This window comes from Elephantulus edwardii, unplaced genomic scaffold, assembly GCF_000299155.1.
Source record: "Elephantulus edwardii isolate Elephantulus edwardi_28Jun2011 unplaced genomic scaffold, EleEdw1.0 scaffold00003, whole genome shotgun sequence".
NCBI lineage: Eukaryota > Metazoa > Chordata > Mammalia > Macroscelidea > Macroscelididae > Elephantulus > Elephantulus edwardii.
The window spans coordinates 16,349,306-16,421,394 of record NW_006399753.1 but is presented as its reverse complement, the minus strand read 5'-3'; the positions used below and the strand labels follow the sequence as shown (position 1 = coordinate 16,421,394).

General features: G+C 44.0%; 1 protein-coding gene and 1 pseudogene across 1 annotated transcript; both read left to right on the top strand.

Annotated features, from left to right (window-relative positions):
* The first annotated feature begins 19,339 nt into the window (after nt 1–19,339).
* On the top strand, nt 19,340–35,741 carry LOC102869362 (annotated as a pseudogene).
* A 17,385-nt stretch (nt 35,742–53,126) lies between these two features.
* On the top strand, nt 53,127–57,770 carry ZNF572 (zinc finger protein 572). Its single transcript, XM_006879462.1, has 8 exons — nt 53,127–53,139; nt 53,391–53,492; nt 53,690–53,794; nt 53,930–54,013; nt 55,542–55,658; nt 56,423–57,230; nt 57,396–57,671; nt 57,764–57,770. The coding sequence occupies exons 1-8, from the start codon at nt 53,127–53,129 to the stop codon at nt 57,768–57,770; spliced, it is 1,512 nt and encodes a 503-aa protein (XP_006879524.1).
* The last annotated feature ends 14,319 nt before the right edge of the window (nt 57,771–72,089 follow it).

The window sequence follows — 72,089 nt, the reverse complement described above, 5'->3', positions numbered from 1 at the left end:
GACAGGATAATATCCATATGCATACAAGGAAGGCCAGTGAATACAACTATCATTCAGATATATGCACCAACAACCAGAGCCAAGGAAAAGGAAATAGAAGACTTTAACCAACTTTTACAGTTGGAGATCGATCAAACATGCAATTAAGATGCATTGATAATAATGGGTGACTGGAATGCAAAGGTTGGGAACAGAGAAGATGATTCAGTAGTTGGAAAACATGGACTTGGTGAGAGAAATGGAACACTGCCCTATAAGTACCACAAAAGTTTACAGAATACTCCTGAGTCTCCACAAGGAAAAGACTGATAACCCATATACAAAATGGACAAAAGACGTGGAAAGAATTTTCACAGAGGAAGATATACAAATGGCCAAAAGACACATGAAAAAATCCTCCAAGTCGCTGGCAAGAAGAGAGATGCAAATCAAAACCACAATGAGATACCATCTCGCTCCAGTAGCTGTGGCAAAGTTTAACAGAACAACAAGCAGTAAGTGTTGGAGAGGATGCAGTGAGAGAGAAACTCTAATACATTGTCGGAATTGTGAAATAGTACAACCACTCTGGAAGGCAATTTGGCACTTCCTCAAAAAGCAGGACATAGAAATTTCATATAACCCAGCTATTCCACTGCTTGGAATACACTCCAAGAAAATGAGAACTGAGGTACAAATGGAGACTTGTACACCAGTGTTCATAGCAGCGTTATTCACCATCGCAAGAACAAGGAAACAGCCTAGATGTCCGACCACAATCGAAAGGATTGAGAAAGTATGGTACCTTCACACAGTGGAATTTTATGCAACACACAGGAACAATGATTTTGTAAATGACTACCTAACTGTGGAGGAACTGGAGGACATTATGCTAAGGGAACAATCAATCCCTTAAGGACAAATGTATAAAACCATTATTATAGAATGAGTATAAGGATCCAAGGGGGTGGAGGGTGGAACCAGAGGGGTGAGGATGTGTGACAGGGGGAGTGGGAAACATAGGGTCTTACAATTTGATGGGAGGTGTGTGTGAAGGAAATGGGAAAGATCTGATGTGAAAAACAATTGATTCAAACTTTGTAAATAAAACAACTGTTGTTGTTGATTGCTGTTGAGTTGAGCATGACTCATAGCGATCCTATGAACAAAAGGCCTTTAACTATCAACATTTATCAAAGTTCATAGTTTCCAGAGGCATGTTGTTTAGGAAGTGGATGCCACTCAGGCTTCCAAAAAAGAAAACAGTATTGGGGGGGGGGGGATGTAGGAAACAAGCAGTCTGGGTGGTGCAATGGTTAAGCCTTTGGTTGATAACCACAACATTGGGAGGCCTGAAGCTATTCAACAACCCCATGGAGGAACCTGCGTATGTAGAGACTACAGCCTAGAAAGCTCGGTGGTCAACTGCGTCACGTGGGGTCACCGTGCATCGGAATTGACTCCAAGGAACCTAATAATGAGAGTTTTTAAAGGTTTTTATTATTGTGTGTGTGTGTGTGTGTGTGTGTGTGTGTACCATCAAATCAGATCTGACTGGTACAGAAGGAGATTGCCCCTCCTTCTCTAGCAGATCATCTGGTGGATTTGAACCTTGTATCTTCATAGGGTCACTATCAGTCGATGGCACTTAACAACAATAATATCAACAGAGAGAGAGAGATCAGTTGGCCCAGTGGACAGAAAGTGATGCTACCAAGCCAAAGGTGGGTGACTTTTGATCCGCTGCCCTCGGGCCTGTCTTTCATTGTTTTTGTTCAGACATTCCTCTAGGTTGTACAGCCCTGGTGTACAAGTTGCCATACCATGTTCACTTGTGGTTGCTGTGAGGCTGAATACTGTGACACAGATGTGTCAAATGCATTAATGGTTGGCTACCCAATGTGGACAGAGAGTGGGGTGGAGCTCCCCAATTAAACAAGCTTGGAAGGAGGAGTGGCGTCCACTTCCACAATAGCTTGCCTCCGGAAACCCTATGAACCTGGAGAGAGGATGAAAGGCACCGAAGCGTCGAGGACTCTCCTTCATTGGGTCGCTATGAGTCGCCTGCGACTCAACGGCACTTAACAACCACCACCGCTGGGATTGCAATGCAGCTTCTTGCCACTAGGCCACCAGAGCTTCTAGGGTTTTTTGTTTTGTTTTGTTTTTTAAGAAAAAGCCAGTTGTTGATTTCTGCTTACAGCAATCTGCTCGTGATTTCTGCTGGTAGCCTGTGTCAGAGGACTGTGCTCCACCAGGTGTCCAATGTGGACAAAACAAAATCTTGTGACCTTGTCCTAAGATCGCCGAGTTCCGGGGGCCAGGCCTGCTAGTGTGATCTTGAGTGTGTCCTATAATTTCTCTGAACTTGAGTTTCCTCATCATGTTATTTCCCCACATGAAATGACCACGTGCAGCTATTAAGAGGACTGAATCATATCTTGTTTGAGAAGACAGGGGAAATGTCTAGGTGCTTCCCAAATAAATAGGTGACTGAGTGTGTGAGAACTGTTCACAGAGGGATTCGGCACCGCCCATATCATCATGTTCCGCTAACTCAGATAAATGGTACGTGGGTGGCCTTGTGGTGTGTGCTGTCAACCAAAGGCACGTGGTTCGAATCCATCAGTGGCTCTGAGGAAGGAGAAATAGGCAATCTCCCATGCAATTTACAGCCTCTGCAAACCCACTGGAGGGTTTTCTATGAGTCGGTCCAACAACAGTGTCCAGATGACAGGCTGGCTGCCTTGTTTTTGGTGTAAGTCAGAACCAGATCATAGTTGACCCTCCAGTGAGTTTTCTGGCTAATTACATGGTCTTTGCAATCTCTTGTTATGCGTCAGAGAGCTGAACAATGACTAGGAAGGATAGGAGAATTGATGCCTTTGAGCTGTGGTGCTAGAGAAGAGTACTGAATGTACCAATGGACTCCTAACAAACAGGTTCACCCTTGAGAGGGTAAAACCAGGCTGCTCCTTGGAGTCAAGGATTCTGAGACTTCATCTAATATACTTTGGACATGTGGTAAGGAGGGACCGGTCCTTGGAGAGGGACAGCATGCTTGCGAGGATGGAGGGACAGTGCAGGAGGGGAAGGCCCTCTATGAGGTGGATTGATTCATGACTGGGATAGTTGGGATGGGTGTGTTGGAAACAGTGCGATTGGCACAGGACAGAGCAGGGTTTAGGGCTGTTGTACATAGGGTCGCTATGAGTCACAAGCGACTTGATGGCACATAACAACAACATTGCCTATGCTTCTCCTTTGGAGCTGCTGGTAGATTGGAATCATCAGGGAGGTGCCGCCTTTATTTCAGTTAGCAGCCCAACTCTCTATGGACTACGCTGCCAGATGCAATCTATGGGCATGTACATTGTAAGGCATCCTGATTTTCTTTTAAAAAATTAAGATTAAAAAAAGTATATCTTATTATTATAAGTTTGGCAAAAAGAGGCATATTTTTCTTATTAATATCTTTTTTTAAAAAAAACTTAGTCACTGCATTATAATTGGTGTGATGCTAATATGTGTTGTCTGTTGTCCAAAATGCCATTGAGTCATAGGTTTATCATAAAAGCAGGGATGGGCCCTCCGGTAGGTGAGCCCCATTCATTTTCTCTTGCGGCAGAATAAGCACCACATTTAAGAATTTAGAATGACATTTATTATCTCACTGTTTCTGTAGCAGGTCCATCTGGGCGTGGCTCATCCACTCTTCTGCTCATGACGCCAAGGTCAAGATGTTGGCCAGCACTCTTCTCTCATCCTAGGTTCAGGCTCGGGTTCTTCTTCCAAGGTTGTTGGCAGGACTCAGTTCTTGGCAATGTTCTTTGCATTGTTAAGCTGAGACCTTACTTCCTATAGGCCACCCACTGTTCCCTACCCTGTGACCCTCAGGACAATAGGCAGTGTGCTCCTTGTATGCTGCTTTGAATCTCTGACTCACTTCATCTCTTCACTCTTCCATCTCTGACCTCCAAACCCTCATTGAAAGGTCCTACCTGATAGGGGCAGGCCCACCAGCATATGCTCCCTTTGGACTAACTCAGTTACTTGCAGTATTTGTACCTTTGTTATATACGGTAACCTAACCACATATGTGTTATAGGAGTGACATAGCCTAGCCACATGTAATATAATTACATATGTATATATATTATTAAAATCAAGAAGGGGGTCTGTCAGTGATTATTCTGTCTCCACACCTTTTCAATCAGTATGCAGAACAGATCATCTGAGACACTGGGCTAAACAAGGAGGAATGTGGCATCGGGATTGGTGGAAGAGTCATCAACAACCTGCATTATGCAGATGACACAACCCTGCTTGCTGAAACTGAGGAGGACCTGAAGCGCTTGCTGCAGAAGATCAAGGACTACAGCCTCCTATATGGATTAAAGCTCAACATCAAGAAAACAAAGATTCTCACCACTGGGCCAATTGGCAGCATCAGGATGGATGGTGAAGAGATTGAGATAGTTAACAGTTTTAGTTTACTTGGCTCCACAATGAACACCCTTGGTAACAGCAGCCAGGAAATCAAGAGATGAATTGCATTGGGAAAATCAGCTGTGAGGGACCTCTTAAGAGTACTGAAAAGCAACGACATCAGGCTGGAGACTAAGGTGCGCCTGATCTGGGCTATAGTCTTCGCAGTTATGTGCTATGCATAGTAGAGTTGGACAGAGAATAGGGATTGATAGAAAGAGAATTGATGCCTTCAGGCTGTGGTGCTGGAGAAGAGTGTTGAATATACCATGGACTGCTAGGAGAACAAACAGGTTTGTCCTGGAGAGGGTGAGGCCGGAACACTCCTTGGAGTCAAGGATTCTGAAAACTTCATCTGAGGAAGGACTAGTCCTTGGAGAGGGACATTATGTTTGGCAAAGTAGAGGGGCAGCGAAGGAGAGGAAGACCTTCGATGAGATGGATCGATTCTGTGACTGGAGTGGTGGGAATGAGTGTATTTGATATGGCTAGGTTGGCACAGAATAGAACGGCATTTAGAGCTTTTGTACATAGGGTCACTATGAGTCACAAGCGACTAGATGGCACATAACAATAATAAAATGAACAGAGTAGAATTGAATAGAATATTAGATTAGAATAGAATAATATTGGAAGGAAGAGTGAAATCCACTCCCTAAATAACATGCCTCCAGAAACTCTATGAACTATGATAAATGTTGATAGTTGTAGAGGGGCTTCAGGCCTTTCGTTCATAGGGTCGCTATGAGTCATGCTCGACTCAAAGGCAATCAAGAACAATAATGTAATATGATATGATATGATATATGATAAATATAAATATGATAAAGATAATTGATATACTATACTATAATATAGTAATTATTGGCACAGGACAGAGCAGAGTTTAGGGCTGTTGTACATAGGGTCACTATGAGTTGTAGGCAACTCGACAGCACATGATAACAACAATAATACAATAATAGGATTGACATCCCACTATAGTCTCCAACCTCTCCATCTTCAGGGGTGTACACACCAGGAGTAGGGGACAGGAACCTTGAGAACTGTCTTAGAATTCTGTGCACCCGAGGACCTTAAAAATCAAGGCAACATGGCAGAACTGTCAGGAAAGAGCTGATAATTCCTGACTTCCTTCTGCATCTGAGTGCAGCACCCAACATGACTGTCCCAAGGCCTTTAGTAAAAAAACTTATCTGCCTTTTCCTCTCTTCTTAGTCTTTCCTCCATTGCCCTGAATATTTTCCTCCATCCCACCAGGCAGTCCAGGGTGGTGGCAAATAAGCTTGGCTCACTCGCTCTAGCCCTGCAGTTGATGGCTGGTGTTTTCTGTGGAGGGTTATTATATTAATGCTGCATGTAAGGGCTCCTCAGATAATTAAGCCCTAGCTCAGCAGGCACAGCACATAATGGGTTTAGTCTTCTTTTCATACATCTGAAATGCTACTTGTTATGTAACAGCCTTGGGAGAACTGGGGAAGCCATCATCTTTGTGTTTTCTGGCTCAGTGAGAAACCTGGGTTGAGGTCAGCTGATCTGTCCTCCTCCAGACATCAATCACAGAGCTAGTAAAGGGAGTGAGAGCTTGGGAACCACATACCTGCTACCTTTGACTCCCAGACTTCAGACTCAGTGCATTGCCACCTCAACCAACTCTTTTCCTCCAAAACCTCCCGAGGGGTTCCAAGTCTTGCTCTAGAATCTGGGCAGGACCATCCAAGAGGACGTCTTCCAATAGATCATCAACTGAGAAGTGCCACCCCTTTATATCCACTTTCTTTTTTTTTTTAACATTGCTTTAAGTTTTAATGTTTATTTCCCCAAGACAGCCTAGCCTGCACTCTACTTGGATAAATTTTATATCCACTTTCTAACTCAATGGTTTTACAACCTTTCTTTATTCCACCAAGTTTAGTTCGATTAAAAAAAAAAAAGTCATCCCTAGAGCTGAAACTATAGGTGCTCTGAAAGTCTCAGGGCAAAATTTTTTCATCCTGCAAAAGCATGGCTTTGCCTTTAGGTAAAGTTAGTTAGTTCAAGTAAACAGAGGGCTTTGGCAAATTCAATCAAACCCAATGCATAGAAATCACTTCTTCCTCATCTTTAGCCCAGCAGCAGTCAAGCTGGCCTCTGCTATAAATAACGTGGACTTTTTTTTTTCCAGTCTGTTTTTGGTTACATGTCCAACTTGACTCTGAGTTTCTTGAGGAAAAGGGACCATATCTTTTCCCCTCCACTTCTTATCTGTCTAGGACATGGCTGCACAAATTCTTGCTGAATGGATGAACACATTAAGGAATGAGGTTACACAATAGGCTTATTTTGTGTTTTAAGTAAAGTCCAAAGCTGCTACTGCTCTCCTTCCACTCACCTTTAGAAGAAATCCTGACTTAATGGCCTTATTGGGGGAGGGGAAGTGTGCAAAAAAAGGTGGGTGAGAAATACTAGAATCTGAAAGGAAATAGATCATTCCTGTGATTGTTCTTAAGAGCTTGGTAAAAGGTGGGCAATAAATTCATGTCAGAAAAGAGGAAATTCAAGACAGACAAAAAAAGGGAGCAGATTCTAAGTTTTGAAGAGTGGCACATTGAGAAGCTGCGCACTCAGCAGCAGTTAAAATTTGACCCCAGGAACCAACACGATGGGATCCAAATCCAGAAGTGCAGCTCCCCAGACGGTTCAGGAGTTCCTCAGGAAAGAAACATCCGCCTTTGAGATGAGAGAATAAAGACATCCCAGGGAGTGGAAGGGTACACGGTAGATTACCAGAATGTCCACAAGTGTTTCATTTACGTGGAGCTCGTTGACTTCTCATTAGAACTTTTTCTAGCTTTGCTGGCAGGACTAAAAGGTCAAGCAAAGATAAAGGTCAAGCAGATGATTGTTTCTCTTTAGACTATTCATTCCATCATCCCACACATTCTTTTACCTATGTTTTTATTATACGTTGTCTGTGTACGGATGTAAACTGTTTGATGCTTCCCCCCACTTTCAGGGGAATGCTTCCATCTGGTCTGCCTTCAGATCCTTGAAGTACTGCTTCCTCACATCAGTTTTTGTTTCCAAATAATATGAAGCTCCTGAGCGAGATGGATTGACAGAGTGGCGGCCCTGACGGGCTTGAGCAGGAGATGATGAGGATGGTACATTAGAGGGTAAGGTGCAGATCTGTCATTGTTCACAGGGTCTCCAGGGGTCATGGCTGACTTGACGACACCTCACAACAATAAACTGAAACTAATATCTCTTAGTCTCACTTTTTTTTTTTTTTAGTCTATCTGTGAACAAACCTTAAGGAGTTTTCTATCTGGGCAGTGAACCCTAATAATGGTAGAAAATGATCTATAATTAAATGAGCAAACAATCTTTGATCTGGAGTATCACCAGAGCAAGTTTAGCCTAGCCCCACCTGGTCTAGCCTTCATGTGCCTTATAACTGACAGGTTACAAGGAGCAGCATTCAAGAACTATAATGAAAATCACCAAAGAGACGTTTTCAGCACGGCATCACTAGGAAATTCTTCACCTAAAGTTTATGGCTGGAAAAACAGCTAGGCTGATGTTGATCCAGTCTGTATCCATTTATCAGACTGTATGTGGCATGCTAGTCCATGCAGCAGCTGGATCATTGTCTAAAACAAGGAACTCTTCAGGCCAAGTTAATAAGAAATTTCATGCACTCATTATTTCAGTATCTCAGGCCCAGAGTTCAAGAAAGCAGCCAACAACCTTCTGGATCGGCTACTGATTGGATCAAAACTCAATCTTGCTTTGGAACCTTGTGTGTGGAATTTCTTGTGTGTGTGTGTGATTGAGAGTGACTCACTTGGGGAGGTGAAAACAAAGTCGATTTGTTCTCAGATGACAACAGAATCAGAGTTTATGCCAACTAACCCATGATGTCACATTGCAACTCCACCTGAGGTTCATGAAATGCCAGCATTCTTTGAAGTCGAGGTACTTCAGGTCTCCCGAGGATAGTTCTCGGGAAAGATCTCTAGGACACTGGGGCTATCTGACATACAAAGGTTTTGAAGCTGGCCCCAAACAAGTTTTCAAATCTGACAACTACTTTCAAATCTGACAACTACAGCAAACTACTAGAAGAAGATTACTGTCTTATGGCAGGTTTCCAAGGACTTGCACCGAGTCCTGGTCCCGTGGTAATAAATTGTCTGATGGTCTCAACGTCATTAACAGAGTCCAGCATGGAAGTGATATTCCTAGGCAATGATGAAGCTGTGTGTGTTATCCTGAAAAAACCTTGGTACCCCAGTGTGATTTAACTTCTTAAAAGAATTTTTTTGACCCTAGGCAAATCATAGTTCCCTTTGCTGCTATTTCTGAGTGAAATGAAATTCCGTAAACTCAGGAGCCCCACCCTTTCTTTAGTATTCAATTAGTGTAAAAATTGTGTTCCCAGGGATGAGGTTTGAGTTAAGGATGAGTGCTTTCCCAACCCTGGAAGCCCAAGCTAACTGAGAGAAGCATCCCTTTCTCCTCTTACTGCCCACACCACCCATGCCTTTCTTGTCTTTTGGGTTTTGTTTGGTTTTTCATTTCTTTGATTTCTGTTACGCTTTCATTTTAAAGATGTTTATGGGAGAGAAAAAATTATTTTTTCAACCCATCTATCGTAGGTCATTCAAATATATCTTGATTTTACAAAAAAAGGAATTGCTTTCATTTAAAAAATAGTTAACACAGAGATAGCTATTGCGAGCTCACGGAAACAGAACTTGTAGTCAAAGAAAATCAAAGTCCATTAACAATCATGCAAGTTATTAGAGGGTTGTGATCAGAGACAACAGGTCTGGATCCAAAAACTGCTCAAGACTTCAGAGACCATAACTTTCCAAGGGGATCCACAGGCTTGATGGTGGTCTCTGGTTAACCTGCACACCAGGAATACAGGGTTTCATAGAAAACTAAGGGGGAGGGTGTGTGTGTGGGTGTGTGTGTGTGTGTGTGTGTGTGTGTGTGTAATCAAAGGCTTGGCTATCATGGAACTAGCAAGCTTAGCAAAAGGTAGGAAGAAGGCAGAGAATTCTCTGACCACCTGCTTCTTCAATCCCTGAATCTCAATGGCTTTTGTCTTCTCATACGTCCCAAAGCTTCCAGATGGTTTCTGGTTGCCCACCTGCTATGTTCCCACTCTGGGAAATGTAACCACTCCAGGAAAAGACCCAGCCAGCATAATCTTCCCACAACTTGCTGGCAGTGGGCATGTAGTGACAAGCTCCTAAAAACAAGACCCTTGCCCTCCACGTGCCTCTGCTTGACGTGGGGAAGGCCTGTGTACTTTAGAAACAGCTGCACTCTGAGTCTCCAATTTGAAGGGGCTGTCAAGGGGCACAGGAAAGCTTCCGTAACTGGCTTCTGGTGCCAATGAAAGATTTTTCTAGAATAGAGACCACATTGAAACTCAAATATCTTCTTGAGCCACTCAGGGGGGAAAAGAGACATAAGGGAGAGGAAGACTGTGACAAATGGTTCAGACTGTTCCTTGCTTAAAGGTATTCAGATGCAGAGTTCTGTCGAGGCAGAGAAACTGAAGTTAGCCAGACCAAACACAGCTTCAGACCCTCTTGGGTGTTCCATAATAGAGCTTACAGCCCCCAGCCCAAGTGACCCTCTATTGTGTTCTATCTTCCCCATTGCCTTGGGGTCAGACACACCTTGGGGCCATGCACTGGTGACTTCGTACAACTGTCTTCCCCCCTCTGAGCCTCAATCTCTTCGTGAACTGGCTGTGTGGGGACAAGGACCACTCTCCGTTGTGCCTGACCCGGGTGTAGAAGTGCTGTGACCCCACAGGCCATGCTCTCAGATCTAAGTGTCCAATACAGAAAATGCTTCCAATGCTTTTCACGTCTGAGGCCTTGGGAGCCTCAGCTTGCATACGTCCCTACTTGCCATTCCACTCTTAGGACACTCTCCTTGGCCCCAAGCTTCTCCTGGCTGGACCCAGCACCTGCTCTCGCTCTCGGATCTAGTTATAGATTCCGTTTCTCTGCCTTGACTCTGGCTATGTGGGGGAGGTATCTTTCTTGGAGGAAAGTTTGTGCCTGTCCTCCAGACAACTCTAGAGGTCCCTAACCCATCTCCTTCAAGAAATATCTGCAGCTACTACTGCTGCGTTCAAGCCATCTGCACCCCTCACTGAGAAATTGTGACACGTTCATCTCATGGTCCCATCAGTGACCATTCTCCTTTCCACATCATTCTCATTCTCATTTTCCACGACCATTCACCAGTGTTATTTTCCCTGACTCATTCCTATTCCTTTATTCTGCATTTAAATGTTCCTTGTCTAAAGACAACTTTGCAGAAATACTGACATGGCCTCCCCATTATAGTGTATCAGGAAAGGGGGAAAAAAATCCAACCAGCCCAACAACTGTAGAAGTTTCTGTCATTATCTGTATTACCGTTTGTCTTTGTACTTACGTGTTTATTTGTTTACAATGGTTTTCCTGCATCAGGCCTTATGTGACGGGGTAAAAAAAAAACCCTATCAGGCAACAAGAGAGGGTTCATTTTTTACTCATAAAAAAAAAATGCTAAAAACCAAAACCACGTAGGAATTGGTATTGTGGTTCTGCTCACAACGTTTCTTCACTCTGTGTCTCTGGGATGTGGCCGCGTCAATGTGCTCTGAGGAGGCTCAGCAGCACGCCCTCATTCCTCCAGGAGGGAAGGGGAACGGCGGAAGTCACACCCTGATCCTCTAAAGGCAGGAACCAGAAGTCGCACAGGCCGCTTCCTCTCATATTCTATTGATCAGAAGAAACTGGTCATGTGACCCCGGATGTAGCTACAGACTGGGCCAGGAAGTACAGTCTTTATTCCCCGCACGTGTTTACTCAGCTGAAAGCCAGGGGTTCTATTGTTAGAGCAAGAGAGCCAAGAGCACGTTGGGGGACCAATAGCAGGCTTCACTACCTCTTTACATAGTGCCTTATCCCTGCAGAGCCCCGGACAGGGAGTGCCAATCACTGTGGGTGGATGGATAGGCTGGCAGTCTGGGCAGTGCCATGTTCTGGGGAAAACATGCAACGTTTTCCAAAGGAGAAATGGTTTCTGCTGAGTGTCTAACAGACATTAGGTTCCAAGTGGTATCTTCATCTTTTTCCCCTTTCAAGAAGCAGCTTCTTCCTGGTTTAGACAGTTGCAGCTCCACAGAGGTGGGCAGCTGGTTTTCAGAGGTGCTGCACCCACACTTGGTTCAAATGCCAGCCCTGACCCTCTTCTTTGCACTCTCTCTTTCCCAGCAAGGCCAGAAGGGAGCCAAGTCCCCAAGGCCAGATTCCGGCTTGTGCTCTGCTTCCTGCCTGCATCAGCAGGCTTCCTCCTCGGGCCCCTTCACCACTCAGGGCCTTGGGTCACGAAGAGGACATCGTCAGCACAGGCTTAGTCAGAATGCGGCAAAGCCTAGAGGGCTCACAAGGGCCGCACTTTTGCTGATAACCAGAGGACAGCATGGTGATTCCTGATGAGGAAATCAGAGGCCAGGGAGTCGCCTCTCAGCACAGACAACAGACATTGTTCAGAGGGGTGGCAATGGAAAGGACTACAGGGGCTGTGATTTTATTTCCAGGGAACCTTCTGTTTCTGCCTGCTGGACTAAGGTCGTCTGGGGAGAACTGTGGACACAAATTTTGCCCTAACTCCGTATTGCCCGCCTAGGCTGGGGTCCTCTAATCCTGACCCTACAACTCTCACCTATACATTTATTGATGAGGCTATTAAAATACTCCTTCCTTTTCCAACTACCTATCTCCCTTTACACTGACCCTAAAGAATCTTCTTGACTCCAAGGAGGGGGAACACTTTGTTCCACGTTTCATTTTTGTAATTTCTAAACCTCACATTTCGTTCTAGCTCAGGTTTTCTGACAAGACACATGAAACCTTTTCCTCTAATTCTTCTGTTTCATTCCCCTCCGCTCGCTCGGGTGAGGTGCAGTACTTAAAGGTTATCTGAATGTCAAAGAGGTCACAGCATAGTGAGAAGCATGACTGAGGGTTTAGGCAGACACACACCTGTGGGCTGGGATTTCAACAATCTGCCCCAGTACACTGTCTTATGACTGTGTCTGCTCATCCTTCCTCAGACTGAAGACTCCTTGAAGGGCAGAACTGGGCATAAGTCTTTGCTCATTCAAGGCCTAAAAAATGTCATACTTTAGATAAGCATTCGTTGAACGAATGACTGTAAATATGAAAAATGTGAATGTGTATCCTTTGTTGGGAAATGACCGTAACTTAGATTTGTAAGCACTCTGTAACTCTCCCTTTCTTACTTTCCTTAAATCTAACAAATATCCATATGGAAAGACAGGTATTATTCTTTTTTAATGGAGAGAGAAGGGAGTTAAGAGACTTGCTCGGGTCCTCTTGTTTGCTAAAACAGGGCTGAGACTGAGGCCACGCTTGACTTTCTTCATTGCCTGTATTAATTCTATCATTAGCTAGGAGAGCAGGAAATCAAGAAAGGGAGAGTGCATGCCCTCAGCAGAACACAAAGTCCCCAGTGCACACAGGCCACTGGCCTTTGACAGCATTGAGAGCTCTATTTTGATGGTCATACTGAAGCCTAGGCTGGGAGAATAAGGTGAAAATTGATAATTGGACAATGTCTCTCTTGGTAAAAGCAGCTAATGGGAGCCTTCATTACTTTAGGATGAAATACTAGTTCTCCAACGTTGTGGCATGAGGATGCCTCGACATCCTTGAAAATTATCGAAGCCTTCAAAGAGCTTGTGTTTATGTGAGTTATAGGTATTGATAGATGCCATATTAGAAGTTAAAACTGACCATGCAAATTTAATCAATTTACTTAAAAACAAAACAAAGCAAAATGAAATGTATATACAGAACAGCATTGTCCAACATTCTCATATCTTTAACATCTAGCTTAAAAGACCACCTGGGTGTGTTCTCCTGTCTCATTCTGCAGTCAGTCTGTTCTGATGTGTTCTTTTAGTTGAAGAGTATGTAGAATTTTCAGCCTCACACAGATAGGTAGTTGGAAAAGGAAGGAGTATTTTAATAGCCTAGTCAATAATGCTGAGTCTTCTTTTTTGATACCAAAGTTTTACATATGAAAATTTCCTGAAGGTTAGTGGCAATGTGGAATCTGGCATATCAAGAAAACATGCATGCTATTAGATTAAAATGTATCATTCTGTCTTGCACTTGAGTGTGTCTTTAACCTATGATGGTTTGTAACTTCATGCCCTGGTCATTTGGAAACTATTGGTTTGCTGAGTCAAATAGTTCTTGCCAATTTTAGTTCCTCTCTTTATACAAAGATGAACATATTCATTAATATCACCATAAACACAATCAGAAAAGACTAAGTATTGGAAAGCTATCAGGTTCACAGTGGAAAACATGAGTTTTAATTCCCAAATTACAATTTTCTCTTGGAGGCTCAAAATGTATCCTTAGTAACAGTTTTTGCTAATATAGACAGGTTGCTTTTGGTGTGGAAAGATCATTTTCTTTTTCTTAAACAAATATTTAGGAAAATGCTTGCTAAATCCCCAAGTCTGAGTAATTGTAGGTTTCCCCAAGGCATTCTCTTGTGTAAAAATTGCTTTCCATGGGGGGTGGGGTCGGGATAGGGGTGGGACCAAGGCTAGTTCAACTGTCAACTCAATTGCAGAAGTGGTTTCCCCCTAGACAAGTATGTGATTTGGGATATACAGCAGAAATGCCTCATGAACATTCCATTTCATCAAGCATTAGTATAAAATAGGCTCCTCCCCCTTGGCCTCCAGCCCGGTAATACCTGGTGGTGAAGAAGAATACAGTGAGCACCTCCCCAGTTCAGTACCACTGTCCTGGTTTTTATGCTTAAGGTTATCAGCAATTTCCCCTATGTTTGCTATTGCACCACTGATTCAAAATGTCAACACAAAAATAAGGTAAATAATGTCTTGGTGTTGTTAGGAAAACAGCTTTGACTTTGCAGACCCTCTGAAAGGGTCTTGGGAATTCCTGGGGGTTCCACAGACCAGCTCTGGAGAAGCTCTGACTTACAGCAATAACCAGTGATATAAATTCAGAGTCAGAATTCAGGGTTGGTACGCCCTACCTTCCAGCCCAGCACAGGGAGCATTAATCACTGTTTGCTAAGGGATGGACATGCAATTGGAGCAGCATCCAAGATTAAACTTGGTTTCAAAGGATTTGCACTTATCCCCAGCCTTTTCCTGGGCCTCAAGTGTCTCTTCTCTAAAATAAGATAATTTGGGCCTCAAGTGTCTCTTCTCTAAAATAGGATAATAATACTTTTCTTTCAGAGTTGTAATGAGATGTCATGACAACAGTGAAAACACACTGTTGCAGATAATTCTCTAGGTATATAAAAGACATTGAAGAATTACTTCAGGATCTGTGATTATTCCGGTGAGCCTGAATCTCGGGTCATATTGCCAACATGACTGTTTACCCTGGTCACATACATCAAGCTAGAAGGAGGACGATCTCTCCCATTTACCCTCAAGCCTCCCCCATCAGTGAGTACAAAGCACTCTAGACCCCTTTCCTTGCTGACTCCTTTGCCACCTATCATTGGATTTCAAGCCAGCCCTAGGTTCTTCCAGAAATGCTACAGCTCTCTAATCAGTTGACTCTTCCACTTTCCAAGACAACCACAACAGAAAGCAAAGCATTCTTAGACTTGACATCCAAAGAACAATGCTCCAACAAAGATGAAATGGGTAAGTTGGGCCTCATCAAAATAAAAAAAAACCAACCAACCAACCAACCAACCAAACAACCCACCTTTTGCTCTGTCAAAGGACACGTTAAAGGAGTTTGAGAAAAGATCAGCTTCAAACTGGGAGATAGTATTTGCCCTTTCCCCCCGTGTCTGTAAGAAAGTTTCAAAATGCAGCAGTACAAAACAAACAGTCCAAATAGATGATGGGTAACAAAGAGGAACAGCCATTTCACCAAAGAGAATAGACATATGGCAAAAAGGCACGTGGAAACAGTCAACATCATTAGTCATCTGAGTAAGGCAAATGAAAACCACACTGAGGGATTCCATTTGTGGTGTTATACTAGAGAGTGTGGCAAGATGTTCTACTTGAGGGGAAGTGGGAAAGGAGACACGACATTTCTCTGTCTCATTTCGGACAATGAATTGTATGTGAAATCCAAATTACCTTGAGTAGTAGGGCATACCTCTGCTCTAAACCTCGAAAAGTACCCTCCATCAGACTCAAACTAGGTCTTGTCTGACAAGTCCTGCAGCATCTCGCTGGCAGGATCCTGCCCTCCAGCTTCATCTCCTGCTAGTCTTCTCATTCCTTGGAAGGCTGATATTCTTGGGTTTGCTTGGTTCTCTGAGCTTCTTCTTACCTCTTTGCGTTTGCACTTTCCTCTACTGGAAGCCCTCTTTCCCTGGATCATTACATCATGTTTGTTCACCATTCAGACCATGAGCAAATAGCATCTCTCACCTCTCCAATAAAGGTTGTTCTTGATCATCCTGTCCGAAACAGCTTCCGTACTGTTCCTCCTGACACTTTTTCTAACTTCATTCTGAGACTATTTGTACATTGCCTGCCTTCTTCTCTAGACTTGTGTGTGTGTGTGTGTTAGGATCTTTGCCTGTGGTGGTTACCATGCTATGCCTTAACTAACATCCACAACACAAAAAATTAAACTGCATTTTGGGTACAATATTAACATTTCAGACTTGCTTGAATAAATGCTTACTTGGCTATCCATTACTCGAAACTTATGCTTCCTTACATTTCTTGCAAAGAACATCTGCTTAGCTTTGGTAGAAATAATTCCCCAAACAGAAAGACCTAGGTTTGAATCCTACGTTGAACACAAAACTGGAAGTGTGATTTGGGGCAAACCTTCTCACTTTTGAATATTTTATTCCCTCACCTGAAATAAGGACTGTTCTACAGAACCGAGGTATGGTGACATCAATACTGTTCCCCCAAACCTAGCTCCTCCCAACGTCCACCTTAGCACATGGAACTGCTATCCACCCACACCCCCACACCAGGAATCCAGGTACGCCTCAGCACCTTCCTTCTTCACTGCTCCCAGACCCAAGAGGTTGCCAGGTCTTGGCTGGTCTACTCATCAGTCTCTCCCACAGCTCTCTTCCACTTCTTGCTCCTGATTCTCTTTCCTCATTCATTCTGTCTTACCTAAACCATTGTGATAGCCTCCCTAATTGGTCCTTCCCATTTATCCTCCAAAATGATTGGAGAAAAATCTCTCTCCTGTGCAAATCTGATCCTATCAGTAGCTTACCTAAAATGTTAAATGGTTGCCCATTTCTCTCTGGTTAAAGAGTACGTTTCTTAACAGTGGCCTTGACCTGGCCCCTGCCCATCTCTCGCACTTTCAAGCTCTGGCCATATATTGAAACCTCCCTGCATTTGCCCAGGCCATTGCATCTGTCTGGATGCTCTTCTACACTGCCACACACCTATGAAGGTTGTGAAGCTTTAGCTTAGCATAATCTGGTAACCATCCCTGACTTGCCCAGTCTGCTGGGTACGCCTCTCTGTGCTTTCATAGTCTGTGCCTAATTCTAGTATAACATAGAATGACTTAGCACATGGCAGGCACTTAATGTTTATCAAATTAGAGGTGTGAGTTCGACATCAGGAAGGACATACAACCCCAAAATCTTTGTACATGCTTCAGCCCTACCTACAGACAAAGGGTGGGCAAGACGACCTCTCAAGGCGCCCATATATAAAGTTCCTTCTGTTCAGCTTGTGCTGTGGTCAGACAGGATGCATTCTAGACTCAAGGACACGTGAATTTGAATCCCAGCTCTCCCGTGAAGAGGTTGAATGACTTTGAGTCTCAACCTCAATGGAAAAGAATGGAACTTTCCACCAAAGGTGGTTGTTGTGAGGAGCCTGTGATCCATACAGGTAAGCACTTAGAATAATGCCTGGTACATAGTAAGTGCCCAGTAAGTATCGGTGCACATGTCCTTCTTGGCACAAGCAAGAAGAAAGGGCACCAACCAGGGAAGTGAGGTGGCTGGAGAGAAGAAGCAAGAGGTTGGCCTGAAGAACTGTAACCCCTTTAACACAGAGCCAATGAAGCTGACATGGGAAGACAGAGAGGGAAGTGGACAGGAGAAGGGCTTGTGGGAAGTGAACATGACCTTAAGGTTTATAAAAGATGGAGGTCATGGCCAGCAAAGATTCAGGGACCTGGGAAGATATACTGCCTGAAGATGGGTTAAGTATGTACCCACATTTTTACCAGAATGTCATAGGGAAAGGAGGAACCTCCACCCCTTTGCCAGGTTGTGTCATCACCCTCTGAAAGTCATGTTCACAGCTTTCATTCCACCTCAACCTTTCAAACAAATACCTAGTTCAAATTATTTGAAGCCTTTGGAGACAGAGGCCTGGGGTGAGCTAACTACCAGCTGCTTGACATTGAACTTTTCTGGCCTGCAATTTTCTCATCTGTAAAATGGGGATAAAACATCTACTTTCCAAAGCATTTTAGAAAATGGACACAAAAGTGAAAAGCACTTTGTACACAACAGCAACAACAAAAGCCCCTTGTCATGAGACTAGATACAATGCCTCGAAAGGGGCATCTTTCCCCTTTATCAAGGTTGCTCATTAAAAAAAAAGAAAGGGTCATTCATTGGTACCTCCAATGTGTGTTTTACGTAGCATTACATGTGTATTTTCTCTATTGTCTATCTCCTTCCCTAGGCCATAGACCTCTCACAAGAGCAGTAAGGACCGAGTGCTTTGTTGGCTTCTTCAGTGTGGGCATCCAGCAATATCAGTGGGTTTTGAATAAATAGACAATTCCCATTCGTTTCATTTCTTCTGCCTGAATGCAGTCATGACAAATGGATCATATCCCGTTTGCATGACAAGCCGCTCCAACATGTCAAGTTTCCAGCAACAATCGTCATTGCCTTCTGTGGGTCAGGCCTTGGGGAGGAGCCCTTTCTGAGTGGCTCTGGTTTTAGCTCTCTCATGAGGGTGCAGCTCAGATGTCCACCAGGACGGTCTGTACCCAAGGGGACTCCTTCTCATGACTAGCAGTTCCTGTTGGGTTAATCTCTCTCCACATGAGCCTTTCTTTCATGGGATCACTGACTTGTTTTCCAACCTGACTACCAGACGGCAGGCTGTCTAAGAAGACTATGGTAGAAACGGGAAGTGCCTTGACCAGTCTTCCCTCTGCCACCAAGAGTTAGAGTTCCGTTAACACTTCTCCTTTACTCTGTTGGTCATGCAAGCCAGGCCCAACTCAAGGACAGGAGACCACATAAAGGCAGAAGCCAAAGGAGGTGGGATCATTGAGAATCATCATCATGGAGACTGGCGGTTTCAGTGCCTGGGGCCTAGCATGCACACGGTACTTGTTTTATCAGTGAACACATGAGCACATTCTCACTCAGGCCCTGTCTTCAAAAGAGCTGGCATTCTAGGGGAGGAGACGAGACACACAGACTCATTTAGAGAGTTGTGGCCCAGAGCAGAGAGTGTGGTCAAAATGCCCAGGGAGGGAGAGGTCAGAGGAGAGCTTCCAAGTGGGTGCCGCCTGGACTGCATTCTAAAGGGTGGATTGGAGGGAACCAAGCGAGGGAGGGAAGGAAAGAAGATCCCGAGGTGAGGGACGAGCACGTATAAAAACCCAAAAGAGAAAGGAAGACACGAGCAAACAAGGACAGCGAGGGAGTCAGGACTCTGTGTGTCTGCTTGTTTTCTGGGCACCAGGGGTCCTTTTGTGTCTTTGGCTATAGCAAAAATGGTGAAACATTAAGGGGGAAAGGTTGAAAATGGAGGCCAAGAGGAGGGGTCGCCGACTCATGCTTACTTCTATTCTACTACATGGAGCGCCTGGAAGGCAAGCTCTGGGGAACCCTCAGCTTTATGCTGGGGGGCGTTAAAGGCAAGCTCAAGGAAGACAACAACTACTTGCATCACAATGACGTGCACTTCCTACGGAGGACCAGAGGTGTGTCCCATCACAGCGAAATGGATGGGGATCCACTCAGGGCCAAAAGTGGACTAAAAAACTCCCAGAATCAATATCCAGCAGTCAAAGTACAACTGATCTGCAATCTATTCTCAGAACACTTTCCAGTTTACCTAGAGCTCAGGGGAGGGGATACCCCTCGGGCAGGCACTTGTGGAGGGGTGCTGGAGGGAGCTCCAATAGTGGTGTGTCTGGAAGCCTCGCCAGCTTGATAGCCTCCATTTGAGGTGTCAGGAGTCAAGTCTGCCTTGAACCCTTGGACAAAAAGGTGCAATAAGGGAAAGGAACGTGCCTGCACCCTGCAGAGCCCAGTTCTAGAAGGCTTGGGCCTTCTCCCTGGCTAACTCATCTTACTTCTCCTGGGGTGGGAAGAGGGACTCACAGCCACATTTTAATGTCAGCTCCTCAAGTTATGAAGCACCCACGCTGCCAGGCTTGCCCAGTGAGGAACAAAGTGATGGTCCCTGAGGACATGAAGGACACCAGAAGCCAACATGCACCTGTCCGAATGGCTCATGACAGCAGAGAGACAGGTCGTCTGGGCAACAAAGAAGAGAGGGGAAAGTTGGCTGAGGTGTGGAAGCCCAGGTCAGGAGTCTGAAAATAAACGTAGGGCAGCCCTTCAAACTCCAGTCCACAAGGTAGGGGCTGTGCAAGCTGCCAGAACTGAGCTGCACTCGACCCCAGGGTGCTTTTGCTCCTTGACACTGCAGTGTGGACCTGACTGTCATGAGACCCCTTTGGGAATCTGAGGAATCGAGATCCAGAGGAAATGAGACCCCTGGATCCACCCTTTGTGAACGGTGCTGGGCGAGCCCTCCAACTCACACATACACATACCAAAAAAAAAAGAGAGAAGTCTCTGCCTTTTCCCTGTCCAAGTTCCCACCACGACACACACTCATCTTCACACGAGCAGGCGTTTTCTTCACAGACCACCACCGAGGCAGTGTGAAAAAGTCTCGCCCAGCAGAGACTCCAGAGAGCAACCATCGCGTCTAGACAAAGCACACTGTGTCCTCTGCTCTCTCGCCCACAGCAGCTCCCCGGTTTTCAGTCACTGTTATGGCGGCCCAATGACAGGAAGAAAGCCAATGGAGAAAGAGGTCAGTTCTCCAAGGAGTGAGGGTGGCAGGAAAGGCTTCATAGAAGAGGTATCAGCTCAGCTGAACCTCACGAGATGTGTCGACCAGAAGCTGGAGTGACGGGGACAGCATCTTGGGGAGAGGGAACAGGCACCTCTGAGGAATGGTGGGGGGATGGTGGAGGGGGCATCTGCCAGTGGAGGAGGGAGAGGCTGGAGACCTGATAAGTCATCTTTGGTTCTCCAAGGAGAGGCGCTGAAGAGTTCAAACTGGAGAATAATGCCAGACCAGGCCCCCAGCCTTCACAGCTGTGTGAGCCCAGACAAGATACTTAACCTCCCTGTGCCTCAGTTCCCACATTTTGGAAATGACCACGGGGAGGGGCGTGTGTGTGTGTGTGTGTGTGTGTGTGTGTGTGTGTGTGTGAAGTCGGGTGGGTTTATGCTCCTCTGAGGATTTTTAGGCTCCTTGTAAACAGATTATGTATGGCCAAGAGCTCAGTAAGAAGACACTAACCTGCTAGTCACAAAAAGGACCATCCAAACTGCTCCCACAGCCTCATTTTAGAAGAATGTCTAAGATAGGAGAAACATCCAGAAACTGCTTCCCAACATTTCTAAACGCGCTAGTTTCTAGGGGAGAATAATGGAAAAAGGAACAAGAACAGAGGTGGAAGACCACAGAGGAGGTGAAATAGTGACAGCCTCAATCTTCAGAGAACCTTCTGGAATGGCTGGCCGGCAGGATGTGGAGGCAGTGTGGGAGGAGGCGATCCTTGCCTATTTGCCACTCAAAGTGACAGCACTTCTTTTTTTCTGGGAGATCAGAAAGGGAGTTGTGGTGGTGGTTACTGACACTCAGTATTTTGACCACTTAGAGGCAGCAGCGATGTGGAGGAGAATTGGCTGGGCAGGTGAGATGTACAGCTGGTAATTGAGGCCACTGGGGAAGACAAGCTTGTACAGGGACTGTGGTACTTTCTGAGAGAGGAAGGACAGAAACTTGCTGAAATATTTGAAGGAGTGGGTTCCAGTTTTCCCTCACCCACCAGGTCAGGCAACAACTAGGAGGCCCTCATCTTCATCAGCCACCAATAATGCTGGGGTTTCTTTTAAATGAAACTATTGTCCTTGCACTATGGGCAGCTGCTACTTTAAATGGTTGAAAATAAAAGACACTGATTCCTCCTGTGGCCTCAGGCAAATATAGATGGATCTTTCTATCATGGGTACCAAGAGCCTTTTAACACCCAGATTGCAAAATGGGCTTCACCCCAGTCAATGGACTTCAAGCCCGTGCCCTCTGTGGACAGGTTCAAGGTCTTCAGGCAGGTACCTCTGCTGAGCCAGAGTTAGCCTATAGTTCTAGACCCAGTGCAAGTGTCACCTCTTCTGCCCATTCTCACAGCATCTTCCCTTCTGTCCCTGCTCGAAGCAGCTGCTGTGGAAAGAACGCTGAACTGCGGCTCAGAAGAAAAAGCAAATGGTGTGACTATGTAGCTCTCAACTCAGAGAGCTCCTATGAAGCACCTACAGGGGGTTTGCTGGGGTTTTTAGAGCACCAGCAGATGACTGAGGAACCAGGAGCAGCGAGGGCGGGGGTGAGAGCACCTGAGATGTGAGCCCCGAGGAGTGATCCTGAGGAGTGACCCCAAGGGGCTGGGGTTGCTTTCTTGCCAGGCATGGGGGAGCTGGCTAGCTGGAACTGTCCCCACACCTTTTCCAGCCTGGAATCGTGTAGAGCAGACAGTGAGTTGAGCCTCTCCTCTCCAATCTGCGATCCCAGGCCATCCCCCTGCTATGAGAAACCTCTCAGGAATCACCCTCTTCCTCACATTTTCCTACAAAGAGGTCTGTGAGGTGGCCCTGGGCCCCGACCACCTGGCCACTTCCTGTCTTTGTGACAATTATCATGTCCCATCCTCGTCACTGTTGACATGTGGAGCATAACAATTCTTTGGTGTAGAGGCGGTGGGCAGGCGTGGGGATCTTTGTGCTCTGAGATGTTTGACAGCATCCCTGGCCTCTTTCTACTAGATGCCAGTAACACCTCGTCCCCCTTCCCCAGCTGTGACAAATAAGAATGTCTATGAGACATTGCCAAATGTCCCCCTGGGGCAAGGTCATCCCTGGCTAAGAACTACTAGTGTGGGGATGGCAGGGGGTGTGTGTATGTGTTCGCCCTCTGGTCTCTTCCACTGCGGGCCTCCCCCAGTGCAACCTGAGGCAGGGAGTGGCGATTGTAGACAACTCCCTTCTGTCGCATGAGCCTTGGGTCCAAAATGTGGAGACAGGCAGCTTTGGAAGACGTTACAGCGCTGCTCCTCCCTCTGGTGTATGCGCCCCTCCCCACTCAACTATGAGGCAGGCTCCGTGCTTCTCTGCCTCTGGTGAGACTCTTATGATCCAATTTTAAAATAAAAATTAAAAAAAACAAACAAACCCAAAAAACCCATTGAGGTAGACAGACTTTAGCAGCTACTTGACTAGAAAGGTAGTGAAATCACAGGAGCATTTCAAGGCTACAGCTAGAAAACATGGACCACGGAGCCTGGGCCTGGGCCAAAGCTGCCGAGTTTGGTCTTGGATTCCAGGTTGTAGCACCAGTGGACTGTGGGAAACAGGAGGGACCTTCCTGGGCTGATAGGGGCCACCGACGACCAGTAGGACCTTCCTGAAACCTAGGCTCTTGATCTCCTATCCCTGATCCAAACAGTAGAGGACTCGGGATGAGGAATTTCAAGAAAGACTCGGAGTCCTGTGAATTCTTAAGAGTCCAAGTCATTACTTTAAATAATGAGCTGCCTGTCTATCGGGCACACTTGAGTTTCTGGCTCGGGCTTCTTCATCAAGAAAAATGAATCTCCACATGAACGAAAGCTAATACTTATTGAGTGCTTACTATGTAACAGACACTCCTCTTTTACAGTGTTAGGGTATTCTCTTCCTTCGTCATCAGAAGAACTCTATTCACAGGTGCTGCTCTAATTCTCAAGTTATAGATTAATATTGGGTAGATACTCAGGGTTTCATAGTACCCAAGTGATATTTGTCAAATTAGAACAGAAGTAAACATGTAATATTTCCTGAGTCAGCTACCATTCCACGCACTTTCCATGTATTAACTTAATCTTCACAAGAACCTGAAGAAGTAGGTCCTATCATGACTTCCATTTGATAGCATAATAAATAGGGGAACAGATACTAAGTAATGTACCCAAGTCTCCTGGGTCATACTTAGCCAACTCGGAATTTGAACTTTGAAAGTCTGGCTTCTAAGTAATCACTAAGCCAGGCTAGGGAAACTTCAGATGCAAACTTTGAGCCAGTGCTCTGTTCTTCTCACGGTTAAACAGGTGACTGGAGGGTCACAGATGACTCAGTGGTATGGCGTGATTTTGGGGGGTGTCAAAGGGCATTAGTAGTTAAGATGGGTGTCCATGCCCTCCATAGAGAGGGACTGGCCCACCCGCCAGCATTTATAAAAACACCAAATCCTAGATCAAGTCACCCGCCCATGTCATCATTAGCATTTTTTTCATCCCTAAAATAGAGACATTAATGGTCATTCAAGGATTAGTATCTCAGAATGGCAGCTCCAAGGCCACATCAATGAAGTGAAACAGGCTGAGAGGCTCCTGGGACAGAGGGGGGGGAACATGCTGAAAGGGCAGCAATGGAAGGAATTTGAGAATGTCCAACTAGAAGATTCCAACAGAGAATAAAGGCGTCATCCAGGACCCAAAGGATCAGAGGGTCAAACCATCCAGCCGCCAATATTGCCTGAAGACACTGTTCTCTGCTACCCAGAATTCTTCAGGTTCACCCTTTGCTGGTTCATGTTACATAGTAAGCTCTCCATACACAAAGAAGGACTCTGACAGAGTTTGAGTCCACCGGCTGCTCCATGAAAGAAGGATGGGCAGTTTCTTCCTGTGCAATTAATTGTCTCTGAAAACCATGCAGGAGGGTCAAGCTATGAGTCCATTCTGACTCGACAGGACAAAACAATCGACGGTATGCAACAATTGACAGTATACAACAATTGATGGTATACAACAATCACTAAGCTCAATTAACTCTGAGACTTTTTTTTACTAATCAGAGGAATTAATGTGGACTGAACACTGGAAGATAATAAATATTCTTTTCCTTGGGCTGGATATTGGAATTGCAGTTATGTTAAGAAAATGTTCCCACTCTCCCACCCATGTTCCCTTCCTTACCCCTTGTCTTCTCCCTTTTTCTCCTCCCTTACCTCCCAACCCTGTGCCCAACCAACTACTACCTTTTTAAGATGCTTTTAAGAGAGAAATTACTATCTTGGATTTATCTTTTACTTTAGAATACTTCAGGGAGAAAAAAAAATCTTAGGAAAGTAGAAACAAGTATGGAAAAATGTCAATGATTCTAGGATTCACTTTATTGTCTGCTTTTGTGGATGTCTAGAAATTGTTCTAGTAACATGTGCAATTCTTGTTAGTTGCTGTTAGGTGTTGTCAAGTTGAGTATGACTCATAGTGACCCTATGAAAAACAGATCTAAGCCCTGTCCTATCCTGTGCCATCTTCACACTTCCCGACACTCTAGAGCCCATAGCGACAGTCACCGTGTCAATCTACTTAGTTGAGAATATTCCTCTCCTTCACCTTTCACAGCATCATGTCCTTCTCCAAGGAATAGCCCCTCCTACCAACATGCCTGGAGTATGTGAGGCAAAGCTTCATCTTCCTTGCCTCCAAAGAGCACCCTCCAGCTGCACTCTCTCCACGACACAGTTTTTTATGTTCTCCTGGCCGTCCATGGGGTGTTCAGTGCTCTTCTCCAACACCACAGCTCAAAGGCATCATTTCTTCTTCTGTCATCCCTATTCATTGTCCAGCTCTCAGATGCATAGCAAGTGATCAGAAAGGCCATGCCTCTAGTCAGACACACGTTAGTCCTCCAACTGACATCATTGTTACTGAAACACATTTTGATAACTGGGATAATCAGGATGGGAGTGTTGGAGACAGTGCGATTGGCACAGGACAGAGCAGAGTTTAGGGCTGTTGTACATAGGGTCGCTATGAGTCACAAGCAACTCGATGGCACATAACAAGAACAACAGGGAGCATCCAGCTGACACTGCTAACCCGGACCCTATATAGGGCTCCTTTAGCCGAACCCAATAGTCAGTCCGAGTGTAAAAGTCCCTGGTTTAGGTCACTTGACTCGTTTTCTATGCATGCTTAAGCCTTGCTTTGAGGCGTTTATTGAAGTTGAACCCAGCGGGGGCAAACACTTCATGCTATCCATTTCCTTAATCAAGAATGTAGTCACATTCATGGATGGGTACATTGGACGGCTCTCAAAACATTTGGCCACCTCCCCTCAAATAAGTGCTTTACTAGAAGACAGAAAATTTAGAGTATCTTCCAAGTACATGAGGGAAACTCGCCTTAGGATTTGAAACCTTGAAAACTTGGTAACAAGCCCTGGCAGTGCTCTCTGGCCAATCATTCTTCACCGTTGAAGGCAGAGACCCTTAGTACCTGCCCACCACAGAACTCTGTGTATTAGAGCCATTCATTCAGATACTTCAATTAACAAAGAAAGAGCTGCAGGGCGCAACAGTTTTTATAAGTATGCCAACTCTTGCACAAGAGGTAATACAAGTAAGTGTACATACAAAATCATCTATCCTGTTGCTTCTATTTCTAAAAAGAAGCAATGGAATGATACCCACAAGTCTTAGACCTATGTTTTACATGACCAAAAAAAGAATTAAACTGAAAGGGGGCGGGGGTAGGGAATCTATCTGATACTTCAGGATTATGCAAAATGCTTTGCATTTTTTTTTTAAAACAAAACAAAACTGAGGTTGGTGGGATGTGGAGGGGGGATGATTGGAGAAGTGTGGAAACCGGGAAATCGAGGAAACAGGAAACCTGAATGCATTTTCAGTTGGTGGCATGATTATACAGAGACAAGATCTATCTTCAAGAAGCTTTAAAAGTCATTCTTTTGACTGCATCTGTAGCATTAGTTGTTAGCCTACAGCCAACTGCCCCCTCCTCCGAGAAACACTTGGGACGTGTCTAGGGATATTTTGGGGGTGTCACAAAGAAGGGATTGTTACTGGCATCTAGTGAGTAGAGGCTGGGATGCTGCTAAGCACCCTCCAACATACAGGACAAGCTCCCCACAACACAGCACCCCATAACCCCAAACACCATGTTCAAATTCAGAAATCCTATTGTAGCTAAATGGTATCTTTCCAAGATTATAAATACTGGTATCACTACACCCATGCTGGCACTGTTCTTAATGGTGTTTGATATGTTTATGGAATTACTATAAAGCAAGTAAGTGTTAGTAATTAGGATTCAAAATTGTGAGTAAAAAGAGTATCAAACGTTCAAACTCATGCCCCAGATTTTCACTAATCCCAAGCATTTTCCCAACTCTATGTCTCAGTGTTGCACAAAATTTACGACAAGATGTCCTGCTTCAGTTGAAGTGTCTCTCTCAAGATGGCACATCCAGGTGTTGGAATACACACATTAGGGCACATGGAGCACAGGGACCTGGGGAGTAGTTCGACAGTTCCCTGTCCTTCTGACCCAGGAAACCAAAGAGAAGCAGTCACAAAGTCGCCAACGTTTCAGACCAATCAATGATTTTTCTCCTTTGGATGATCCCTCCCCACCAAACGAAGGAGTTCTTACTTAACCAACCACACAAAACTGTCCTTAAAAACTTCACTTTCCAAAAGTAAACGTCACGACACTTCGATCCCAATGGCCCCGTTAGCAGATTCGTCACCTGTCTAGAGAATCCTGCTTTTGCCTCCTTGAGTCGTCAAGAGGTACAAGGATAATATCTGCATTTATATTAAAATTTGTATCATCTTAAATCTTCCTGTGTCTGCTGCCTCACTGTTCTGTGAGTACCCCCCTCATTCTCCCTGGGGCGTTTTCAACCCACCATACAGTGGGGTCTTCTCACAGTCTGGGGCCTTCCGGCTGCAGACAAGCGTCTCAATGTGTTAACTGGTTTCCGAGAGGAAGGAAAACTATAACCCTGTGAGGTCATTTTAAGGACTATTCCTGGAAGCAGCCCAGCATTCAAAGTATTCTAGTTAGAGGCCTGGCCAGATTCAAGGGGGTAGAAAATCAGACTCCACTTCTTGATGGAGTCTTAATGGGGCAAGACTATCCTCACAACGGGAAGAGTTTGTGGGCGAAGAGATTCCAGGTGTTCGATGGTGGAAAAGACCATCCCCCACAGTGGGGTGCAAGTTAAGGATTTAGCACACTGGCTGTCATCAAATATCGCGGGGCTACAAACAGGGCTTTGGACCTCAGGAACCGCAATGAACTGTAAGTGAGTTCCCAAACCATTTTTCCACCTGGAACCAGCTAATTCTTTCAGCTTCAAGACGTTCGGGACTGTCAAAGTCTTTCATGAATTTCTGCTGAGAATCGTGGAGTGAGGGTGGGTACTAGCAGGGAGTCTGCAGCCCTCTCGGGGTGCATGAAAACTGTGTGGAGCAGTCCCAGTCCTTTGGAACACCCTGGCCCTAACTCTGATCTGAATCCTAGTGACAAGGCTGGCAAAGAGGGGAAAAACAGGAGCCCTGAACCACTTAGCAACCTCTGCGCTGGCCCACATGTGCTTTTTGGTCATCCCGAAAGAAGACTGGGGAGATGAGAAAGCACATTGCAAAGCACCGGCGAGAGAGAATCACTGGAAGAGAGTCAGTGGGAAGTCAGTGGGAAGGGAGGGTTCCTTTAGAGCAACCAATGTTGATGTTGCCAAAGCTCTTTTGCATCCTGACATCTTGAAAACACAGCTTTGTTAGCTTTCTAGGGAAGACAATGTCAATAAAGGGCAGAGTAAGTGGGAGAAAGCAGAATCCCATGGAGGAGAGCTGGACTGTGGGTAAGGAGCAAAGGGTAGCAGGGACACTCTCACCAACCTAAGAGTCTGCCTTAGTGATGGTTTTGGGGTGGGGGGGTCCTTTCTCAGAGGAGGCTGGCTGATCCTGCCCTCCTGCCTCCCTCCCTCCCTCCTCCTGTAGCCTGAGGTGGTAATCTTGCAGTCTCAGTCTAATGCCACTTTGAGGTGATCCACACACCCGGAAAGGAGATGATAAAGGGAGCTTCAGTGTAAGCTCCGTCTGAAGGGTGGAGGCCCAGCAGCAAAGACACAGCATGTTCGAGAACAAGGGTCCATTCTGAGGAGAAAAGGAAGTTTCTTTAGTCCAATGTGGCTTCCTCCCTGGCCTCCTGTGACCACCTGGAGTAGCAATGTTCTCTGCTAAGAACAGTTGGAGAGGTAGGGGCTGAGTTTTAGCAACTCTTATTAAGACTAAAAGAGTAACTTGGGAGTTTCACTCCATCACCTTAACCAAGTCTTTCAAGACAAGACCCCGAGAGTTTTGTTGTCTATGACGATAGACAGATATTGTTGCCTTTCACATGTTTTCTGACAGCAATTCTTTCTAGAAGACATTTCAGTGTCTTTGCGGAAGGCCCCTCTTCCACACTTTCTAGGGGGCCTGGGCAGGCATCCTAGCAGGAAGTGCCACTCCAGTTAACAAATGATTCTAGCTAAAGCTGTCTACTCCACGCTGGAAGAGAACACATCTGCCCTCTAACACAGGCCCTGTAACGACTCTGAAAGCCTACGTGGTGTTAATGGAGCATGTATGTCAGAGAACGAGACAAATTATTGGTCAAGAGATTGACGTCATATGGGTCCCATGAGGGAAAAGAGCTGGTTTTAGGAAAAGGTTAAGTCTGTGTCTCCAACCCTTTCTCCCGCACCTCTTTCAAGAGCTTTTGATGAGATAAATTAGAAGAGAAATGAGGAGGTAAAGGTCAAATTTAAATTGTTGCCTTACTACTCAGACTTAGATCCCACCCCCCTACAGCCTCTAAATAATTGCACTTAATTGGAGACTCAGAAGTTAGACTGAGTACATGTGGAGATTAGTAAGTGAACCACTTGGGCTAAAATCCCCTACCGTCAATGTTCCTATGAAATAGACTGGAATCAAATCAACCATAAGTCCATTGAGGATTTCCCAGGAACTTTGGCACCCAGGAAAAAGCAAGCTTGATGGTCCAACACTGCAGGCCTCAGATCCTAAGCTTCTGGTATCAGCAGGCTCTGAGCCCTCAAAGAGGACATAACTTGCCCACGTGAAGCAGGGCAGCACTTCCCTGAGGGGAAATGCAATGGTACAGAGCATGCTGGGAGAGGAGAATGGTCTTAGAGAGCAAACCAGGGTAACCAAGTGACCCTCCTCTGAGGGCGACCAGGCTTCCAAGCCCTGCCCACTCCTGTGCACCAGCAACTTGGGTATCATCCCTCTCACACTTTTTCCTCTAAAAGGGAACTTTTTTGGTGGTTTTTCCTCTCCCTTCGCCCACTGCTCACAGGTGTAGGATGGAAGGTCACTAGTTTTTGGTTTTAGATCCCACTGAGTATTACCCAGACTTTTCCACTAAAACTCTATCAAGGGGTTTGGAGTTGTCGCTCTTGAGGAGGGGCAGGTGTGTCTATACTTTGAGACGTGTCTGCACTTTGCCCCCTCACTTATGTAAGGGGCAAAAGCGTAGGCCAGGGCAGACACTACTATGACAGGCCACTTGCTGCTGGTTCTTCCTGAATTTTACACAGAGCCACTTCTTCTTCTTCTCTGGGTACAACCGTCAGTCCACATCTTGCTTCACTTGCAGCCAGGTGTGGTCACGTGACTGGTTCCCGATTAGAAATGGGCAGACGTGACAGACGCAACTTGAGAGCTGCACCCGTACAAGGAAGGGGCACGCTCCCCCCTCCTGCTTTCCAGCGGCTGCTGGGATTCCCACGTGGTTGTGGACCACCTTGGATAATGCAGCTGACAAACCGCAGACCGGCAGACCGGTGTCTGATGCCTCCAACTTGCAAACTGGCCTCCAGGGGTGTTCGTGATCTTTTGAGGCTTTTGTAAATTCTACTCAGAGAGTAGCGCACCACATCCTATACAAAGTTCCTGCTAATACTGCGCAGGCCTAGAGCAGTCCCCTAGGAAAGCCATAAAATGAAGAGGAAAGATTAGAATGAAGAGGCTAAAGAAACCAAGCCAGGTTATTCACACTTGGACTACTGGGTATATCTAGTGCAAGTGTCTGGAGCCCTTCAAACGGGCTAAATACTGATGAGATTGGTTCTGAGTCTGCTCTCACGCTACAAAGTGCCTGTTAGAATTGGCCAAAGACGCAGCGTGCTTCCAACCCTGTGAGGTGGGAAGATGTGGGCCCCTGGCCTTGACTTGATGTCTTCTAGTTCACCGTAACAAATGGAAAACCAAGAACATAGAGCATAGTGTCCCTAGAGGGGATCTCAGACTGTAATGTTTATGGAAGTAGCCGACCACATCTTTTTCCCTTGGAGCTGCGAATGGGTTCAGACTGCTGACCTGTCAGCTAGCCTGGAGTAGTTAAGCTTTGCATCATCAGAACACCTCTCTTTGAGCCCCAGAACTTTCAATATATGTGATCCCCTCTGAAGACTGTCCTCTGCTGAGGTGAGAGACGGGGGCAGGGCTGAGTAACTTTTTCTACCGCACTCTAACCTCTTTCGTTTGCAATGGGCCTGCGGCACCAAGCCAAGACTAATTGTGTCAGTAGCCCATGCTCTTGGAAAGATGCTTAGTCATCGGCCAGCTCCAATGCTTTGAACCACAGCATTGACCAGGCCCCTCCGCACACAGGAGAAAACAATTACACAGACAGGTACCCCACAAGTAGGGTCCTCTCTGGGGCTTTCCCAGGCCTCTGAAAGTTTTCCCCATAGTCTACTACTCCTTGTAACCAACATAGCTTCCTATGCATGTGCTGTCCGCTTAAGGAGTTTAGAGTGCTTAAAACAAGTTTATTAGAGTCACCCTTTTATTTATGTATCTATATAAGAGTTTGATTTTTAAAAGTGCAATCTACATTTAAATGTTTGGGGAAATTTAGTTGCATTCTTATGCTTTGGCTGAATATAAATATTTGAAAATGTTAAATGCTAAATGGTAAAAGAAATGAACTAGAGAGTAATCAATTAGCACACTGGTCATTAAACGAAAAACACAGAGTTTTTGTCTTCATATTAGTAGTCACTCAGCCATTAGTGCTGTGCCAAGCACAAAAAGTAACTGGTAGAAAAGTTATTTGAGTCGAGGGAGCTTTGACATTGTAATCTGTGAGGAGCTGTGTGACTAACCCCGAGATCAAGCTTCTGGGGCACTTGGAATCCATTGGTATCTCTGTGGGAGAAGGATGAGCAATCTCCTCCCTTGCAATTTATAGCCTCAGAAATCCAATGGAGACTCAGCTAAATGCCAGTTTTGACTTGAGGGCGTTGAACTTTTAAACGAGTCTTGGTTTCCCTTCCTAGAAAGCAGAGGGTAGGATTCCAGCGCTGCTAAGTTTTCGTCCATCTCTGAAACACTGGCTATCATTAAAATTCAGACGCTCTCTTGCAAATGTTGATCCCTATTTTTACCACCTTGAAATCATCAGTCCCCACAGATGAAAGAAGTCGGCTGGCTCCATAACAACTTAGACCTCCAGTAGGCCTTTCATGCTTTTCCATCATTACAGCTGCTTCTGCACAAATAGACTGTCAGCTTCACTAAGGGAATGCCTGATTGATGGGCCTTGCCAGCCACACTCAAGCACAATCAAAACTCAGCCCATCTCACAGATAATTACCAACCTCAGCGCATCTCAGCTGTGGCCGGTAAACTGGCTTGTGAGCACCAGCTTCCCAAAGCACTAATAACAAAACAAAAATAACTTCCAACTTCATATGCTGTTTTCATTAAGACTTTTACAAAAGACCCAACCCAGTCCTTCAAATACCATCCTCACAACTACTCTCATTTTGCATTCCAGACAAAATGAAAACTCAGGGCCAATGTCTCCCTCAAATCACACAGTGAGAGAGAAGGATCCAGTGGCTTTTCCATAAAAATATCCCTAATTCATAACTCTACACTGTAGAAACATTGAATAAAGCTAATCCCAATACCCTCTCTCCACTAGATTCACTTTGGAAGAGTTGATCTCTAAGGTTTCAACAATGTGACTAAAAATGTGATTTTTTTTTTTTAAATGTGACTTCAAGTAAAATGAATTAAAAAACTTGACAGGAGCTCCTTAATTTGGATATCTTTCTGCCTTCTGTCTATCTGTATCTAATGCCTCTTCCTTAAGTCTGTTAAGAGGTAAGCTCTTTTGTTCCCTCCCAACTGTCAACTGCTAAATGTTAACTGCCAACAGTTATGATCATGTGATTTACTTTGACCAATGAAACGTGAGCAGTACCACTTACCAGTAAAAATTTTAAAGGGCTATTACGCCTTTCTGCTACCTTACCTCCTCTGGGGTGGGGTGGGGGTGGGGGGGCAAGCGTTCTTGAGAGAAGTTGCTCACATTGGCTTGGTCCCATAATGAAGAAGTGGAACAGAACTGCTGCCAACCTATGAAGCTGAAAAGGGAGAATGAACCTTTGTTGTTGTAAGGCATTGAGATGTGAAGGGTCATTCCTTTTTTTGCAGCAAAGTTTAGCTTAAGTCCATTTATTTGAGCACTTATACCATTTTTTTTAGAACATTAATAGGCTTCCCCCCCCCCGGCAGGTACTTATTCTCAATAATACCTGAAATCCCAGAACCTAGCAGAATGCCGGAAACCTCACTCAATCACCACCACTGAGCTAATTCAACTCACAGCAAATTTCTACTGGGTTGATGAGGCTGTAAATCAGCAGTGGATGCCACTCTTTCTCCCTCAGAGCTGCTGGTAGAGTTGAACTGCTGGAGACATGCAGATGTTTGGTTAGTAACACAACACAATACAGGACCAGAGCCTTTTGTCTGGCATATAATATAAATACCTTTTTGATGGGTGAGCGGATGAACAAAAAAATGAATAAGCAGAAGGATCATATAACACTGAGTTTGTTGGTTTTGGTTTTGTTGGGGTTTGTTGTTTTTGTTTGTTTGTTGTTGTTGTTGTTGTTTTAACACTGAGTTTTAAAAGGGGCAAAAAATCCTCAGGACGAAATTCCAGCTCAGTCACACTCACCTGGGCAGTGCTATGTGCTCTGACCCCATCAATCCCACCGTTATCCATAGATTGATGTAGGATACGGCTGGCTTCCTCACCTCTCCTACTCTGTACTTCCCCAAACAATTTTTAAGATATTGCTATTTATGTCTCCAAGGGCCAGAAACTCATATTGATTAACCAGCAAAATGTATGGAAAACTGTAGCCATTTGTCCTGTCTTTGGTCCCTTAAAGAGGAGAGATGCTCTTAACCACTAGACCCCAGGGAGCAGAAGATTGGCAGGTTTGGGGAAATGGGTTTTGGTGTCAATATTCACTGTGCTACTTCTTACTATACCCTTTCCTGTTGTTTCTTCACGGCTTCATAGTAATCGAAGAGCAGAGTTCAGGGCATTCTCTTGGAAACCAGTGGGACCTTGATCAGATTTGACCACACTATTTACTGGCTCTGATCCCTTGGACAAGTTCCCAAATGTCTCCATTTCCTCATATCACCAAGAGGAGTTTGAGTTTTCAGAACCTTTATACAGAGAAGCTCTGGAGGCACAGCTCTGGGCTTCTAATCAAAAGGTCAGCAATTCGAATCCATCAGCCACTCTGCAAGAGAAAGACGTTGGCAATCTCTCCATAAGGATTATAGCCTTGCAAAAAGTTCTGCAAGGCATAGTCTCTCCTAACAACACGTTCCAAGTATGTGAAACAAAGCTTTGACATCTTTGCCTCCAGAGAATATTCTGGTTGCACTTTCTCCAAGACATACCTGTTTATTCCTTTGGCAGTCCATGGAATATTCAGTACTCTTCTCCAACCCCACAACTCACAGCCATCAACTCTTCTGTCCTCTGTAGTCATTATTCAACTTTAAGATGGACAGCAAGTAACTGAGAAGATCATGGCCTAAATCAAGTGCACCTTAGTCTTCAATCTGATATTATTGCTCCTCACCTAACTACAGGATTACCCAGAGCAATATGTCTCCTAATCTCTTGACTTGTGATGCCAAGAAGATCTACAGAGAGAGAGAGAGAGACAGAGATCAGCTGGCCCAGCGAAGAGAAAACGGTGTGACCAAGACAAAGATCACTGCTAGGAAGAACCTTGGATACAACGAACTCAATGTATTTGATGATGGCTCGAGTCTTAAGAATAAGGATTCCTAATCGAATGAAAATGCTTGCCTATCTTGGTGTCAGTAGGCATAGAATGATGTCAACCCATAAAACCAATAAGAAAATCAGAGAGTATTATAGTCTCTTGAATCTTAGTGAAGAATGCTCTGCTGCTGATGTCAGAGAATCTTTTCGTAAACTTGCCAAGCAATACCATCCAGACAGTGGCTCAACTACAGCTGATGCTGCCACTTGTATAAGGATTGAAGAGGCTTATAGGAATGGGCTTTCCCATGTGATAGAACGAACAAATGCCAGACAGAATCAAACTGAGGACTCAGAAGAAGACGACAAATTCAAATATAAAACACCCCAACACCGGCATTATCTAAGTTTTGAAGGTGTTGGTTTGGATACTCCAAGGCAACGAGAGAGGCAATATAGGCAATTTAGGGCAGACCGTGCCACTGAACAAGTGATGGAATATCAAAGACATAAACTTTATAGCCAATATTTTACTGATAGTTTAATTGTCAAAGATGTCAGAGAGAGTAAAAAACAAAAGATCACACAAGTGATGGAGCGTTTAGTGGAGGATCTCATTCAAGAATCAATGGCAAAAGGAGACTTTGACAATCTCAGTGGGAAAGGCAAACCTCTAAAAAAATTTTCTGGCTGTTCGTATATTGATCCCATGACACACAACCTGAACAGAATACTGATAGATAATGGCTATCAACCGGAATGGATCCTCATGCAAAAGGAAATAAGAGATACTATTGAGCAACTCAGAGAAGCAATCCTAGTGTCAAGGAAAAAACTTGGGAATCCAATGACAGCAACTGAGCAGAAACAGTGGAACCAAGTCTGTGAGCAATTTCAAGAAGACATCAGGAAACTAAACAAACGTATCGATGATTTTAATTTAATTGTCCCCCTCCTGACCAGACAGAAAGTCCATTTTAATGCACAGAAGGAAATTATCAAGGCCCAGAAAATATATGAGACTGTTACAGAAACAAAAGAAGTCGAAGAAGAGAACTCAAATATCTTTGACCATGGGGAAAAAGAGAAAACACCTGAAGTGAAGACAAGTTTTTTTAAATGGATTAATCTGTGGAGATTTATTAGAATATGACCTTGGATGTATTCACCATCTTAGTGCTTGCTATCTGCAATTCCAGGTGCATTCACATCAAACTGAGATGAGTTTTAAGAACTTTGTGTCCCTGTAGTTTTCATCGAGCTAATCATACCCCTAGTGATGTGAGAGGAGGATATAAAGAACAGAATCAAAAACATTTCAACTACAGCTTTTTCTCTGGCAGCAAGAAGAGAACTTACAAATAACATGTCAGAGTTTAACTTTCAGCAGGTGTAACGAGCTAGAATGGGTTTTTCAACTTGGAAATCAGTTGTACCGGACACCTGTAAAAGCTTTGTGCAGTTTTTAGTTCTAATTAACATCAGTTACTGTTTGCCATCTCCAAACACAAGTACTTAAGCAAAGAACAAACACACAAAGACGAAAAAATTGTCAAAAGTCAGACTTAAAGAAGTGTAATGAAATGTAATCAACTAAAAAAAAAAAAGAAGAAGATCTACAGCAACATGACAGAGGAAGGTAGGGTCCCCTCCCTCCACCTTTGAAATCTCCAGCACTGTGGGTTTGATTGTATAGTAAATGGTGATGTACTTGACTGCTAAACAAAAAAATTGGAAGTTTGAAATCACCCAGAGGAGTGTTAGATTTTAGCAAAGTTTAGTGATCTACGCTCTGGACCTCCTGGGCTGACTTCCTGTGTGTGTAGGGGTGCTGCTTGCTGGCGGGGCTAGCATCCTGGGCTTTCTAGCTTGGCTCCCTACACATCTGAGAGCTGGACAATGAATGAGGATGATAGAAGAATTGATGCCTTTGAGTTGTGGTGCTGGATAAGAATATTGAACATATACCACAGACTGCCAAGAGAACAGTTCTGTCCTAAGAAGGTGAAACCAGGTTGATCCTTGAAGGCAAGGATTCAGAAATTCTGTCTCACAAACTTTGGGCACGTTTTGAGGAAGAACCAGCCCTTGGAGAAGGACATCCTACTTGAAAGGCTAGAGAGTCGGTGCAGAAGACCAAGGATGAGATGAATTGACACAGTGACTGTGGCAATGGGGTCAGGTGTATCGGAGATGGCGAGATTGATTCAGAACAGGGCAGGGTTCAGAGCCGTTGTACATAAAGGGTCAGTATGAATCATGGTGGATTCTAAAGCACATAACAGTGATCTGCTTCTAAAAGTCAGTCATGAAAACCATACAGTTTTATTCTGGCAAGCACAGGGTTGTCATGAGTTGGGGGTCAACTGGTGATTTTATTACAGGCTTGTGCTGGGGCTATGGGGGTCTGAACTCATCAGTTGCTTCACAGGACTAAGGGAGAGAGGTCTGCTTCAGTAAAGATTCACAGCCTTGGAAATCCTATGGGGAATATTATAGAGTGGCTATGAGTTGGAAATTATTGGACAATTTTAATAATATCACATGCAAGGAAGATCCTGCCGAAGAACATCCAAAAATGACTGGGAACAACAGTACATCAACAGAGAACTTCCAAATGTAGGAGAAGCTATGGCACCAAGGACATTATAACCAATGTCCGATGGATCTTGGCTGAAAGCAGAGTACCAGAGGAAAGTCTGTGTTTCACTGACTATGCCAAGGCATTTGACTGTGTGGATCACAACAAACTGTGGCTAACTCTGAGAAGAATGGGAATACCAGAACACCTGATTATAGTTATGTGAAACCGATACTCGGACCAGGAGGCAGTTGTCAGAACAAAACAAAAAAATGCTGCATGGTTCAAAATCAGAAAAGATGTCTGCCAGGGATGCATCCTATCTCCATACCTTTTCAATCTATATGTGGGACAGATTATCTGGGAGGTTGGGCTCTATGAGGAGTAATATGGCATCAGGATTGGAGGAAGACTCATCAACAACCTGTGTTATGCAGATGACACAACCGTGCTTACACTGAGAGGGATTTGATGCATTTGCTGTAGAATGTCAAGGACAGCAGCCTTCAAAATGGGTTGAATCTCGACATCAAGAAACAAAAATTCTCACCACTGGGCCGATTGGCAACATCTGATAGAGAAGAGATTGAGATTGTTAACAATTTTAATTTGCTTGTTTCCATTATCACTAGCAGTCAAGAAATCATAAGACGAATTGAATTGGGAAAATCTACTGTCAGGAACCTCTCCAGAGTACTGAAGAACAACGATGTCAGTCTAGAGACTAAGGTGTGCTTGATCCAAGACATGGTCTTTGTAATTACTTGCTATGAAAGCTAGACAATAAGGATGACAGAAGGAGAATTGATGCCTTTGAGTTGTGGTGCTGGAGACGAGTATTGAACATACTATGGACTGCTAAGAGAACAAACAGGTCTGTCCTGGAGAGGGTAAGACCAGGCTGCTCATTGCAGGCCAAGATTTTGAAGCTCTGTCTCACATACTTTGGACATGTTGCCTGGAGACATCAGTCCTCGGATAGGGACATCATGATTGGAAAGGAAAGGTGGAGGGACAGCTCAAGAGAAGAAGGCTCTGGATGAGATGACTTAGTGACTGGGGTAATGAAGGTAGGTATGTTGACAGTGAAACTGGCTCAGTACAGGGCAGGGTTCAGAGCTATTATTGTACATAGTGTCTCTATGAGTAAGAGTCAACTCGACACACAACAACATGAATGGGAATGGATTTGACAGCAGTGGATTAGGGGTTGGTTTCATGTCAGTGGGGCAGGATTAAGATGGGATACAATAACAACCTTCCTCAGAGCTCAACTCCAATCTATGTATGCAGAATTTCTCTAGAGTGTGGTCTCCCTCAATTCTTATTTTAGATAAAATGAGAGAGGAGCTGATCATCACCAAAAAATAGCCCTATGAAGTACATCCTTTGACCTTGTGGGCTCTGAGCTAAGACCCGGGGGAAGGCTGATGCCAAGAACTGAACCAAGCTGGGCTATGGGATGTTGAAAGGAGTCAAAGACCTTCCTCCAGAGCTGATGGAGTTTTGTTTCAAGCTAGTGCTCGGAATGCAGACTATTCGCCTTGTAAACAGTGTGAAAATGAATGTCTGTTGGCTAAAGGCATCTACTTGGGATGTTTCTGCTGTAGCAGCACTAGATAACTAAGGCACATCTGATCTGTGTGGAAAGACCAGAAGAACGAAACACAGTCTTGGACCTGCCTTTTCCCCTCACATCAGAATGATTTTCTTTCCCAACTGCCTTAAATCCTGCCTTCATCTTCGGAAGCTTGGATTATAGTAACATCTTTCCAACTTTTTTTTTCTCCCAAGAAATTTCCACATACTGTGAGGATAAAATTTCCCAAATCTCTGTTTCATCATTGCATCTTAAGCACCTCAGGTTGGTTCCCTATTGTCAAAAAAATCCTCAGTTGCCAAAATCAAGGGGTGAGTTAATGTTGGTAAGTGATGTCGAGGTGTTAATTAGGTAACATAATTAGACAGTGTTGAAAGAGCCGAGTTACAAATTCAACGCTAAGTTACTCATACAAAATAGGCATAATTAGATGTACAAACTTGCTCTCCCTCTCCCTTCCTGCATGGAGGCCTTTATGCTCAAGCCCAAACCTGCTGGGTCCAGTGTTCCTTCCTGGTTTGGTTTTGTTCTACAGGCCCGAGGACCTACCTGGCTGACTCTTCGGTCCACTGTTGCCTCCTACTCTAGCCCTTGGGGCTGCCGCTCCAGGCTTGACCTTTCTTCATGTCCATTAACCAAAAGCTAGTCCGTGATGTTTAAGAACTTTATAGAACAACAGGTTATTAAAGAAAAAACAAAAACAAACCCCAAAAACTATGGGCAATTTGAAAAATCAACATATTTCTTAGACACAGTGTCTTGTTTCTAACTCCTTCCACTCAAAACTCTACTCATGACCATCCAGTCAGAACCAACCAACTCCTTGCTGACCTGCCAGAGAGTTTGTAGAAGCTCTGTACAAGTTGCCGTCCCCCACCCAAAAAAAAACCCACCCAAAACAAACAAGTTGCCGTCCAGCGATCACTTGTGGTTGCTGTGAGGCTGAACACTGTGACACGGATGTGTCAAATGCGTTAATGGTTGGTTACCCAATGCGGACAGAGAGTGGGGTGGAGCTCCCTGATTAAAACAAGCGTGGAAGGAGGAGTGGCATCCACTTCCATAATAGCTTGCCCCCGGAAACCCTATGAACCTGGAGAGAGGATGACAGGCACCCAAGCGTCGAAGACTCTCCTTCATAGGGTCGCTATGAGTCACCTGCAACTCGACGGCACTTAACAACAACAAATTGCACAGGAAGATATTGTCCATCTTTCTCCTCAGGGACAGTTGGTGGATTTGAACTGCCTGCCTTTGGGTTGGCAGTGCATCTCCTTACCCACTAGACCCCCAGAGCACCCTCTTGAGCACCTTGCCTCCTCTCAGATGTTGACTGAATGTCCCAGAGGATATGAGGACTCAGCTCTGAAGCCAGGGCTTACCCTCCTGAACTTGCTGCTACCATAGATTGAACTTCAAAGTACAACCATCAGAACAAAGCATCACACCTATAAAAGGATCAAAGGCAATGTAGGTACGGCCAAGTCTGGCTACTCTTAACTCCATAAAAGGCAACGGTCCCCATCAACAACATCCACAGTATAAAATTAATCCCTGTACGACCAGACAGGACCCCCTTCCACACTCCTATACCGACTGTACTGTGTCCAAAAGTCATTGCAAAAGTTGTGGGGTTTATTAGACAAAAAGGTAGTGGGTGGAGGGAGAAGGTAAAAGATAATCATACAGTGAAAGTCTAGGTTCAGTGCAGGACCACAAATGCAAGAAGCCTCCAGTTTCCTCGATCACCCAATAGGATTCCTCACACAACAGTGTCAGGGCAGCTCTTCAATTGTCCAGTAAGCAAAACCCTCTTCTGGCTCTGTCTGCCCCGGCTCCATCAGGCTCTGCGTTGCCAGGTCTCTCTGCAGTCTGGCTAAATCTTGCACGTTGGCATCACAGCTGTTGGTGATGTAAAAGATGCTAATCACCACAGAACCGTGTGCCCAACACTGAGGCGGCCTGAGAACACACCCCCAGGGGAGCTGAAGGTAGCAGGTGAAGCCCTAGGACTCACTTAACTTACTACACCTTCTCACCTGGACATGTGGTCAAAGCCAAGGCAACAGAAAGGTAGAAAGTGCTACTACCACAACTCGCCTCCTGAAATCTCTTCCATGCCTTGACTCTGTCGAGAGCAATGTCCTGGCGTGATCTGGTCACTGCTCTTCTCCAGCGACTTACCTGCCATGCTCCCAGCGTGACTACCCACTAAGCAAGAGAACACGGACTGGCTTGTGCTGATCTACACCTCTGTAGTGAACAACCACACATTTTTCCCCTATAACAAAGATTTCTGCTTTCAGATATGGTGAGCATCTGTTTCTTTCCCAATTCCCCTTCCCACAGGATCAAAGCCTCTTTCCACACATACAATCCCTGGGAAGGATAGAGTACCCAGCAAGCAAGGTAGGCATGGCAATTATTTGTGTTTACTAATCTGTAGTGAGAAGTCTCACATGTGAAATTGTTCAGCGGCTTTACCTTGCTGATTGGGTAATGCAGCATTGCAGTTTCCCCTTCACCCTCCATACTTCAGCTAACACTGGTCTTCTTGCTCTGCCGTGAATGCTCTTCTGTCTTCCCACCTCAAGAGCTGTGCATTGAGTAATCCTTCTCCCAAGAATGTCCTTCATCTGTGTGGACGGCTACTTCTCATCTGGGTCTTCTTGAAATGTCACCTCTTCAAAGAAACCTCCTCTGAAAACCTTAAGGAGGTCCCTTACACCAGTCATTCTTTATCCTCTTACCTTCTTTTTCTTTCTCTGAAGAACTGTTTTTGTAGTGTACTCCTGGGTTGGAACCAACCCATAGCTGACCCTCCAGGAGCTTTTCAGAGGCAGTAAATTGCAAGGTAGCTGATTGCCCGTCTTCCTCTCACGGAGCAGCTGGTGGATTCAAATCACATACCTTTGTGTTGACAGTGCAATTCCTTACCACTAAGTCATCTGAGCTGCATTTGAAGAACTAGCCTCCTTAAAGAAATTCAATTATCTGTGCGTTTGTATCTTAATTGTCTCTACCATGCTAGACTGTAAGCCTCATGAGGGCAAAGACCATGTTGGCCAGACTATCATGGCCCCAGCACCAGACCCTGCAGCAAAGAAGACAGGTGGCCAACAAACACATGAAGAAATGTTCACAAACCTCCAATTCATAAACACATGAAGAAATGTTCACAAACCTCCAATTCATAAACACATGAAATGTTCACAAGCATTAACCATTAGAGACACAAAACAACAGTGAGATACCATCTTATGATAGCAAAAAAAACCCAAAATCTGATGAGGACATGGAGAGATTGGAACTCTCAGCTGTTAGACTGTAAAACTGTGCGACAACTGTGGGAAACAGTATGATGATGCCTTAAAAATTTGGAAATAGGGGAGCTCTGGTGGCTTAGTGGCAAGAAGTTGCACTGCAATCCCAGAGGTGCACTGTTCGAAACCACCAGATGCTCTGCCAAGGAAGGAGGAACAATCTCCTCCTGTACCAGTCAGATCTGATTTGATGGTACACACACACAAAATAATAAAATAAAAATTTAAAAAAAATTAAAAAATTTGGAAATATAAATAGTAACCTCACTTACTATGTACCATCAAGTCACCTTCGACTCATTGCGAGCCTATGTACAATAGAACCCTGCCCTATCCTGAATGAGTCTCATTGACTCCGACACACCTGCCCCCACTACCCCAGTTATTGTGTAAATGGACATTTCACCACTATGTACATATCCTAAATAGATGAGTGCTAAGACCATTCTCAGCTATCTCTAAGGGTCAGAGATGGTATGGCACAGGATATGGCAAGGTTCAGAGCCTTTGTTTATAGAGTCACAATGGTTCATAGTCAACTCGACAGCACATAACAAGACATAGATCCATGGATATTATTCACAACAGCAAAGAGATGGAAACAACCTATTTGACCACCAACAAATACAATGAATACTGTGCCACACTAAGGAATAATGAAGAATCCTGGAAATACCTCATACATGGATAAACTTGGAGAAAAAATAAGTCAATAGCAAAAAGATCAGTATTGTATGAATCCAGTACTAGAAAAAGTGAAGGGAAAATTGACATAGAAAGAAATATCCTTTGGTGGTTACTCAGGATGAACAGGGAAAGAAAAAAAATCACTAACTAGACAAGTGATTCATATTAAATTGGGTGAAAGACAATACACAAAAAGAAGGTGATCAGCATAAAACAAAAGGAAAAGGAAAACAGATGCTTAAGAGTTACAACAGAGGTAAATAAAATTGCGTCTACTGAGATTGCCAGTAATAACACACGATTAGGTACATAGGCAAGAGGAGCAGGTATGCAAAGCAAACAAGACAACACCCATAATCACAGAGGCTTGACAATGTTTCTACATATGTGTTATAAGTAAATGGGGGGGACCCCAAACCCAAATCTTCAAACTCACTGTTGTTAAATCAGAACCAACTTAGCTGAACCTCCAGCAGGTTTTCCAAGGTGATAAATTGCATGTGGTGGGGGAGGTTGCCCATCTTTCTCCCTCGGAGCCGAGGGCACATGCTCGTGTCCATAATCTGCATTGTTATGTGCCGTCGAGTTGCGACTCATAGCGACCCTATGTACAACAGCCCTAAACTCTGCTCTGTCCTGTGCCAATCGTACCATCTCTGACACACCCATCCTGATTAACCCAGTCACTGAATCAATCCACCTCATAGAGGGCCTTCCCCTCCTGCGCTGTCCCTCCACCCTCACAAGCATGATGTCCCTCTCCAAGGACCGGTCCCTCCTTACGACATATCCAAAGTATGTTAGACGGAGCCTCAGGATCCTTGCCTCCAAGGAGCCACCCAGTTTGGCCCTCTCCAGGGTGAATCTGTTTGTTTTCCTAGCAGTCCATGGTACTCTCAATACTCTTCTCCAGCACCACAGCTCAAAGGCATCAATTCTCCTTCTAGCCTCCTTGGTCATTGTCCAAGTCTCTGATGCATAACAAGTGATTGCAAAGACCATGGCCTGTATCAGACGCACCTTAGTCTCCAGAGAGACACCATTGCTCTTCAGTACTTTGGAGAGGTCCCTAACAGCAGACTTTCCCATGGCAATGCGCCTTTTAATTGCCTGGGTGATACTACCCATATGAAAATAAGGAAGAGGGGTTAATATAACTATTGTTTGAATATGTGCACCAATAGCTAAAGCCAAAGAGGAGGAAATTGATAACTGGTGACTGGAATGACAAAACTGGAAACGAAGAAGCAATGATCGTTGGAAAGTATAGACTTGCTGACAGAAATGAATCAGAAATTGAATGAATTTTGAACATTCAATTATTTATTCATCGCAAATACTTTTTTTAAAAAAGCAAACAGTGACTTTACACATTGATTTCACTTGATGGACTACTTAGGACTCAGACTGACTACATCTGTGGAAGGAATCATTGGCAAAGCTTAATATTAGCAGTCAAAGCCAGGACAAGCAATAAGAGAGATGCAAATCAAAACCACAACGAGATGCCATCTCACCCTAGAAGCAATGGCAAAGTTTAAGAGGATGGCAAGTAATAAATATTGGAGAGGATATGGAGAGATAGGAACTGTTATACACTGTTGGTAGTATTTTAAAATGGTACAACCACTCTGGGAAGCTGTTTGGCACTTCCTTAAAGAGCCAAACCTAGAAATTCTGTATGACCCAGCTATTCTCCTGCTTGGAATATACCCCAAGAAAATCAGAACTGAGGCACTACAAACGGAGATTTGTACACCAATGTTCATAGCAGCATTATTCACCATCACAAGAACATGGAAACAGCCTAAATGTCCAACCACAAATGAATGGATTGAGTAAGTATGGTTCATTCACATGATGGACTATTATGCAGCACACAGGAGCAATGGTTTTGAAAATTATTACCTAACTTGGGTGGGTCTGGAGAGCATTATGCTAAGTGAACCAACTCAATCCCATTAGAGCAAATACTGTGTAAGATGATCATTGTAGCAATAGAAATATAACTAGTAAAACATGTATGAGGATCGAAGGGGGGGAGGGAAGGAGCAGAGGGGAGAGGATGGGTGGGGTGGAAATATAATGGAGTCGCACAATTTGATGGGTAGAAGGAGAGGTGGGTAAGGAAATGGAAAAGATCTAATGTGAAAATATATCTGCACTTTCATCAGAAAGTAGAAAATGCTGGGAAAATGTCTGTTTTATTGGCTATGCAAAGGTATTTGACTGTATGGATCATAACAAATGATGACTGACTAACATTGAGAAGAATGGGAATCCCATTGTGCTCATGTGAAACCTAGACCTAGACCACGAGGCTGTTGTCTGAACAGAGCAAGGGAGCTCTATATGGTTTAAAAATCTAAAAAGGGTTATATCCTTTCTCCATGCCTATTCCATCTGTATCATTTGAGAAGCCAAATCTGTGAAGAAGAATCTAACAACAGGATCACAGAACTCATCAGCAACCTGCACTACGCAGATGACATAAACCTGCATGCTGAAAGTGAAGAGGACTTGAAACACTTGCTGCTGGTGATCAAGGACTTCAGCCTTCAATATGGACTACGTTTGAACATCAAGAAATAAAAATCATCACCACTGGGCCAATAGCAAACATAATAGATGGAGCAAAAAAATTAAACTGTCAATGATTTCATCTTGCTTGGATCCACAATCCACACCCTGGGTGCTAGCAGTCAGGCGATCAGAACATGTGGGGAAAATCTACTGTGGAAGACTTCTCCAAATGTTAAGGTGCAATGATGTTAAAGACTCAGGTGCACCTAATTCAAGGTGCTAGGTTCTTTTCAATCACTTGCTATACATCTGAAAGTAGAACATTGACTGAGGATGACAGTAAAGGTCTACATCATTGAATTGTGGTGTTGGAGAAGATTACAATATGTCCCATGGACTGCCAAGAGAGCAAACCAGTATGTCTTGGAGCAAGTACAAACAGGGTGTCCCTTAGGGGTGAGGACGGTATGGTTTTTGTCTCATGTACTTTGAACATGTTGTCAGAAGGGGACATCATGCTTGAAAAGGTGGAGCATCAGCAAAGGAGAGGAAGACCCTCAGTGAGGTGAACTGACACAGTGACTGTAACAATGGGCTTAATTCTAGCAGAGATGATGGTACAGGATAGGGCAGGGTCTGATCTGTTCAGAAGGTCGCTGTGAGTCATAGTCCACTGAAAGCACGTTAACAATAGTTTGCTTGCTCTGCAGCAAAGCCTTCATTTGCAGCAGCCTCTCCAAACAGCTGCCTCTGGAGCCACCTGCTGACACAGCTGGGTATTTTGAGCATTAAATAACTAAAGTCCCATCCTAGCTGAGAGAAGTATATTCTTTATTCCACTTTTCCTCCTGGACTTAATGTAGAACCAAACAAAAATTCCACTGTCATCAAAGCAATTTATGGCCCCATCTGTCGGGTTTCTGAGGCTGTAAATCTTAATGGGAGGAGACTGCCGCCGCCCCCTCCCGCCCCCGCCAGAAGAGCTGGTAGGTGCAAACTATTCACCTTTCAGTCTGCAATCCAACACACAGTGTACTACATCACCAAGCTGTAGCATCAGACCTAAATTCTCCAAATATTTCCCCCTTTTCCTAATGCCTAACACTCCCATCCACCCACCTTCACAAAGCTATTACAACCTCCTTCAGTATCTGCTTCAATATAGGAAATACTCTGCATCGGGGAGCCACCAATCTTGGGTTTCTAGGGTCTTTGGTGCTGTGGGTCAGCCAGCTGACTTTCTAAGCCCTGTCTCTGCTGATTCATCGTTCCCTGAGGGCAGAATAAGGTTGCAAAGGTATTTGGAGCAAGAGTTGCTTCAGCGACTATTGTCTGTGCATGTTCCCAAATAATGCAAGTGTAAAGGGAGAAATTCATGAGCTTTTCACAGGACACTGGACATCGTGTTTGGTGAACCAGAAGGTCAGCAAGAGCAACCCTCAGTAAGGACCGGTACAACATCAGATGTAAACACAGCAGTGATTTGAGGATGGTACCGACCAGGCAGTGTTTAATTATGCCGGGTGGACATAGGCTCTCCAGGAGTTTGGGTTGGTTTTATGTGGAAGCAGGACTGGCATCCACATCCTAAACTACATGCCTCCAGAAACTCTATGAACTTTGATAAATGTTGATAGTTGTAGAGGGGCTTCAGGCCTTTTGTTCATAGGGTCACTATGAGTTGTGCTCAACTCGAAGGCAATCAACAACATTAGCTATAGATATATCTATCTGGTTTATATCTATTTATCAACTGGATAGATTGATAGGTTTCTATCAAGTGGATAACGGCCTTTCCAGTAGGAGTGGGAATGATGAGGAAGAGAATAAGAGTCAGGAGTCTGTGGAAAGTACTGGAATGTATACTCACTCCAAGAAAGAGCTGGACAAATCCTTACCATATCCAAATCACTGAGGCTTAACAGAGTTGGGGATCTTGGTAAAAGGTTATAAATGTTGTATGAGACACACAAAAAATTTGTTCTGATTACCACATGGCTTTACCTCACCTAATTATTGAGTCTATCATTTTAACTATCTGCTCCCTCAAAATGTAAATAATCTGGTGGTGGTTGGTAAGTGCCTTCGAGTACGACCCTATGATCAGTCGACCTGAACCCTGCCCTCTCCTGTGCCATCCTCATCATCTTGGACACACTGGAGCCCATTGCTAAAGTCACTGTGTCAATCCATCTCATCGGGTGGTCTTCTATTTCACTGACCCTCTTATCTTTCCAAGCATGATGTCCCTTTCCAAGGAATAGCCTCGCCTAAATGTCCTTGGGTGGAGGTGGGGAGTGAGAATCAAACTTATCTTTGAGAGCTGGTGGGGGCCAGGGGGGGACCGCAGAGAGTTGTGCTTCTGACCCTAAAGGCAGCACCCCTCTAGCTATGCAAACTCACCAACTACTCATTGGGAGAAACAGAGAAATCTTATCCCACGTGATTGTCGGCTTCCAAAAGCCCACTGGAGGGTGGGTCAGCGATGTGTTGGTACCAACAGGAAGGTGGCGAGTCGTGTGGGGTTTTTTGTTCTATTTTTGTGTTTAGTTTATTGATAACTACGTGAACTGTTCTAAACATACATCAGTAGCAATCCTATCTCTCAGAAATTCGCTAGACTTAGGGAAAGGAGAAGAAATTGTTATCTTGGTTTGGTGGTGGTGGTGAGGTATGGGTAACAGAGGTGGCAATGATGGTTAAACGGCGTAACTGAGGAATTGGTGGCCATCGGAGATGCGATTTGCACAGTCTCTTCTGACATCAGTTCTTTTTCCTCTGTCTTTGTAGTAAGGATGGAGAGGTTACAGAATGTTCACTCTCACCATCACTGAAGCAAGAGAAGCCGAGGACACGGTTGGAATCTGCTGAGATAGAGGAGAGGCCCCTATAGACCTGAATTCAGCAAGTGCGCTTCCAGTTGCCCGTCTACTGGCTCCTTTCCACATGGTGATGACATTATAGCAAGAATTAAAAAAATTAATATGCAAAAAATTCCTACACAATAATCAGCTCAAGAGGAGTCCAGTTAGCGTCACATTCTAGGGAGGTCGTGGTCTAGGTTTGGAAGCTCTCTGGGCTCCAAATGAGTGAGGTTAAAGATGAAAACATTTGTGTTAAGTGTGAAGGCATTTGCTTGGTCACCTGCCTAGTGGTGTAGCTAGGACACAGCAGGTGTGGCATGTGCCCTGGGCACCACTTGAGAGTGAGGGCGCCAAGGAGCAATTTCTAAGACCAACTGAGAGAGAGAGCTCTTTCATCAATTTAAAATTTCCTGCCATGGATACTACTTTCAAGAGATACACCTCTGCCCAGAGCCTTCAGAGAGTTTTTGGACATTGTTTCCAGAAACATCTCCTACTTTTTATGTTCAGTTGCACCAGTCTCCTTTGTGTTGATTCGGTTTGGTCAGTAGTAATCTCAGCTCCAAGGACCACATCATGATCGGCCTCAGTAGAGAACATGAGGATGGCACAAGCCAGGGCAAGGGTCCAGCATGTTGATCATAAGGTTGTTATGAAACATAGTCAGTTTGACAACACATAACGACTTCGCTGATGATCTCTCTCAGCCTTTGACAGACATTGGTCTAGTCAGTGTACAAGTGACCCAAGTCTGTTATAGGTGTCAGGAGCTACAGGTCAACTGCTGGCTCTATAAATAATAGATCTCATTCATTCCCTACCCTGGGCCATCTTCATGATCTCTGTCCCGCCCAAGTCCATTGTTGCAGTCACAGAGCCAATCAATCCATTTCCTTGCAGGTCTGTCATTTTTTCGCTGACCCTTTCCGGTAAGATGTCTTTTTCCAAGACAGGTACCTCTTGACAATCTGCCTAAAATATGTGAGACAAACTTTCACCATCTTCATCTGTAAGGAGCATCCTAGAGGCACTTCCTCCAAAACAGGTTTGTCATATGGGTCACAGATTTGTCTCCTCCGTCAGTGTCTGTGCGAACAAGGATGCTCCTTAGAAGCAGCATCACAATTCAAAGGCATCAGTTCTTTTTTTTTTTTTTTGTCTTCCTTATGCATAAGAAGCAATTGAAAATACCATGACTGGATGCTGTGCAGACCCTCCCAATACAGAACTCTTATTCCTTGACTGCTCCCATGGTGGGTGTTGATTGTGGATCCAAAGTAAAAGGAAATTGTTGACTACTTCAGTCTTTTCTTCATCGATCCAGATCTTTGTTGCTCAGAGGTTCAGTGGTCAAGATTTTTCTTTTCTTGATGTTGAGATGTAATCCATATCCACCAGATGCTCTGCTGGAGAAGGAGGAACAATCTCCTCCTGTACCAGTCGGATCTGTTTTGACGGTACACGCACACAAAATAATAAAATTTTTTGAAAAAGAAAGAAAGCTATACTCTCTAATCTTTTTAGTAAGTTGTTCAAGTTTTCACTTTCAGCAAGCAAGGCTGTGTCATTTATATATGACAGAAGTAAAAAACAAAGCCTTTTTTGCTTTCCGTCTTGACTGGGATATTGTGGCGTTAGGACATTGTCATACATGGAACTATATCCTCCCCAAATGTGTGTCATCTTGGCTGGCCCAGGATCCTCAGTGGCTTGGTGATAAGGGAAGGACACAGTGTGGTCATTCTAGAATGATACATCCTTTCTAATGACACCATCAGCCCAGATAATGAGGAGTAGGTCACAGCTGTAGACCTGCTCTGATAAAGGGGAGCAGTTCACACCCCTGATTCAGTGTTAGTCCGGTTTCCCTGGAGTGTGGCCCACAACACCTTTAACCTCATAAAGAACTGACATGGCCATGAACATGATTGGGACTTTTAACTTTTAGAAATAAATAAATTGCTGTCACTCAAAGCAACTATGACATAGATAGTGATAGAGAGGATATGGTGCTAAGAGGGCACATAGTAGAGACTGGACTCTGTTAGAAAGGTCGTGGAAAGCCTTTGGGAAGAAGCGATCCATGGCTTGACACCTGAAGAATAAAGAGGCTTTGACTAGGGAAAGGCTCATTTTACGTGGATCTGTCGGCAACACCCATGAAAGTAGCGGCCAAGAAATCAAAAGACACATGATACAATGTGCGGGGATGGTTGTATGAAACACAATATGAAATGAAGGAATGTGTGATATACAATCTACATGAATGAGAATAATACTTGAAAAAATAAAAGAAAAAAAAAGACATATTGCACTGGGAGAGGCTGGGGCAAGAATCCTAAAGAGCAAAAGTTGAGCCTGAACTGGGTTAATTCTCACTGTTTCATGCACATCTGAAGATTTGACAATGAATAAGGAAGAACTGATGCCTCTGAAATATGATGCTAACAATTAAATATATTTTGTTGCCCACCCAAAAGTATGCAGTCTGAGTCCACCAGCGGCTCCACAAGAGAAAGGTGAGCAATCTTCTCTCTCACGATTTACAAGCTCTGAAAACTCACTGGAAGGTCAGCAGTGAGTGGATTCTGAGTGAATGGCAATGAGGGGTATTTCTGAGTTTGATGAACCATCAAAGGAACAACAAATCTGTCTTGAAGAAAATGCAATCAGGGTGATCCTTGGAGGCAAGGAGGCACCGGACCACGGGGAAGGTCAAAGAAAAAGAGAGGAAGACCCTCAACAAGATGGAGTGACCTCGTGACTGTAGCAATTGTCTTAAAGCTTAGCAGAAATTGTGAGGCCATGGTTTTCCAATCACTCACTATACATCTGAGAGCAACACAATGAATATGGATGACAGAGGAAGAGTTGATGTCTTTGAGTTGTAGTGTTGGAGAAGAGTGCTGAACATCTCATGGACTGCCAAAATAACAAATATGTCTTAGAGAGGGTGCAGCTGTTTGTGGCAAGGATGATGAGTCTTTGCCTCACATACTTTGGGCATGTTGCTAGGAGGGCCCATTTCTTGGAAAGGGACATGATACTCAGAAAGGTGGAGGGTTGGTGAAGGAGAAGAAGACCCTCAACCAGGTGGATTGACGTGGTGACTGTGCCGTGGGCTCAGTGTGTCAGGAAGTGTGAGGATGTCACACATTAGAACAGGATTCAGATCTGTAGTTCATAGGGACACTATGAGTCATACTTGACAGCACCTAACAACAATTTACCTTTTTCTCTTGTTGAACCTCTAGACTTACTTCCAACTCCAAACTTTTTTTTCCACCCATAGTATTTCTATTTCCTTTCTTCCCCTTAAGCCCATTTCACCAACGACCTCAATACTCATGCCATTGACACCACTGGTATTTTCCAATGCTCAATCCTCCTGCAGAAAGTGTTGGGCTTTAAGCAATTTTTTTAATTTTATATTGGTTTACATACAAAATCTGAATACATTATGTTTCACACCTTCCTTTAGTCACATTGTGTTTTATACAATATTCCTATACATTGTGCATTATAAAATTAATCCCCTTATGTTCATCAGCACCTTGTCTTTTCAGGTCCCCACTGGATTTCCTTTACCCCTTTCATCCACCCATCAAATTGTGCAACTTTATGATTTCCTAACATATCAATGAAGAAAGTGTTAAATGTTACATGAGTACAGACTTAAGTGGACATATACATTCACACGTTCACTTTCTGGGAGAAAAAGTGCTTGGCTTCTCTTTTTTCTGAGATATATATGTTAGTATATGTGTGTGTATGTATGTATGTATATGTGTTGTTGTTGTGTACTTTTATATATGTATGTTAATTGCTTCTCTAACTATTACCATGGCTTTGTAAGCTGATTGTTTCATATACCAAAGGAAGTCTCAGCTCATCAGCTGTGTCACAGTTAATTGTTTGTTGTTAGGGCCTCTCAAGTTGACTATGACTCGTAGTAACCCTGTGAACAACAGATCTGAAGCTGTCCTATCCTGTAAGTCATTTTTATCATCTCTGATATACTCGTGCCCACTGTTAGAGTCACTGTGCCAATCTGTCTTGTTGAGGGTCTTCTTCTCTTGCTCTGATAAATACCTTCTTTTACAGAGTGAGAACAGAAACAATAGATGTTTAATAAATACTGAGCTTTGAGTCTAACACTGACTATGATCAATGTGATGGTGCCCTAAAAAGCAGATAAGCTCCAATCAGACCCCTATCAGAAGGTGTGAGCAATGAGATTTTTAACACAGCTCTGGGAAACTCTGCAGTCAAGGACTTCTCCAAATTATTGCAGAGCAATGATGTTAATTCGAGGACTAAGGTGTGACTGACTTAATCAGTGGTCTTTCTAATCACTAGCTTTGCTGCCGAGAGCTGGACAATGAATAAGAGTGACAGAAGAAAAATCTATGTCTTTGAGTTGTGGTGCTGGAAAAGATTGCTGAATATCCCACGGACTGCCAAAAGAACAAACAGGTATGTCTTATAGAAGGTGCTGCCAGAGTTCTTGGTGGAGGCAAATGTGGTGAAGTTTCCTCTCATCTATTTTGGGCATGTTGCTAGGAGAGGCTATTCCTTGGAGAAGGATGCATGCTTGGAAAGGTGGATGGTGGGCGTAAGAAAGGCCCTCAAAATGGGCTGGGAGAAAAGCGCAACCATGAATGAATGGAAATCCAAAGTCTCTGTAAATTTTCATTAAAATCAATAATAGTAATAATAAAAATTAAAAAGGCCCTCAACAGGTAGGTTGACAGGGTGATTGCAGGAATGGGTTTGAGTGTGGCAGAGATGGTGAAGATGGGTAAGGGTTTAGATCTGGTGTCCATAGGGTCGGTCTGAGTCGTACTCGACTCGACAGCACCTAAAAACAACAACAACAACCACAACTTGGTATCCTAGGAATCCCCGACAACACGAGAAACCTTCTTTTTCTCCGGGATCCAAGGGGTTAAGACCAACGAGCGTGCGCCATCACTGTTTCCTAGAGAGGATGGGGGGCGGGGAGCCGTCGGGATAACTTCCGGTCTCAGTCGTCCGGGTTGGGGGGTTCAGGACCACAGGCTGCCGCGGGCCGGAGGCGCTGGGATGCCCCTGCCTGCTGGACGGCGGGGTCTGCGGAGGATGCAGGGCGCCTCACGTGCGGCCCCCAGGACAGTGAGTTCCTTCTCGGGGGTCCGGGGACTGCGGCCGGGGGACAGCCCCGCCCCGCGACCGGACGTCCGTCCCCATCTCGGCGGGAAGCCCCCCCCCCCCCGCGTCCGCCCGGTGCCGGTTCGCGAGGCTGGGGGCTGCGGGGTGGGGGGGGCCTGGTCCCCGGGGACCGCATCCTCCCCGCTGTCCTCCACCCCCAGCCCGGGGCCCCATCGCCAGGGATTGTGGGGTGCGTGTGGTCCCCGCGGACATCATCCTCACCGCTGGTCCTCCACCCCCAGTCCGGGACCCCATCACCGGGGACTGTGAGGCACATGTGGTCCCCGGGGTCCTCCACCCCCCGTCCAGGGCCCCATCACCAGGGACTGCGGGGCGCGTGTAGTCCCCGGGGCACCATCACCAGGGACTGTGAGACACATGTGGTCCCCGGGGTCCTCCAGCTCCAGCCCGGGGCTCCATCACCGGGAGTGCGGGGCCTCTGCCACCCCGCTTTGTGGAGCGACAGCCTTTAATGGGAACCACCTGTGACGTGCGGAGCTCAGCCATCCAGGCTCCTCTCCACCCGAGCTGAGGGGGGAAATAAGGGACATTTCCCCAAACCGCGTGCATCCTTGGCGTGTGCTTTGATAGAATGCAGTCCAGGCAGCAAAGCACAGCGATTACTCCGTTGGAGCAAGTGTTGACCCTACACTTGAGAGCTGTTGCAAGGGGGGAATGAGACATAATATGTGTTCACTTTTAATTCACTGCTAGGTGCGTAACAGACCGCAATAGGGTGGAAATTACTAGTACACCCAACTTTTTATAGGTGTCCCTTCCTTTAGGTTTTTATTTTCCCCAAGTGTTGCCATTAGGTAGACACTCGAATGAATGCCAAGTCAATATACAGCTGCTTTCCAGGGGCAGATCACGTTTTATTGGTCTGGTTAATAAGTTAAAGGAGCCATAGTGGCAAGTGGGCGAGCACTGGGCTGCTAACCAGAAGGTGAACATTTCAAACCCACCAGTGACTGTGGGAGAAAGTGAGGACAGTCAGCTTCCATAAAGGTTTATAGCTTTAGAAACCGCAGTTGCATTTGATATCAATCCGTTGGTAGCAATGGATAAAGCAGGTCAAGGACTGTGATTAATTCCAGAGATTAGGCTGAAATGCATTTTTTGTGATTATTAGATTTAAAGAAAGAGGCCCCATTTTAACCTCTCTTTTTAATTACAGGTTATTGGTTATAATTACTATTATCCTTTTTTTACCCTAATTTCTTGTTAATGCTTGTATCAATTCTAACTCTTCTATGAAAATTACTTCAGAGGGTTTTTCCCCTGTGTCAACAACAAAGCTTTTCTTTTGAAATTAGACAATGCTTATTCTTTCCTATCTACATTTACCATATATTTATCCTGCAAATGCATATTGATTCTTGCAGTTTTTATAAGTCTTCTCTGAAAAGCATTGTTATTTTAAAAAATTAAAATAACATACTAGTGTCTCTTGTTTTAAGCTTATTTCTTGGACTTTTTTAATTAATTTATTTTCATGAAAGTTTACAGAGACTTTGGATTTCCATTCATTCATTGTTGCACTTTTTTCCCTGCCCAACCTCCCCTGCCTAGTTTGCTCTTAGAAAAGTAAAATTCTTTCATTGTTATACAATCCCTCTCCCTTCCCAAGTCCACTCTACTATGCAGCCTTCATTTTGAAAAGTCACTGTTTAAAAGGGATATATGATTAGGTATTATTGTCATGACAGGAGTCCAGAACGAAGGCTGCATAGTAGAGTGGACTTGGGGGGAGGGATTGTACTTCTTGGACTTTTAATGTGAAAATGTAATTTTGCATTGTTATTTTCTTAGAAAAAGTCAACTGGGTTAATCTTACTTCTGAACATTTACATTTACTATAAGAATTTTATAAAAAGACTTAAGACCCTAATTCTTTTCTGTGGAGCATAGAACATCCTATGCATACAATTGCTATGTTACAACAGATGGAAAGAAGAGAGAAGCCATAAACTTTGGTAAATGTCTTCAAGTATGACTTGTTTCTTTCCGTAGGGTTTCTGATCCCCACCCTGGCTGTGGTCTTTGTGATGGACCAAGAGAAGGAATTGCTGGTGCCAGACGGCAGTAATGGCTTCCAGAAAATCAAGAATTTAAAAAGCTCTTATACAGGTGAGGGAGTGAGAAGATGATCCTAACGTTTAAAAAATTCTGTATTGGCTTTGTAAAATGTGAGGTGTTATAGGGGGAAAAAAAACATTACAATGAGACAAACTTTGATTCTTTGCTCTGTTAGAAGGTATGTATGTTAACTGTTCCAGCCTCACCCTTCTTATCATTAAAAATATTTATCTGACGTGTTTAAGATTGTGAAATCTGATATGCAAGCTATTGTTCTGTATAAATTGTAGCTAGTGTTATTTCTACATTTCCAAAGATTTTAACTGAGATATTTTCTCATTTTAACCTTAGATGGGAGCCTACTCAGTTTTCTCCACTACTTGTATCTCCTTTTTTTGAGAATAAAATTTAATATACTTATTCTTAGATTAATGAGTCCTTAAGCAATTGCTGACACCTGTTCAAATACACTTGTGCTGTACACGTACACACATTTCATAGTAATAATGTTTTAAGTGAGCTGCTTCCCGTGAGCACGTAGAATAAAGCGAGTAAAATTAGCATATACATTTTTATTAAAAATATCCTATCTTTCACTGCAATTTAAAATTTCCTTTTCCCTGGTAGAGATTAGGGAATCTGTTTAGAATATTTCTTTATTCTTTCAGGAAATGGGAGTAAGAATAATTTGGAAACTGTTCAACACAATAAGGCAAATAAGCTTAAAGAGAAACCCTCAAAGTGGTCTAAAAGAGATGGCCCACAAAACTGTAAGCATGAGGATACAAAAGAGGCTCTGTTGGCGTTTTCTAAAGGAGGTGAGGTTTGGCATCACGATTCCTGTGAGAAGGATGACAAGTCAGAGGGTAAGTGGGAAAATTCTGTAGGAAAAGAGGAAGAAAAATGCAGTCACTGTGAATGGAACCTGGGAAAACACATCAGTGTTTCCATCCAGCACAGTCTGCCTTCTGGAGACAAGCCCTTCAAATGCCCAGAATGTTGGAAAAGCTTCAATAATAGTTCTCATTTGCGTATTCACCAGAGGACCCACTCGGGAGAAAAACCTTATAAATGCTCTGAGTGTGAAAAATGCTTTAGTAACAGCTCTCACCTGATCCAGCATCTGAGAACACACACTGGAGAGAAGCCCTACCACTGTGGAGAGTGTGGGAAAAGCTTCAGTAATACCTCCCACCTTATCATCCATGAGAGAACCCACACAGGAGAGAAGCCCTACAGATGCCCCGAGTGTGGGAAGCGTTTCAGTAGCAGCTCTCACCTTATTCAGCATCACAGATCACATACAGGTGAAAAACCCTATGAGTGCCCTGTGTGTGGGAAATGTTTCAGCCACAGCTATGTTCTGATTGAACATAGGAGGACACACACGGGAGAAAAACCTTACAGGTGCTCTGACTGCGTGAAGAGTTTTAGCCAGAGTTCCAGCCTGATTCGCCACCAGAGGACACACACAGGTGAGAAGCCCTACAAGTGTCTTGAGTGTGGAAAAAACTTTGGTTGTAATTCAACTCTAATAAAGCATCAAAGAATACATACAGGAGAAAAACCCTACCAGTGCCCAGAATGTGGAAAGCATTTCAGTCAAAGTTCAAACCTCATTACGCACCAGAAAACACATCCAAGAGAGAAATCCTATGAAAGTTCTGAATGTGAAGAAGATTTGGGTCAGAACTGTGTTGTGACAGGGGATTGCAGAATCCAGCCAGAAGAGAAACCATATAGATGTGAGTGTGGAAAGAGTTTTGGCCTTAGTTCCCATCTTATCAGACACCAGAGGACACATACCGGAGAGAAACCTTACAGATGCTCCGAGTGTTGGAAAACGTTTAGTCAGAGCTCCACCCTGGTGATTCACCAAAGGACACACACAGGGGAGAAACCTTACAAATGTCCTGACTGTGGTGAATGCTTCAGTCAGAGCTTTAACCTGATCCGACACCGGAGGACCCATGTAGGAGAAAAACCTTACAAATGTGCTGACTGTGAGAAATGCTTCAGCAGAAGTGCCTATCTCAGTCAGCACCGCAAAATCCACACAGAAAAGTCTTTTGAGTCTCCTAAAGTTGAGGGTTTTCTGCATGGATGGACTTGGGAAAACTGTTCAGGGAAATTGACCCTCATCCCTTCATTTTCAGTTCCTAATTCATCCTCTTCTTGAATCCTGGTCTGGTTGGTTTTGCATTGGGATTTTTTGCTGTTGCATTTGTTGGGTTTTTTTTGTTTGTTTTGTGTGTGTGTGTGTGTGTGTGTGTGTGTGTGTGTGTGTGTGTGTGTGTGTGTGTTTTAAATACCCTTACACTTAAGAGAGCTCTGATGGCCTAGTGGCAAGAAACTGTGCTGCAGTCCTGAAAGCACGTGGTTTGAATCTGCCGGCTGCTCAACAGGAGAAGGATGGGCAATCTCTTCCCAGCCGATTATTGCCTCTGAAAACCCAATAAGCCAGTTCTCTGTGTCTTCCATCATCTAAACTAAGAGGTTGACTTTTTCCAGATATTTTGCCAAATGTACCAAAGAAATTTGTAGCCATATGCTGCCTTAGGTGGTGGTGGTGGTGTTGAGTACCACTAAGACGGAACCAACCCATAGCTGACCCTCCAGTGGGTCTTCAGAAGCAGTAAATTGCATGGGAGGAGATTGCCCATCCTTCTCCCAGAGAGCAGCTGGTGGAGTCATATTGTTTGCCTTTGCGATTGCAGCATAGCTACTACATGAGAAATTTAGATCATCTGATAATTTATCCAGTGGTTCTGAGTCAGTATCGAGGATTAGTTTGTGAGTGGAGACAAGACTCCTAGTGCTGGTCTTGGCAGTTGAATTTTTTCGCCTCTGAACTTCATTGGTCTATATGGGTCTGATAAGTTAGACCCCATCTTTCCCCACCTGTCCTATAACAAGGATGCTTTGAAGACTGTAATTGCTGTTTCCTTTCTTCTCATTTTTCTCATGTTACTACAGAAGGTAGTAAATCCCAAGCTCCCGCCACCGATTAAGCTTAGACTTGCTCTAAGGGGTGCTAAGGGAGCTCTGGTGGCCTGGTGGTAAGAAGCTTTACCTCCCACCCCAAAGGCATGTGGCTCAAATCCACAATCTCCTCCTGTGTGATTAAACTGCCTCTGAAAACTTGCTGGAGGGTGAGCTATGGGTTGCTTTTGACTCAATGGTCTACAACTACTACAAAAGGTAGATTTGCAGGAAAGGGAGAATCCTGAAATGTCCAGAATTTCTTTTCATTTTGGGGAAAATATAAAGAGTATGGTAGAGGTGCAGATTAGGAATGTGGGGCTGGACAGGGCCAGCTGTACCTGCTGCACGGGGCTGTCACTGCTGGGTAACTGCCCATGGGGATTAACTGCCTCATGATGTGGTACAACTGGCTAGCAATTGTCTTTTTATCTTGTTATATGATTAAAAAGTCTAACAAAAGCTCGCAAAATAAACAGAGGTATTTAAGAAGTGTTTGAGGATGATTTCCTGCTTTTCTAAATGGAAAACAGGTCATTATAACGTTCCTGTCAGCCTCATCATCAGACATACTACAACCTTAGCTGCTGCCATGAGTTGATTCTGACTCCCGGCAAAGCATGTGACCGTCAGAGAACTGCGCTCCCAGGGTTCTCAGTGGCTACGTTTTCCAAAATAGACTGCCAGGCCTTTCTTCTGTGGCACCATTGAGTGGACTCTGACCTCTGGTTAGTGGTAGAGCATATTGCCTCTGCCCACTTAGGCAGTCTGTCAGCTCTAAACTGATGGCAGTGAGTTGAGTTGAGGGACTATATTATTGCTGTGTGCCGAGGGGTTTGAAGCGACTCATAGCTTCCCGTTGGCTTTCAGAGGCTGTGAATCACCTTAGAGATTGCCCATCTTTCTCTCACAGAGCAGCTAGTGGATTCAAACTGCCTGCCTTTAGGATGGCCGCACTACTCCTTGCCCACAGGATCACCACAGCTCCCTGTATATTGTATGTTGCTGTTATGTGTCATCAAGCCCTTAGAAAGCGACACCATGCTTGGAAGAGTGAAAGGTCAGTGAAAGAGAGGAAGGCCCCCAACTAGATGGACTGACAGTGACTGCAGCAATATGCCTGATATGTCAGAGATAATGCGGATGGTGCAGGATAGGACAGGGTTCAGATCTGTCATATGCTATGATGCGTTGCCCAAATTGTCTGAAACTTTAATAATGAGGACCAGAAGAAGACAATGAGATGGACTGAAACAGTGTTTGCACAGTGGAGATGGTGAGGATAGAGCAGGTTTGGGCATGGTTTCCACCTGCTGTACAGAGGGTCTGTGAGTTGGAGTAAACTAGATGGCACCTGACAGCAGCAGCAGCAGCAGTTTTTACAACATCCATCACCACAGACAACCAGGAGCTAGTTAAGTCACTTAATGTCTGGGAGGTCACTGTTGATGGCATTCATTTGTCAGGTGGCGGCTACTGCGTGGTGCAGAATCAGTCATATGATCACTGGCAGGTCACTTAACCAAACCTCAGCCTCCTCACCAGGAAAACAGAAATAATAGCTCTTTTGCGGTACTGCTTAAAGCTTAAGAAATGCTTGCAAAGCATCTAGCTCAGTGCTTGAGATGTAACAGGCCTCAGTGAATGGTAGTTGGTGATGATGAATTAAAGCAAAGTTAGACATAGGATCCACAGATATCTAAAATAGGGGTAGCAGTACCCCAACAAATCTGCTGGGTGTGGATTCTTTTTATTTTCATTTCATTCTTTTTGTGTGTGTGTACCATGAAATCAGATCTGACTGGTACAGGAGGAGATTGTTCCTCCTTCTCCAGCAGAGCATCTGGTGGGTTTGAACTGTGCACCTCTGAGCTTGCAGTTGCAGCTTCTTGCCACTAGGCCACCAGAGATCACCTGGGTGTGGATTCTTTATGATCATCCTCGGGAATTTAAAGGACCAAGGTACTATAAAAGCACCTTTATGTATGCAAACTCAAAACTACTTAATTGGTTCTGCTTCTGGTAAGAAGTATAACAGAGACGTAGTTTTACTGACTTTTTTCCTTATTCATTGAACAATTTATTCTTCTTAAGTCCAGAAAGGAGAATACAGCAAGTGCAATTTCAGTTCATTCACATCTAAAAGGATTAACACAATGTGTTATGACACCACTTTAATATAAAACACATTTCACAAACCTTGATGCTTACAGGAATCTCACAATGCTGTCTAGTTGGAACCAGTTCAGACAACCCTCCAGTGAGTTTTCACAGGCTATAAGCTGTATGAGAGGAGACTGTCCGTCTTCTCCCACGAAGCACCTGGTGAATTTGGATTGTGTACCTTTGGGTGGGCAGTGCAGCTCCTTACCACTAGGCCACCAGAGCTCCCTTTCAGGAATCTATTATGTGCCATCAAGTTGATTGTGACTTAGCGACACTGTGCACAGTGGCTCTGACCCCTGTCTGATCCTGAGCTGATCTTGCTGTCTCTGACACACCTACCTCATTACCCCAGTTACTGAGTCAATCCATCTCCTTCAGAGTGTTCCTTTCTTGCACTGTCCCTCCGTCCTTCAAGCATGGTATCTTTCTCCATGGACTGGACCCTCCAAGATGTTCTTATTTAGGCTAGATAGACTCCCATTGGTAAAACAATTTGGTAAGATTCTTTGTATTGAAAATTGATGGCAAGCTCTGGTGGCCTAGTGGCAGGAAACTGCACTGCAATCCCAGAGGTGCGCGGTTCAAATCCACCAGATGTTCTTCTGAAGAAGGAGGAACAATCGCCTCCTGTACCAGTCAGATCCAATTTGACCGTACACACATAAAACAAATAAATAAATAAAAATTATATTAAAAAAAAACAAAATTCGGAAAAAATAAGGAGTTGCCTTTTGTGGTGGAGAATAGAACATGGTCAAATTTTATCATATTTGAAACCTGTGTTTCAAGTAATTAAATATGATTTTTGTTTGGCTCCATGAGAAGTAAATATTGTTTATTTTTTTAAATTTTCCTTTCCAGCATAAAGGACCGAGTACCTGAATAAATAAAGCATTTATTGACAAAAGCTTTGTTTAATAGTTTCTTTTTAATTAAAGGGAGAACCCCTGTTTTCAATTTTTTTCTACTCAGAAGGGGAGCACACATTTTTATTTTTTTTTCACCATATATGGGAGGTGAGATGTGTATCATTATTTACACATGGGGCAGGCAACATGCTACCTTCGGTACCACCTACCAGAATGTAAGCTAGCAGACTTAGATGTCAGGACCTGGCTAACCTGCAAAGCAGGACCAGCAATGCATAGTAAAAACAGCAGGACCACTCATCTTGGCTTGACCATCCTTTCTACAGTAAACAACTCCAGGAAGCAGTATGCTAATGAATAGGGAGTGACCAAAGGCCTCAGAATTCTATGAATGTGGTAACTTTTTGTTTGTCAAAACATATTGTGCAGAAGATGTCCTTGTTTTGTGTGAAGGTCTGGGAATGTTTGATTTACCAGTCAACATCTCTGGACAGATAAGAGATAATATGATTACCCCTGCAGGCATGTTCCTAAGAAGTGTATATATATACCCTTGCCAGAATAATAAAGGTGGCTATTCGTCATCAACGGGTAGTCTCTCCGCGTCTTCATTTAAACCTGATGCCTCCTTTTGGTGGAATTCTCCCGACATATCGGGGCTGGATCCCTGATACTTAGAGACCTGAGGTAAGGGTTTACTCCCTTCAGCCCAGGTCCTCCCAAAATGAGCCCTCTTCTTCCCAGTGTTTTAGAACTTTCCTTACTGATGGATTATAATTCTGCAATTACTGGTCTTGTGTATTGAACTAATATAAATCTTGGCTAGTTTCATTTCTAAAACTACTAAACTGGTATTAAAATTTTTGTTCTGTATTGGAGCCTATGTAGGTGATTTTGTATTTCAAGATGTTTCCAGATTTATTGTGCTTATGTGAAACTAATACTTGAATTAGGATGCAGTCATCAGAACAGAGCTAGGAAATAATGCATGGTTCAAAACCAGGAAAGCTGTATGCTAGGCATGCATCTTATCTCCATACCTTTTCAATCTATAAGCAGAATGGATTATCCAGAAGGCTGGACTCAATGAGGAGGAATGTGGCATCAGGATTAGAGGAAGACTCATGAAGAACTTGTGTTATGCAGAGGACATAACCCTGCTTGCTGAAACTGAGGAGGACCTGAGGCATTTGCTGCAGAAGGTTAAGGACTGCAGCGTTAGATTTGGATTGAAACTCTACGTCAAGAAAACAAAGATCCTCACTTGGAAGGTTGGAGGGGACAGTGCTGGAGAGAAAGACCCCAATGAAATGGATTGATAATATCAGCTAGGTCAATGCAGGTTGGTGTGTCGAAATTAGTGAGACTGGCTCAGGACAGGTCAGGGTTCAGAACTGCTGTACATAGGGTCACCATGAGTCACAGGCAACATGACAACACACAACAAATCACACGGAAGGAGATACCCTTCTGCCAAGTGGCTGGTTTCAAACTACATGCCTTTGGGATTGCAGTGCAGCTTCTTGCCACTAGGCCAGCAGAGCTCCCCCTCCATCCAGAGTCCCCACTTTGGCTCAGTGGCTCAGTGGCTCAGTTCTCTTCTCCAAATTGGTCATCAGTGTCTCCTCCCCATGATTGTTGCTGTCCCCTCTGTTCTATTGTTCATCCTCGTTGGCTTCAACTCCCACCTACACACCTGAAACTCTGAGCCCAGATCTCGCTTTGAGGACTCCCAGCATACTCTTTGTGAAGGAATATCTCCTTCATCTTGTGGGCTGATTGTGAGCCATTATCCATCTCCCCAGAAAACCTTTCCTGAACCAAAGAGAATGAAGGACTCCCCTCAGACATCTGTACATTAAGCTCCAATGTCATGTCACATTATCAAGGATGAGAAATCAGAGGCCACCATCATTCCTGCTCCTCAAGTATATGTATTTTCTCCCAGATGGACCACTTAGATGATATATCCATTCTCTCAACGAAATAAATAGAAACAACCACTGGGTATGAGATGGTTCCTCTGCCAGGATTTGGGGAAGATTCTTCTGTCCCTCCTCTCTGTTCATTCCCCATCCTGTGATGCGTTCCTCGGTTACATTACAGATAATTACCCCTTTTCATATTCTTCTAAGTGGTATAGCACTGGTCTGTCCATTTGCTGTACAGAGGTAACTCATGGTGGACAGTGTTTGGTGGAGCTCCCCAATTAAAACAAGCTTGGAAGCAGGAGTGGCATCCACTTCTGAAATAGCTTGCCTCTGGAAACTATGAACATAGAGAAATGATGAAAGTTATACAAGTGTTCAGGTCTTTTGTTCATAGGGTCGCTATGAGTTGTCTATGACTTGAGGCACTTAACAACAACAGAGTAGGATAAGGGGTTGCTAGAAGTGGCAAGCTACTGGATGGCATACAACAATAACAAGTGATTTTGTATATTCAGTCAACATACATTGATCTGGTGCCACAATAAGTGTTAGATGTTGTCTACACTGAATCAGTAAGTGTGACAAAAGGAGAATTGATACCTTTGAGTGGAGGTGTTGGAGAAGAGCACTGAACATCCCATGGACGGCTAAAAGAACAAATATGTCTTGGAGAGGGTGCAGCTGGAGAGCTCCTTAGAAGCCTCATACTTAGGGCATGTTTTTAAGAGAGGCAAGAAGCTGCACTGCAATCCTGAAGGCACGTGGTTCAAGACGACCACCTGCTCTGTGGAAGAAGGATGGGCGATCTCCTGTGTGATTAACTGCCTCTGGAAACCCACTGGAGGGTCAGTTATGGGTTGGTTCTGACTCTACAGTACAACAACAGCATTCCTTGGAGAGGGACATGATACTGGGAAGGGTGGAGGGTTGGTGAAGGAGAGGAAGACCCTCAATCAGGTGGATTGACACAGTGACTGCCACAGTGGACTCTAGTGTGTCAGGAAGTGTGAAGATGGCACAGGACAGGACAAGGTTCAGATCTGTTGCTCAGAGGGTCACTTGTGAGTTGTACTTGACAGCACCTTAACTACAACAGTGATTAGGTGACAGAAGAGTAAGTAAGGATGGAGTGGTCTGTACTGTCAAGTCAGAACCGACCCATAGGTGACTCTCCAGTGAGATTTCAGAGACAGTAAATTATAAAGGAAGAGAGTATCCATCTTTCTCCCATGGTGCAGCTGGTGGATTTAAGCCTTGTGCTTTAAGGATCGAGTAGTGGTAGAAAAAAATAATGCATTGGTTAGGTGACAGAAGAGTAGGAATAAAGTTGTTAAGTTAGTTGGTTACCACTCACAGTGACCCTCTGAACAATAGATCTGAAGTTAGCCCTGTCCTGTGCCATCCTCACTGTCTCCAATATACCTGAGCTGATTTTTACAGTCACCATGTCAATCCATATTGTTGAGGGTCTTTCTTTTCATACTGGCCTCTGGTTTTCCAAGTAGTATGTCCTTCTCCAAGGATTACCCCCCCCTTTTTAAAATTTTATTATTTGTGTGTGTGTGTACTATCAAATCAGATCTGACTGGTACAGGGGGAAATTGCCCCTCATTCCCCGGCAGAGCATCTGGTGGATTCGAACCGTGTGCCTCTGGGTTTCTAGTGCAGCTTTCTTGCCACTAGTCCACCAGAGCTCCCCTGGATTACCCCCTTCTAATAACATGCCAAAAATACGTGAGACGGAGCTTCACCAACCATGTTTCCAAGGAGCACCCTGGTTGCATTTTCTCCACATTCATTTGTTCTGTTGTTGGTCCATCACATATTCAGTACTCTTCTCCAAGACCACAACTCAAAAGCATCAATTCTGTCACCTTTACTCACTGTCCAACTGTCAGATGTATAGCAAGTTACTGAAAAAGACCAATACTTCAATCAGGCACCCCTTAGACTTTAAACTGACATCACTGCTCCTTAGCACCATTAGCACTTTTAAAGAGATCCTTTACAGCAGACTTTATTAATGCAGCACATTTTTAAATTTCTTGACTGTTGTGGGTCCAAGTAAGATGAAATCATTGACACTATCAATCTTTTTTTTTTCTACATCTACCATACATAATATTGCCCATCAGCCTTGTGGTGAGGATTTTAGTTTGCCTAATGTTGAGATGATCTGCAGCAACAATTTTAAGTTCTGCTTACTTTCAGCAAGCAAGGTTTTGTCACCTGCATAAAGTAGGCGTTTGGTTGATGAGTTTTCCTCTGATCCTGATGCCTGGAGTAATGGTAACAAAATGTTGGTTTTCACAAGACCATGTTCTCTTTGCCAGCTTTGGACTTGTACTTAACTGATTCCTCCACCTTCATTCCTAACAGAAGTGGCTGTATAGTACACTGGGTCAGTTTGGCTCTATGAAAAAGCAAGCTCAGTGAGGTATGGCAGTGGTCTGCCCATAGCACTCCTTGGTAGGTGTTGAGGGGCTATCATATGTTCATATGTTTTATTCTAATGCTAAAGACTAGCATTATTTTTTTCCTGATATTCACTACCTCACTGATTATGCTTCCACTTAAACTGTGAATTCTGTGAGTTCAGGGAATATATTTCATTTCTGTGACCCTGAAGTCCAGCCTGATATATGCATATCCACATTGATTTTGGTGAAAAAATGTGAATGAATGAATGAAATCAACAGGATTAGGGTGCACAGTCTCCGCTCCCTGAATCTTTTCTTGATCTAGTCCACAGAGACTGGATTGACTTGGAGATGAAAGTGGCTGCCCTGGGGTTTGAGTGTATCCTCACATCAACTTCTTGAATTTCCCCCCCCCACCCAGCAATGCACCCCTTGTTCCAGATTGTTGTCATACATAAAATGCCTGAGCATGTTCCTTTTGACCGTTCTTCATCTGTTCTAGTGCCATGCTCATTATCTGTCCACTCTTTCCCCATTCTCTCCCCAGTCCTCTAACCCCATCTGGCCTGTTTTATAACAGTGGTTTTAGGTAGTCTTTGTCCTAACAACAAGGGAAAAAACCCAGGCCATTACAGTCCAGTCATTCCGACTCATGGTAACCCCACAGGGCAGAACAGACTGATAGCATTTCCAAGGCTGTAAATTTGGGGGAAGCTGACAGGCACATCTTTTTTCTGCAGAGTGACTGGGGGTTCAATTGTTAACCTTTCAGTTAGTAGAGAACATTTAAAGAACTGTACCCCCATAGGGGGAAATCCCAAATCCCTCATTGCTGTCAAGTCGGAACTGACTTGTAGCTGAGTCTTTAGCAAATCTTTGGAGTCTGTAAATTGCACAGGGGGAGACTGCCCATCTTTGTCCTGTGGAGCCGCTGGTGAATTTGGATCGCCAGGAGGGTACAATCTTTGGGTTAGCAGAGCCATTCCCTATGGACTGTGATGCCAGACCTTCCATAGATAAACCTTAACGTGTCCTGACTCTTCAGAACCTTTGTTCTGTATGGGAGTTTGTATAACTGATTCAGAATCCTGTGGTAAGATTCTGAGACTAGGATGCAAGCTAAGCAAAGACAGGTTCAAATATGGTTTGAATTTATTTTTTAAATTTTTTTTTTTTACCTTTTGGGATTTTATAAGCATTGAACAAGAGGAAGTATAATGTATATGGAAAATAAAGAATTGACTTCCTCCCCTGTCTCCCCTCATCCTCACACTTTTGGCAATGATAGACTCAAGGCATAGATATTACTATCACTTCTTGAATTATTTCTGTATTTCCAAATACATATTAATAATAGTTCATGAGATTATTGTAAGAATAAACTAATATGCCTAGTATTGCCACTTAGCATTATAAAGTGGCTCTAGACCACTGGGTCTTTGGATCATCTTTAAAAGCGGGTTCAGGGTCATGGAACGCCAGTGGGCACCCACTAAAGTGAAGCCACCCTTTTGTTACTGTTTATCCCATGAACATGAAGAAGTTCACTAGGAGTGTGTAATTGCTCCCCAAACCAAAATCAAACTCAATACCAAGAGGTGATTTTCAAGTCATAAAGACTCTGTAGGACAAAGTAGAACTGCTTTAAATCTTTATAGAAGATTGCCTCCTAGTCCTAGTGACCATCCGATGGGTTTAAACTGCCTACATTTTGGTTTAATTCTAGAATGCTTAACTGTGCTCTTGTGAAACTAGACCTAAACTATTTGCTATTGTGCAAACAGCAAGGGAACACTGCATTGTTTAATGTTAGGAAAAGTGTGTGTCAGAATAGTATCCTTTCTTCATACCTATTGAGTCTTTAAACAAATTATTTAAAAAGCTAGACTCTATGAAGAAGGAAGTAGCATTAGGATTGGAGAAAAACTCATTTATAACCTTTGTTATGCAAATGGCACAACCTTGCTTGCTGAAAGTGAGGAGGACTTGAAGCACTTGCTGCAGAAGGTTAAACACTGCAGCCTTCAGTATGTCAACAAGAAAACAAAAATCACACCCCTGGAATGATAAGCAATGAAGAGATTAAAACAGTCTGCCCCGACCCGTGCAGATCTTCAATGGTGACCCTAGGAGGGGAAGAACGAGAATGGGGGGGACAGGAGGCACAGAAGCGTGGAGACAATTTGAAATTCCAATCAAGTCTCAAATTTATTGAAAGCACTCACAGCTTATACACAGAAGCACTATTGGGGGGGGGGGAGAAGTACGCAGTGGGGGAGAATAACATCATGTCATTTCCAGTAAGCTGAAAGTTATCTGGTAAACAGAAACTTAGCAGGGCGTTCCCAGTAAACCAAAACCTATCCTCCCAGGGTGGGGCAACATGTCCAGACATGTCCTTAGAGAATTACAAAATGGCTTCAGCTAGGTTGAACAAGCAGCTCTCCACAGATTCTCCCTGTTTTTTATAATTTATTTGAAGACTGCAAAAGCGCAACAGGATTACCTTTGGTGCTCTCCTGTTTAACCATGTATGAAACCGGCACCTGTCTTAGGTTGGACACTGCACCTACTGATCTTACCTGTCATGGGCTAACCCAGCTGCTACGGTGGGGCACCTGTCTTAGGTTGAAACAGGGGCCGGTGTCTCTTACCCTCTCTGGCTGCCCGGTTTATTAGCCTGTATCATCAAGGATTTTCTTTATCAGCCATTTGCAGTCTTTGATAATGGACTTGTATGGGAGGGGAGGCTATGGATTCAACCTGCTGCTTGATAAAGCCCGTAAGTCTCTGTATTGCCCAGGGACCAAAAGAAATAAGCAAAAGAAAGCCTATTAAGGGCTCAAAAAAAGAGTGACTGGTCCTTGACCACGTCCCCTTAACTTTTAGGCCATAATTGATTGATTATACATTCTTTTGCTTTAAATTTTTTTGTCACAATATGCACTAACCCAATTAAAAACTTAGCCGTGTGGACTTCTTGTGTTGAAGCTACAGCAGAAGTAGGGACAGCAGCAATCACAGGGATAAGAGAAACAATTTCTACAATAACAAGACCTACAGTTCTCTTGTTCTTAATGATAACTTATATAACTCTTTAAATTTGCAAGCCATTATTATCATACCAAATATCATTTAACTTTACCAATGTCATAACAAGAGGAGGATTCTTTAAAATAACAACTGAATCATCTTTGGTAACAGAGCTAATATAGTTAGAAATTTTTTTATTTTTTTATTTTTTTTTTTTGGTGTGCCAATATAGTTAGAAATTTTACGGGAACAACTTACATTAAATTTTGTATAATCAATAGTGATTACATTATTGTCAATCAATAAGACATATGATTCAGGTCATGACAGGACTTTGGCATTTGTGACATTATCTCCCTTATATTTATCTTTTGGGATACAGGAAATATTTATCTAATCCATACTAGCAACTAATTTCCACAATTTAGTTTGAAAGTTCTTCATATCAATAGCCCACATTCCTCCCACAAATCTTTTCATAGAAAGTCCAGGACCATATGTATGAAGAGGTGACCAGTCTCCAAGTGAGATAGCATTCCAACCGTTGGTCCTTTAAAAATTATATTACCAGTTAGATAAGAGAATGGCCATACTGCTGTTATGATGACATTTTCTCCAAGGTGGTTGCCAAATGCCAGCACGACCTTTCTCAAAACATGAGGGAAAGTTGGCATCTGCTGGAAAGATGGTGTTTATTCTACCTGCTCCATATCTGGAAGCTCTTCAGTCAGAAGCTAAATAATTCAGTCATACAGTCCATGATGTGTTTCTACTGCAGATAAATAATTTTTGATAGTAGAAAGAGTACATTCTATAATACCTTGTTTTTGAGGATTGTAAGGAAACTCAGTTTTAGGACAAATAGTAAAATATTCAAAAAATTTTGAAAACTTTTGCTGATATAGCTAGGAGTGTTATAAATCTAGATTATTCTAGGAGTTTCCAACATAGAAAAAGCTAATAAACAATGTTCCACAACATATTTAGTTGCTTTTTCCGATAAACAAGATATTACCACAAAACCAGAACTGATATTAATAATAACATGAACAATTTGCAATCTTTCAAATTTGGGAATGTGCGCCGCATTCACCTGTCAAACACAATCTGGCAACAATCCTCTAGGACTCACCCTAAAATGTGGAACAGGTAACAGAGACAAACACCCTACACATGATTCTACAATACACTTAACAATCTCTTCCAGAATATGAGACACCCCATGTAAATATTCACTATAGCATAATGACTATGATGAAATTGTTTTGCTTTTGCTAAATTAAAATCCATTAAACATTTACTAGCCAATTTATTTTCTTTTACTAAAGGTCCTGGGGAAAAGAATGAGACTCAATATGACTGACAAAAATATGACCATCTCTTTGTCTAATTAATAATTGTATATGAAGAAATAACTACAAAACTATAGAATTTTTGTTCTGATAATATTCACTTTATCAACAATTGGAAGTGCATTAACTATGTAAATTATATATGTTTATATGTGAAACCATATATATAGTTTTATACTATAGACTGAGGGCAATTATTAGTACTTGCTCAACAGCTTTTAATTTGGCCTGTAGTGCTAAAAATGATGAACACTCAACTGAAAGGAAAATTTTTTAAACAATGTCCCCACACCCAAGTATTGTAAGAACCTATACCTTTGATCTTGTGTGAACGTTTATGTTCCAGGAACTAGCTGACCACAAACTGAACAAGCAGTTACTGGACTGACCACAAGCTGAACAAGCAATTACTGGCAAAAACCATATCTTAACTAACATCAGCAGCAGGTGACTGACCTAAAATTGAACTTCTGCTTTTCTGAAGAGCCAATGAGCGAATTCCACGCCAAAGAACCCCTAGACCCTGTATAAATTCCCCTTGCTTTTTTGGCTCGGGGTCAACTTCCCTGTCTCCTGCGTGAGATACAAGTCGTCCTGAAGCTTCGTCAATAAAGCCTCTTGTGATTGCAGCGAGTGGATCTGGTGTGAGTTGCTCGGGGTTGCGCCCGATCTGGGAAAAGTCCTAGTTTGGAGTCTTTCATTTGGGGGCTCATCCGGGATTGAGCGACCACCCCCGCAACCCGCCAGTCAGCCACTTGGAGGTAAGAGGATCCTCTAGAATTCCTTTGTGCGGTGCCGCCAAACCTGTATGTTCGTAAGCCTGTTTTGTTTTCAGCTTGCTTTCAGTTTGTGGCTGTCGTGCGCCCGCCAGGGCCGGACGACTGTGGTGGGTAGACGTGCCTGAGAACCACAAGTCACAGCCCTGGGGAGATGTCCCTTTGGGTGGAATATGGATCCAGAGGCTTTAATAGTCTCTGGTCCGTCTGAGGGACTTAGAGTGTCCCGCCGGAGAGGAGGGGCCTGGAGGGCTCTCCCGTCTGAAGCAGCTTTCAATTGGTTGTCACGAAGAGAGCTTCTTGTGTGTCTTGTATTTCTTGTGAGTGTCTGCTGTGTTCTGTGGGCGACTAATATGGGACAGACAGTGACGACCCTCCTATCTTTGATTTTAGGACATTTTTCTGAAGTAAGAACCAGGGCTAATAATCTCTCTGTTAACGTTAGAAAAGGACCTTGGCAAACCATCTGTTACTCTGAGTGGTCCGCTCTGGGAGTCGGTTGGCCACCAGAGGGAGCATTTGACCTAACAATCATTTTGGCAGTTAAAGATCTTGTTTTCCAGGAAGGACCAAACGTGCATCCTGACCAACAGCCATACATCATCGTGTGGCAAGATTTAGTGCAGAATCCACCGCCATGGGTAAAACCTTGGGTTTTTAAGAAACATACCACCCCTCCGTGCACATTAGCCCTAAAAACCAGAACTTCTGCGTCCAGAGTTCCTCTGGCCCCAGAAGCTGTGCCATCGGCACCACCCAAAATTTATCCTGAAATTGATAACCCACCTGAGTGGCCTGAGATACGCCACAATCCTCCCCCATATCACGGCCAGGTTGATCCTGGTCCCCCCATCCCTGCAAGTGCCCCCTAGGGACCAGCACGAGGGACTCACAGTCAGAGGGGTCTAGAGAGCTCAGATTCCACTGTGGCTCTCCCCTTATGAGCGTACGGA

Coding starts and splice junctions, on each gene's coding strand:
- ZNF572 (XM_006879462.1), top strand. Junction 53,795..53,929: donor GGACCCCATCACCGGGGACT/GTGAGGCACATG, acceptor GGGGTCCTCCAG/CTCCAGCCCGGGGCTCCATC. Junction 55,659..56,422: donor TTTAAAAAGCTCTTATACAG/GTGAGGGAGTGA, acceptor CGTTTTCTAAAG/GAGGTGAGGTTTGGCATCAC.